Here is a 72,089-nt window from a genome sequence, read left to right as displayed (position 1 = left end):
CATTTGATGGGAATGAATGTGCACCCAACTTCACACACAGTGTAAATGACATATATCCTGTCCATTCACATTTGAAGGGCAATATCAGAGTAGCACAGCTATGGCACACATCCATGTTGGCAAAATGGTTAATTGCAGCATATGGCACACAACTAAGACACCATCAATCATAAGTTAAAAAACTGCTTCACACATGAGGCAGTGGATGTGCCATTACATTGGTAACAGGAATGTATCACAAGACCCTTGACAGCAGTAAGTGTGACATCAGCTATCTCTGCGAGGAGCATGTGTGACAAGAAGTCCATCTAAGCTGAAAATGGATAGCACGAGTGCCCCAGGTATGACAAGCATTGCTCACAAGACATGCCCTGTGCATGCCATCCCAGGTTATAAGTACTGCCACCGGCATGTTTTCAGTCTCTCCCGACCCTTTTCTAGGAGGCCCTGTAACTGGACTATTTTTCCCTGATAATCCTTCATCTACACACACCCAGACTCACATTCTGACTCCAGTGTGCTTCCCTTTTTAGTATGGCATGCCATAGTCATAGTTCATCTGTCTGTATAGACTTCAGGTCCGATAGTACACTGCCTGGTGGTCTGTAGGACCTGTAATCACCTGTCCATTGCTTCCCATGTGAAAGGTACTGTTGGCCCTTTGTACTTGATTCTCACTTACAGGACTTGTGAGAGACAGAAGCTGCACACACCTGTGAGCACTTTCATGCAGACCAGCCATTTGAACCTGCACTGCCATTGCTGCTGCCTGGAACAGCTTAGAAGCTGCCATTTTATGTATATCCATGTTGTGCATTGCTGTATAAATCGCTTGTGTAACACAGAGCCTTAGGTTATTGTGTAACGTTGTAGCCCACAGCACAAATACAGTTTTTATTTTCCACAGTGTTGTTCCAGCTTTTCCCAGTCAGAGTCTGTCACTGTGCATTTGCCTTGTTCATTTTAGTTCCTGACAGAGCCTGCATCCTATTAGCCTGATTGGTTCCTGTCTTTGTGTTACCATAGAGGCTCCCTGTGGCTACATTTGTCTCATAGTTGCTTTCCATGCCCTCCCTTTCCTCCTGGGGTATTGTGTCTGGTAGGTCGATGGTGAATCCTCAAACAGATTGTAGAGTGTAATCAGTTTACTTATCGTATCATGGTCTGGGACATGTATTCAAATAGCCTAATCCCGGCCCTATCCCTTGTCTGGGTTTCATGTATACATGAGTGACAAACAGTGATAGTGTACTATGGCTGTATGCATGGATTGGGTATGGTGTCTCCAGCACAGCAAATAACGTTTGCTAATGTGCATGAAAGGACAAAACATGTTTGTGCCCTGACGGTCCACACACAGATTCACATTGGCTGCAACCCAATGATGGTGCTTGTGTGATGACTAGCTGTGAGATTAATCAGCACAGAGGCACTGATGTTCCCTGTTGCAGTGGGAATTTTAGAGGCCATCCTGTGTACAAATGTTGTGATGAAACCTGCCGGTTTCTAATTACTGATCCATTAAGTTTGTGAGCACACCAAGGTTGCCCAGTTGTCAGCCTCATAAAAATTCTGCAGTGCCATAGCTGGACTATCCTCATGTGTGTTGTTAATTTCTCTTTGGCTTTCGGTCAAATCTGCTTTGAAGGATACTCTGTTAATGCAGGGAATGGCTCCAAAGACTAATGACTAGACCTGCACTGTGACAACATGGAAGCCAATACTGACACAGGGTACACATGGCCACACACTTGAACTGAACACCTTTGTGCAATTAACCACTGGAAATATGTGAACACATGCAGCTCGGTCTGCTGGTCCTTCACTGCCACAAGAGAAACATTGGTCATTTATATGACTCAAACTGTGGAGTGATATTACATTTTGGATTGGTTTTGGGACTCTTTGTCACAAATACTGTACCTACATACCATTTTCAAATGCCTTACTCATTGGTAGTATACAAACAAGTGACCAGGAAGTGGTATCCAACATTCCAGTACATGTGATGGCTTACTTTTGTAACATTGTCATTATCAACTGTGCTCTATCTATCCTATGCATAGTTTGTCATGGGAGATGTTTTGGCCCAAAAGTGAGGGAAGTCCACACAGCAATAAGTGCTACGTGTATGGCAAACAAATATCCTGACTCATTTCCACACTGAATAGCATCTGATGTTATCCACATTTACAATACATGCATACAAGCACATTAATGACAGCTCGTCTTGTGACGTTCACACAGAGGCCAACAACAATTGAAATAGCCAATTCACATACATAAACACACAGGCCATGAGTGAATGTATTAAGTTGCGTAGCCTTGCTATCCTCTATTGACGCACCACCTGCTCAAACTAGGGAATAACCATTTTTATTCAATATGTTTGGGTAGCTGTTGCGTCAGTTAAGAGTGTTCATCTGGTACAACAACGTGAGTATTATGGTCCACAGTAATGTGGTCTGCCACATGTGCCCAAGCACTGGAACACACAATGCAGGTGCTGACAGCCTATCTCTGTACAGTTACAGTTTTCATGGATGGTAAAAATGAAAGAAATGACACAAACAAAGTTAAAGACAGTTATTTTTACGCAAACACATAAAAAAAGACGCATATACGTCAATGTTTGCCGCATATGTGTTGAAACATGACGCTCACAGCCACTATACATCCATTGGGCCCAAGCGGTAATTCCTACACTATACACCATGAAATTGGTTATCAATGAAAAATATATGGAACTATGAATGTGGGTGAATTTTGAAGCATTTGCGTCAAACAAATTGACGCACAGCCCGTAAGCGTCATAACTTTTTCACGCATCATAATAAAAACGCACGGCATTTGAGACAGGAAGTGATGTAATAGGATATCCTGTTTACAGAAATGGTACAGTGGGTGTACATTCACTTTCACTTTGCAGTCTGTGATTTTTCTAGACTGTGTGGCTGTGCTGAGAGTTTTGCCCGTCCAAATTGTGCTTTTGTCTCCTGTGAGCCATCCTATTTGTCATCTGTTGCTTTAGTAATCAATCAATCAATCAAAAAAATTGTAGAGCGCGCTACTCACCCGTGAGGGTCCCAAGGCGCTGGGTAATTGTCTCAGTTGTTCAGTGTAAGTGTGTTTTTGTCATATTTGGTGTCTAATTGTGTCTGTGTACTGTTGAGAGTGTGTAGTGGGTACTGTCAGTTTGGGGATTGTTGTGCTGTTTGTGGGTTACTTAACTTTCATTTCCCTCCCTCCTTTCCCTGTATTTTCCTCTGTACCCTTTCCTATAACTATTATTTCGGTCATGTTGGGCAGTCCACGTCTGGGGAGAATGGGTGAGGAGGAGCTGGGGGCATTCATTTGGCTGGTGTGCCACTTCCTCCCCCTGATGATTGAGGCTGGTGGCAGGGTGATACAGGGGTATCGCATGGAGGCGAGGAGGCTCAGGTGGTCCAAGGTGCTGTACCACTGGAGAAGAATTTTCAACACACCGCTCAACGACCACCAACTCAAGCATCGCTGGGCTGACCTTGTTGCCAGAGAGCAAGACCTGCTGGACCACCTGAGTGAAAAGAGGGGTTGTGCTGCCATGGAGGCAAAACTGTTGATCGAGGATATGATACAGCAGTTAGCAGAGGGACAACGTCATCTCCAAGTCATCGGGGAAGAACAACAAAGAGAAGCTAAGGCCGACAGAGAGCTTACGGACACTATAACTGCCACTAAAGTCCAGCCTAATGTCACCAGCTCTGTTCTTCAAAAATATCAGAAAGGTGAGGATCCTGACGCGTTCTTCACGAACTTTGAGAGGGTGGCTACCTCTGCTACTTGGCCGGAAGATAGATGGGGACAGTACATAGCACTATTATTGACGGGCAATCTTCAGGCGTCATACCAAGCCTTCAACCCGACTAGAACGACACCTTACACAGAAATAAAGAAAAGCATTTTAGAGCCGGTTGGATACGATACTGAATATTACTGACTTAAATTCAGGAAGACCAAATGGTGTGCGTCGGAGAATCCCCGGGCTCTCTATTATTGAGTGAATGATCTGGGATTAAAATGGCAGGGGCCTATTGGGACAGAACGAGAAGACATCATAAAAACCATCCTCCTAGAATAAGACCTAGAGGCGCTATCCACCGTTACTCGTAACTGGATCAAGCAACACCCCAATATAAATACGAATACAGCCATTGACATGGCTTGTGCACATCACTGCTCTACGGAATTTCGGCTAGGCCCTTCAAAGGTCACCAACCCTGGTAACAGACCACCAGGAACCCCCTATCGTCCTACGCCGCGGAGAAACATCGAGGAGGTCCCTAATCCCAGACTTAGTGAAAAACATCCCACACAACAGCCCCAGTGTTACAGTTGTGGGGAATGGGGGCACATTGCCCGAATGTGTCCCCACAAAGAGGAAAAACCTGAGCCCATGGAAATTGGTATCACCAGAGGAAAGGTCTTGTATACAGGGAAGGAAAATGCCACCTACACTAAAAAAATAATCATTAATGGCCATGAAATCATAGCACTGGTAAATTCTGGGTGTAGCCAGTCTGTTATCCGGGACAGTCTGGTGGAACCAAGCACTTGAGCCTCCCAGAAGGTCATCTCCATCTGTTGCATCCACGGGGACCTAACAGAATATCCACTGGTTTCTGTTTCCCTCGAGTGGGAGGGACGACGGGATACGATGGACAGGGGAGTCATTGACCATTTAGTAGAGGAGTGTATCGTGGGCACGGACTCTATGCCCAAGAGAAGATGCAGTTGGTTATCCCTGAACCCTACCGTGTCCAAGCACTACACTTAGCGCACAGTCTAATGAGAGGGGGACATTTTGGCAGGGAAAAAACTGAAGAATACCTTTTACGCCGTTTTAACTGGCCTGGTGTGTACGCCCGCATTTGGCGGTTTTGTCTACAGTGTCCTAAATGCCAGATGACCGACCTGGGACCCAAAATGAAAGCGCCCTTATACCCACTGCCCATCACTGATATACCCTTCTTGAGAGTGGGAACGGATTTTATCGGACCCCTCATCCCCCCATCCAAGGGCTACACCTACATTCTAGTCCTAGTAGACTATGCGACCCGATATCCAGAAGCCATACACGTCTCCAGCATGACTACAAAGAACGTGGTCGGTTTTCTTTCACAAGTAGGGTTTTGAAAATAAATTCTGAACGACAAAGGAACCCCCTTCATGTCGAATCTAATGAAGCAAGTCTGCCAGATAATAGGTGTCAAACATTTGACGACCTCTGTATACCATCCACAAACAGACGGTCTGGTAGAGAGGTATAACCGTACCCTAAAATCCCTTTTGAAAAAAAAAAAAAATCCAAATTAAGGAGGGACTGGAATAAGAATTTACCCCTAGTTTTGTACGCAATAAGGACTCATATAGAGGCCATAGTCCTTTCGAGTTGGTCTTCGGGCGGCAACCGCAAACCCTCCTCGATATGGCTGCAGAATTCTGGGAAACTGGCAGAAAACCCATATTAGAATATACCCAAGAGCTGAAATCCCAGATACAGACCATGTGGGAAGATGTGCAAACCCATCTTGAGAAGGCCCAAGAGAAGCAGAAACATTACTACGACCAGGGCACCAAATTCAGACAGCTACAGCCGGGGCATCGGGTCCTTATATTACTCCCTAGCTCGGACAATAAATTGTTATTCAAATGGCAAGGGCCTTACAGAGTAGTGAGCGCTACAACACCTGTCACCTAAAGGATCGCATTGTCAGAGACCCCTAGAAAAGTGCAAATCTACCATATCAATCTGGTAAAAAAATGGGAAGACCCTGAACCATCGCTTCCTTCGGTGTCCACTGGGTTCCTCATGACCCCGACAAAGGAATTAGATATCGAACTATGCCCCACAGATCCAGACCAGGGTTGTGATAAACCACAGATAAATCCCTCCTACTAACGCATCAACAAGAACAACTCAACTCCTTCCTTCACCAGCATGAAGGGTTTTTCTCCTCAAAACCCGGGAGAACCAGTTAGATCAAGCATCATAATAAGACCCCAGTTGGAAAAGCATACGCCTTCGACCATACCGGATCCCAGAAGCTCAAAGGCACTTAGTCGAACAGAAAGTAAAGAACATGTTGCAAATGGGTATAAAAGAACTCTTGGTAAGCCCACGGTGCTCCCCAGATGTCCTTGTGCCAAAACCGGAAGACTCAGTTCGTTTTCGTATTGATTTTAGGCAGTTAAACGCTATATCCCATTTTGACACCTATCCAATTCCCAGAGTGGATGAACTGCTGGAAAGACTAGGGAAAGCCGGTTATATGTCCACTCTGGATTTGACGAAAGGTTATTGGCAGATACCTCTAGCACGTGAAGACCAAGAAAAAACAGCCTTCTCCACACCCTCAGGTTTCTACCACTTCACTGTGTTTCCCTTTGGGTTACATGGGGCCCCGCAACATTTCAGAGGCTTATGGACCAGGTATTATGATCTCATAATACTTATGCTAGTGCATATTTAGATGATATAGTGGTCTATAGTGAATCCTGGAAAGAACACCTCACCCACCTAGACACAATTTTCCATCTGTTACATAGTGCAGGCCTCACTGCCAACTCCTCGAAGTGCATACCTAGGCTACCACATAGGAAAGGGACAAGTCAAGCCTCAAAAGAATAAGGTAGAAGCTATCCTACAAATACCTATCCCATCCACAAAAAAAGAGGTACTGTCCTTTCTTGGGCTCTTAGGATACTATAGAAGATTTATACCCCACTATTCTACTTTGGCCGCCCCATTGACCGATCTATTGAAGAAGGGACAACCGACGAAGATAACATCTCTGACACGGACCCAGCTAAAGAGCTATTACACCCTACAAAAGAGTCTCACCACCGAACCTTTGTTGTGTTGCCCAGACTTCGGTAAACCCTTCTACCCACAAATGGATGCTTCAGATTTAGGCATAGTAGCCGTACTCTTACAAAAAGACAAGTCTGACCATAACCACCCCATTGTGTTCATTAGCCGAAAGCTCCTACCCCGTGAGGAACGTTATCCTATAATTGAGAGGGAGTGCTTAACCATAAAATGGGCCATTGAAAATCTTCAAAATTACCTTCTAGGACACTCATTCACTTTATATACCGACCATGCTCCCCTTACTTGGTGATCTCGACATAAAAACACCAATTCCCGCATTTTGCGCTGGTTCATGGAACTACAACCCTTTTACTTTCAGGTGCGCCATATCCCAGGAAATCAACAATGTACTGCCGACTACTTATCACGGTAACCCATGAACTCGGAACTCCAACAGTCTCTCTCTAGGGGAGGGATGTGTAACCGGAGGCACCCCTCAGCCTAACCAAGAACCAGAAGACTCGGGCAACCCGGATGTCTGGGTTTCCACAGAAACAAAAGAGGGATGACCAATGCGTGAGGAGGAAGGACGAGAGACGGAAGGCCAGCCAGAGAGACCTGCGCATCGAGAGAGCCGAACGGAGACAACAACCGAGGACAGAACAGACTGCCCGACCTGGCTACGCAGGCAAGGGGGCCCCTAAAGGACACGTCTACCGCCACGTCCCTGGAGGGGCATGGCTAACCCGGATACGTTCCTGTTTGCACCACAGGTAGCGGGCAATCCTCAAGAGAGAGGAGGTAGCAGGAGGTAAAAGAGGGGGAGACGGGGACGTCTATGAATCCTCCGATTGAGAGTGGGGCCTGAGAGAATAACAAAACCATCCTAAATATTTTGTTTTTCTCATTATTATTTTTTTTACTTTTTCCTTCTTGTCGCTCTCTCTCTCTGGCTCTATAAAGCAGTATACTAACCCACCACGTGGACTGTGAAGTTAACAGTCCTCTGGTCGCTATCTGCTTATTTATTATTTCTATTTTTCTTTATTTGGGTTTTCTCTGCTGTTTGGACATCCATGGCAACAGGGAGAACGGCATTATCGGGTGAGCCCTCGTATCGGGTTGCTGGCCATCCTTGCACCTCTCCCCACCTCACCGCACCCTCCTGACTTACCTTTATTTTCTTTTTCCCCACGTCGCTCAGGCTCCACCTCCGGCATCGTGGATCCTCATCTCGTCAGACAACAGAAGGCCTTATCAGAAAGATCCACCTGAAAGACAAGAGAGGAGCGAGTGTTAAAACAGAGAAAGACTGAGAAACGAACATAACAAACCACATAAATGAGATATATATTCACACAATGCTACACCTACCCCTCCTACACCATGTTTCAATAATGGGACAGTGTCAGTTTCTTGTATACCCGCAGATCACCCAACTTGGCTAATGTAAGATGATGAATGTGGCTAACTGTGAATTCCAATACCCGATATGGGTACACAGGGCAATTGGTGACACATTTCAGGTGCTATGACTACACCTGTGCCCATGCATTCTGTCACGGATGACCAAATTAGACACTCTCAGCATATATTTCTTTGTTGCATTAATTTCGATAAATGGCCTATCCATATTTAGCGTCAGATTGTCATCAAGTAACACACAGGATCCCTCCCATTATGGTGTCATAGGAGGCATATCTGGCTTAGGGTACACTGTCAATGTAGCATATGTAACCTACAGACAACACAGGCCTACATGTAATGGACCATAGAAAGCATAATAATTCATAAGCTAAACTCAACCCACATGAGCATCACGCAGTAACTGATTGTCCCGTGATGTACAAGCCACAATACCTGAGTGACTGGTATTGCAGTGCACCAGGAACGTGGCTCTGCCTGTCTCTCATAACAACAAATGAATAAATAGAGTACACTCTATAAATGAATCTGCAACCAATTGAGGAATCATGTTTGTCATCACATGATTGTTAGGGCCACTGCATGTGTTCATATGTGTGTGTATCACTCACTGGAGTGACAGGGTCAATACATTTTTGCAGTGGTATGTCTGTTGGAGTGTCATCATGCCTGAGGGGCTGAACTACCAGATATAATGTTACACACAGTAATTTTTTCTTCAAAGTGTTGTACTGTGCACAGACATTGAGCATATTTCACCCTTCCATGCTTTACAGGTGGACCTGGCTCGATTTTGCGGACCCAGAAATATCCAGTAAGTGCTGATATTTCAGTTCTGTGTTATGTTTGCAGCTGGTGTGTGATTGACTCCTGTGTTTTGGACACATAGCAAGGTATGATGTGCTGGCACACAATCTGATATGTGACTTGACTGGAGTTTGACTTTTTTTTCAATATTTGAGTTGGACAACCAGTGGCGTAGAGTCATCATTCAGGATTGTAGTGCAGCGCTGTAGGCATGGCCATGTGAATAGGGTGACATTTGCTGTTACATTTCTTCTAATGAAAAATTTGGAGGTAGCCATTTTCATGATTTAGTCAGCAAGTCATACCCTGAATCACATGAGCCGCCCTGTTAACTAATGAACATGTAGGACTGTATGTTTGACTTCCGAGCAGCATCTAGCTCCACATGTTCTGCTACGTTTCTGTGGCACTTGAGTACAATGTCATAAGTGTGCATGCAGCTCAAGCCCAGGTGGGTGCTTGGATCTATGTGCTTGTTGTAGGACAGGTATTGGTGATATCAAATGATGTTGACAATTGCCCACAATTAGGAACATAAATGTGGATGTAATTGTACAATGTTTGTGTCTATCCTAGTTGGACACCCTCCTAACCTGTGGTGGACTGACTAAACCCATGGACAGCTGCCCTTGATGTTTGAAAGTATGTGTTGCATGTCCATCCCCCCTGAGGCACAGGCTTAGGGTTATGAAATATGTGTACCTAGGTGTGAGGATCCAAGTTAATTCAGAAATTCATTTGTTCTAACCTAGGATACCCACTTATGATTAGCAACTGCATACCATCCTCGGAATTCCATTTACAAATCACAGATCTTGTGGCCCTTGATTGTCATCCAGAAGATAGTCATTAGTTGGCCTGTCACATGTGGAGGACTTGCAGCATTTGTTATGTGACTAATGGCAGAACAATGATGCTTAGATCATTTAAGTAGGTACACATCTTTTTGAGCATTGCTGTGCTGTTAGATAGGGCATGTGTAGGCTGCGTTGGCATGTACTTCCTCTGGGACAATCTGTGATCTGTACTGTGATTTGGCCTGTTTAAGCTAATTTTGAATAATTTTTTGAATGTCATCAGTAGCTGTTTCACACAATGATGTAACTAATGTTTGGCTTCATCCTTTTGAACAGCAGCCAATATGGATGCCAATCAGATCCGCTAATTCCAGAGGAGGGCAATGAGTTACCGCCACATTCTGGATGTTGAGTCTGGGTTCCGCCACATGGAACGGAGTTATCGCCATGAGAAAGCCACAGGGGTCTGGAGGGCATTTGCCCAAGGTGGCCCATCCCTATCCACAACAGCCGCCACCACCAGCACCACCACTCCGACCCAAGTGGAACAAAGGATGACAGCCACCACTGCAGGTACCTCAACATCATCCGCTCCTGGACCACTGACAGCAGCTCCTGCACCTCCCCCTCAAAGCATGGCACCAGCAACAGCACAACCCTCCACAACTGGCACACAGACCACCCCTGCTGCAGTCATTGACAATGTTGAATTTAGGAACATGCAACATGACATGCAACGGATGTAGCGCAGAATGGACAGGCTGCAGCAGGAGGTGTGCCAGATTAACAGGAGAGCGCATGGGATATCAAATATCCTGCGGAGGGCAAACCTATAACTGTTGGACCCTCAGCCATGACTCCCTCCCCTCCCTCCTCTTTTCTGGTTCTTATATAATTAGTGGGTTTAGGGGGCTTAGTGTTAGGTAAGAATACGCTGTTAGTTTAGTTAGTTTAGTTAGGATAAGTGGGTTGAGGGGTGGAGGGTATGATATTTTTACATGTGATTTTTTGTGGGTGGGGGATGATGTTGGGGCTTTTGTGTAATAGAAAATGAAAAAAATACAAAAAAATATAGAAAAAATATACAAAAAATTATATATTTGTTTAGGATAAGATAGTATGTGTTTAGGTTAGAATATGTTGTCCTCCATGTGTCCCATCATTTAAGGGGTTTGGGGGGGTTGATGTTTAGAGTGTTTAGTTAAATGTGATAAGTAAGTTTAGCTTAGGGTAGTTAGGGCCAGTTGTGGGTAATGTGTAGTTAGGATAGGTTAGGTTAGTTAAGGTGTTCACCCTAGTTTTATTATCCTTTTTTACGGTTCAATAAATATTTAGGTACTCCTTTACAGTATGCGTCATATGCTTGGGGATCAGGGCCTTGGCATGGGTGAACAGTGTCAATTTAGTATTTGCATTTGTGTTCCATCCTGCATCCAAATCCCAATTGAGTTGTTACATTGGCAGCTACACCAAAGCTACTTCTCTATGCATCTGCCATCCATTGCACCCACCACTCAAAGTTACTATGGTTGCCAATGTGTTGTTAAGTTTGGATGTATGTTTTCATTCTGTCATACTTTGAGACCAGATTTAGTCTCTGGGACACTGTGGTATGCCTGCCTGCAGCCTGATGTTCATGTGAACCCTGATAAGGTGAGTGATGGTATAATCTTATGTAGTATAGTATACATAACTCACACCTATCATTTCTTACATTGTACTGCCAGGTTACTTATTTGTCTGTACACTCGTACACATCCATTCCTGCTTTATGGTGTGTATGTGTGATGACATTTTAGAGACAAATGTCACATACCTAAAGATTGGCGTCAGCGCAGTTTTGCGTCAAAACGTATAAATATGGCCCTCAGAGTACAGTGTCACAGAACGCTGCAAGAACTTCTTCTGATGTCAGAAGCTCAGAATGTCTCCCAAAGCTGGAAACAACTGGAGTGGTACCAGGTCCTCAGTGAAATGGCTGAAATACTTAGCCATACCGCACATTAACCTTTTATCAGAAATAAACTGTCTTTGTGCATTCCTTCATATACATGGCATTAGACTGTAATGGTCTGAACAGCCCCTACAGTGCACCACATAAAAAATAGCATTCTGCAGAAACATGGTCATGTAACCATATAGTCAGCTCCTAGAGGGCATAATCACATGAACATTGCAGTGTACCATATAATCAGCCCCTTGAGGGCATAGTGTATTACACATTTTCAGGCCTAGCAGGTCTTTTAAATATTTAACTTTGGAGTCAGCAGCACAAAGGTTCAGTTCCACAGGTCGTTATTAGATGTCCTTTTAGAATCAATAGCAGATGTGTCCTGTAGAGTCAACAGTAGAAGGTGCAGTACCACTAGCTGTGGCTAGATGTCCCTGTGGAGTTAACTGCAGAAGGTGCGGTACCACTGGTCGAGGCTAGATGTCCCTGTGGAGTCAAACACACCCAGAGTGCAGTGTTACAGAATGCTGTCAGAACTTCTTCTGACATCAGAAGCTCAGAATGACGGAAACGGCTGGAAAAGTACTAGGTCGTCAGTGAAATGGATGAAATATTTAGCCATGCCACCCATTAACCTTTTATCAGAAATAAACTGTATTTGGGCATTAGCATAATGTACAACACCACTGATCTTAACTAGATGTCCCTCTGGAGCCTACTGAGTTAGTAGTGCTTTGGAGCAATTATCATCCTTCAGCCCTTTGAGAGCCTACTGCATTACACATTTGCAGGCCCAGTAGGGCTGTCAGGATATCATTACAAACAAGGCTTTTATAAGACAAACTCTGCTTAGCTGTAAAAAAAAAAAAAAAACTGTTCCAGACAGAATTGTTTAAATATCCATTGAATGGTGAAAGAGGTTATCAGTTTTGGGTCCCATCTAACCTAGTGTGGCCCACAAGATGGCACGGACAGAAAGAGCACGTTGTTCTAAATGTTTGGGGGTGGTCCCATTGCCCTAAGACCACCTTAGGCTGAAATATGACCAAAAATGTGTTGTAAAAGGAATGCCTGCCAAGCATTATGGGGTGAGTTTCCCCAAGTGCAGTGAATATTGTTGTATCGGCTCTCCCACTGCGCAGGGAGAGCCGCTGGTGACGATTCAATATCTGGTTCGATTTCACTCTATAGAAAGCCACAAAATTGTACAAAACACACATACAAGACACAACTACATGTATTTATTGAGTATGCAAAGTAAAGACCAAGTGAAGGACAAACTCATGCGCGTGAACACAATTGTTTACAAACAAGGCCCTTATAACACAAACTCCTCTCAGCTGTAAAAAAAAAAAAAACAGTTCCAGCTATAACAAAAAGTAAATATGCATTAGATGTTAGAAGAGGCTATGATTTTTGGGCCCCCTCTAACCCAGTGTGACCCACAACATGGCCTGGTCAGAAAAAGCATGTTGTTCTGAGTGTTTTGTAGGTGACCCTAGGACCACCTTAGGCTGAGATATGGCCAAAAATGTGTTGTAAAAAGAAATCCCTGCAAAGCATTATGGGGTGAGTTTCCCCAGGGGTAGGGAATATTGTAGTATCTGCTCTCCTGCTGCGCAGAGAGAGCCGCTGGTGACGATTCAATATCTGGGTCGATTTCATGCTATGGAAAGCCACAAAAATGTGCAAAACACACACATAAGACACAACTACATGTATCTACAAATTATGTAAAGTAAGGACCAAGTGAAGGGCAAACACGGAAAGCGCATGAACACAAATGCTTCTTGACAAACGCATGAGGCAGGAAACAAAAAAATAGTCTGTCCAAACAACAGAAAAACAATGCAGGTGTAATTAAACTGTACTAGGCTGGAACTACTCAGCCAACTAAAGGAAGTGACCTATCAGCTGCCAAACCAGATAGGAGGCAGCAAAACAAGAGAGACACTGCCTTCAACCTATGGTAAGCGGCAGGCGGGAGCAAAGTCCTATACTCATTCCAATAGGTCTTGCAGACAGCGCATGCGCGCTGTCTAGACTCGACCTAAAAGGGCAGGATGACATTTTGGTTTTTCCACTTTAAGACCAAATAAGTGCTTTATTATGTAAACTTGGGCCAGAAGCTATTACACAGTTATTAACCCCTTCGCTGCCAGGCCTTTTCCCCCTCCTGTTCCAGGCCTTTTTTTGCCTATTTGGGGCAGTTCGTGCTTAGGCCCTAATAACTTTTTGTCCACATAAGCTAACCAAGCCAAATTTGCGTCCTTTTTTTCCAACATTCTAGGGATTCTAGAGGTACCCAGACTTTGTGGGTTCCCCTGAAGGAGGCCAAGAAATCAGCCAAAATATAGTAAAAATGTCGTTTTTTTAAAAACAAATTGAAAAAGTGGCTGCAGAAGAAGGTTTGTGGTTTTTCCCCTGAAAATGGCATCAACAAAGGGTTGCGGTGCTAAACTCAGCAGCTTCCCAGCTTTCAGGAACAGGCAGACTTGAATCAGAAAACCCAATTTTTCAACACAATTTTGGTATTTTACTGGGACATACCCCATTTTTGCAATTTTTTGTGCTTTCAGCCTTCTTCCAGTCAGTGACAGAAATGGGCATGAAACCAATACTGGATCCCAGAAACCTAAACATTTCTGAAAAGTAGACAAAATTCTGAATTCAGCAAGGGGTCAGTTGTGTAGATCCTACAAGGGTTTCCTACAGAAAATAACAACTGAAAAAGAAACATATTGAAATTGAGGTGAAAAAAACATCAATATTTCTCTACGTTTTACTCTGTAACTTTTCCCTGCAATGTCAGATTATCGAAAGCAATATACCGTTACGTCTGCTGGACTCCTCTGGTTGCAGGGATATATAGGGCTTGTAGGTTCATCAAGAATCCGAGGAACCCAGAGCCAATAAATGAGCTGCACCCTGCAGTGCGTTTTCATTCTATACCGGGTATTCAGCAATTCATTCGCTGAAATATAAAGAGTAAAAAATTGATCTCAAGAAAACCTTTGTATTTCCAAAAAGGGCACAAGATAAGGTGTTGAGGAGCAGTGGTTATTTGCACATCTCTGAATTCCGGGGTGACCATACTAGCATGTGAATTACAGGGCATTTCTCAAATAGATGTCTTTTTTACACACTCTCCTATATTTGGAAGGAAAAAATATAGAGAAAGACAAGGGGCAATAACACTTATTTTGCTAATCTATGTTCCCCCAAGTCTCCCGATAAAAATGATACCTCACTTGTGTGGGTAGGCCTAGCGCCCGCGACAGGAAACGCCCCAAAACGCAACGTGGACACATCCCATTTTTTTGAAAGAAAACAGAGGTGTTTTTTGCAAAGTGCCTACCTGTAGATTTTGGCATCTAGCTCAGCCGGCACCTAGGGAAACCTACCAAACCTGTGCATTTCTGAAACCTAGAGACCTTGGGGAATCCAAGATGGGGTGACTTGTGGGGCTCGGACCAGGTTCTGTTACCCAGAATCCTTTGCAAACCTCAAAATTTGGCTACAAAAACACATGTTCCTCACATTTCTGTGGCAGAAAGTTCTGGAATCTGAGAGGAGCCACAAATTTCCTTCCACCCAGCGTTCCCCCAAGTCTCTCAATAAAAATGATACCTCACTTGTGTGGGTAGGCCTAGCGCCCGCGACAGGAAACGCCCCAAAGCGCAACGTGGACACATCCAATTTTTTGAAAGAAAACAGAGGTGATTTTTGCGTAGTGCCTACCTGTAGATTTTGGCCTCTAGCTCAGCCGGCACCTAGGGAAACCTACCAAACCTGTGAATTTCTGAAAACTAGAGACCTAGGGGAATCCAAGATGGGGTGACTTGCGGGGCTCGGACCAGGTTCTGTTACCCAGAATCCTTTGCAAACCTCAAAATTTGGCTAAAAAAACACATGTTCCTCACATTACTGTGGCAGAAAGTTCTGGAATCTGAGAGGAGCCACAAATTTCCTTCCACCCAGCGTTCCCCCAAGACTCCCGATAAAAATGATACCTCACTTGTGTGGGTAGGCCTAGCGCCTGCGACAGGAAACGCCCCAAAGCGCAAAGTGGACACATCCAATTTTTTGAAAGAAAACAGAGGTGATTTTTGCAAAGTGCCTACCTGTAGATTTTGGCCTCTAGCTCAGCCGGCACCTAGGGAAACCTACCAAACCTGTGAATTTCTGAAAACTAGAGACCTAGGGGAATCTAAGATGGGGTGACTTGCGGGGCTCGGACCAGGTTCTGTTACCCAGAATCCTTTGCAAACCTCAAAATTTGGCTAAAAAAACACATGTTCCTCACATTTCTGTGGCAGAAAGTTCTGGAATCTGAGAGGAGCCACACATTTCCTTCCACCCAGCGTTCCCCAAAGTCTCCTGATAAAAATGATACCTCACTTGTGTGGGTAGGCCTAGCGCCCGCGACAGGAAACGCCTCAAAGCGCAACGTGGACACATCCAATATTTTGAAAGAAAACAGAGGTGTTTTTTGCGAAGTGCCTACCTGTAGATTTTGGCCTCTAGCTCAGCCGGCACCTAGGGAAACCTACCAAACCTGTGCATTTCTGAAAACTAGAGACCTAGGGGAATCCAAGATGGGGTGACTTGTGTGGCTCGGACCAGGTTCTGTTACCCAGAATCCTTTGCAAACCTCAAAATTTGGCTAAAAAAACACATGTTCCTCACATTTCTGTGGCAGAAAGTTCTGGAATCTGAGAGGAGCCACACATTTCCTTCCACCCAGCGTTCCCCAAAGTCTCCTGATAAAAATGATACCTCACTTGTGTGGGTAGGCCTAGCGCCCGCGACAGGAAACGCCTCAAAGCGCAACGTGGACACATCCAATATTTTGAAAGAAAACAGAGGTGTTTTTTGCGAAGTGCCTACCTGTAGATTTTGGCCTCTAGCTCAGCCGGCACCTAGGGAAACCTACCAAACCTGTGCATTTCTGAAAACTAGAGACCTAGGGGAATCCAAGATGGGGTGACTTGTGTGGCTCGGACCAGGTTCTGTTACCCAGAATCCTTTGCAAACCTCAAAATTTGGCTAAAAAAACACATGTTCCTCACATTTCTGTGGCAGAAAGTTCTGGAATCTGAGAGGAGCCACAGATAAAAATGATACCTCACTTGTGTGGGTAGGCCTAGCGCCCACGAAAGGAAATGGCCCAAAACACAACGTGGACACAACATATTTTTTCACAGAAAACAGAGGTGTTTTTTGCAAGGTGCCTACCTGTGGAGTTTGGCCTGTAGCTCAGCCGGCACGGGGGGGGGCAGAAATGCCCTAAAATAAATTTGCCCCCCCCCGAACCCACACCCCCACCCGGGAGCGACCCTTGCCTACGGGGTCGCTCGCCCTACGTGACATTGGTGCCAAAAAACAAATCCCCGTTGCCTAGTGGTATCTGCCCCCAAGGGGGGCAGAAATGGTCTAAATACAATTTGCCCCCCAGGGGAGCGACCCTTGCCTGATGGGTCGCTCCCCATCTCTAAAAAAACAAAAAAACAAAAAAAATTGCCTTGGCGCCTAGAGGTTTCTCGGCCTAACAATAGGCCGATCTGCCCCCAGGGGGGGCAGAAATGGCCTAAAATAAATTTGTCCCCTCAACCCCCCCCTCCCGGGAGCGACCCTTGCCTACGGGGTGACATTGGCGCCAAAAAACAAATCCCAGGTGCCTAGTGGTTTCTGCCCCCTTGGGGGCAGATTGACCTAAAATCGCCCAATCTGCCCCCAAGGGGGGCAGAAATGGTCTAAATACAATCTGCCCCCCAGGGCAGAGACCCTTGCCTGATGGGTCGCTACCCATCTCTAAAAAAACAAACAAACAAAAAAAAAAACACAAAAAAAAATTTGCCCTGGCGCCTAGAGTTTTCTGCCCCCCCGGGGGCAGAAATGGCCTAAAATAAATTTGCCCCCCCGAACCCCCACCCCCCCCGGGAGCGACCCTTGCCTACGGGGTCGCTCCCCCTGCGTGACATTGGCACCAACAAACAAATCCCCGGTGCCTGGTGGTTTCTGCCCCCTTGGGGGCAGATTGATCTAAAATCGGCCAATCTGCCCCCAAGTGGGGCAGAAATGGTCTAAGTACAATTTGCCCCCCAGGGGAGCGACCCTTGCCTGACGGGTCGCTCCCCATCTCTAAAAAAAAAAAATTTTTAAAAAAATAAAAACATTTGCCCTGGCGCCTAGAGTTTTCTGCCCCCCCAGGGGCAGAAATGGCCTAAAATAAATTTGCCCCCCCCCAACCCCCACCCCCCCAGGAGCGACCCTTGCCTACGGGGTCGCTCCCCCTGCGTGACATTGGCTCCAAAAAACAAATCCAGGTGCCTAGTGGTTTCTGCCCCCTTGGGGGCAGATTGACCTAAAATCACCCAATCTGCCCCCAAAGGTGGCAGAAATGGTCTAAATACAATTTGCCCCCCAGGGCAGCGACCCTTGCCTGATGGGTCGCTGCCCATCTCTAAAAAAAAAAAAAAAAAAAAAAAAAAACACCCACAAAAATTTGCCCTGGCGCCTAGAGGTTTTTGCCCCCGGGGGGGCAGAAATGGCATAAAATAAATTTCCCCCCCAGGGAGCGACCCTTGCCTAAGGGGTCGCTCCCCTTGCGTGAAATTCACGCAAAGAAAAAACTCCCTGGTGTCTAGTGGTTTCTGCCCCCTTGGGGGCAGATTGGCCTCATCAAAATAGGCCAATCTGCCCCCAAGGGGGGCAGAAATGGCCTAAATATAATTTTCCCCCAAGGGGAGCGACCCTTGTCTAAGGGGTCGCTCCCCACCTAAAAAAATTAAATGAAACATAAAAAAATTAATTAAAAAAAATGGTCCCTGGTGCCTAGAGGTTTCTGACCCCCCTGGGGGCAGAAAAGGCCTTCCCGAAAAAATGCCCCCCCCTGGGAGCGACCCTTGCCCAAGGGGTCGCTCCCTTATGTGAATTTCACACAAAAAAAAAATCCCTGGTGTCTAGTGGGGTTTCAAAAGTCGGATTGCAAGCAATCCGGCTTTTGAAACCCTCGGAGAGACTTCAAAGGGAAGGAAATACACTTCCACTGACTTCTCTTTTTAGCAATCCAAAAGATCAGACAACTAGGTCCCTAATGTAATGTTTAATGGGTATGCAAAAAATGATGCAACTTCACACTGAATCCAGCATCCATTTCCTAATACCAGACCCACTAACTCAAGTGAATTACTGAATATTCACAGCACAGAATCAGCTTAGAATGTCAGAGAGATTTAAGTAGCCAGAGAGTCAGTAGTACAGCTCTGCTCTGTATGTGCTGAAATAATATGAATTAAGTTCATGACTCCAAAATATGATTGTGTATATTAATCTTTGTAAGATGGTCCACATCAGATCCATAAGCCATCTCACTGTGAGTAGGTGAGTATGTCTGTGTGGTGTTACATTAATAAGGGCAGGCCTGTGCTTTGCTGAAAGATACCGACAAAAGTTTTCAACTAAAGAAGAATTTTCTAAATAAGTAAAGAGTCCAATATATGCAGATGGCAGCCAAACTGTCAAAACTAATGTTGTATTTGATGCACCAATATTAAACCCCTATGGATGTTTTTATGATTTATACAAATCTCTTAAAGCATTTTCAATAATAGGAGTGCATCTACAACATAGACATTCCACAATGGACCAATGTGAGCAAAATTATATAAGAATACAGTCCTAACTACTGGCTGGCCTCTGCCACATCAGCTTACTACTCTTTGACTGTACTGGCACACACAAGCTTCAGATGCTGTTGCACATCACTCCCACATTACAAATGCTGTCTTTAGAAACCACTTTGACAGGGTGAAAAAGATACAAGTACTTTTTTCATGTGCTGCATCAGGGATAGCTCTCATATACTTTACCAAATTGTCTTGATTTTAAGAAGGGTGGCTTAGTGTAAATGTCAGCTAGCCAAAACACGTGGTTTCAGTGATTAGCATGAAACACCATGATTCAGTTGCCTACTGTTCAGACTGGCAACTTTCAATGTATGTACCAAAGTTACCTGGATGGCATGATATGATTACAAGACAACATAAATGAACAACCTATTATTATCTGGTGCCCTTGACTATACTCCTTTGAGGTCCAGCAGGCATAGCCAGACCAGCAAAACTGGAGTCACTGAAGGAAGGATGTCATCTCAATTCCCTTTTCACAAACCTATCTTCTTGGTGCAGGTAACATCATCCTTAATTTATTTCCCAGTTCAGACACACCAACAATACCAGTAGGTCACCAAGAATAGAAGGAAGTAAACCATGGATTGTCATACTGGATTCACCCACATCCCTGCTTTGCTCACTTCATACGATCCCAAGCTACTGTCTTTAACCACATTACGGTGATTGATAACCTTGATTGATGGGTGAATACAAAACCCCCCAGCTACCAAACTCCGGGAAATCCTTTCAACTCATGGAAAGCCGCTGCTCCCTGCCTCGTTTGACCTACCAAAATTCACCTCAACATCCTTTAACAAAGTTTGATTTAAAAAAAATCCATTCCAATAGCCACCAGTAATCGTCATCTCATGTGTTTTTATTTGATTGAACAATCCTGGGCACAATGCCTGCTTGAGTGGCCTTTCACTATCAAACTTACATACTATTCGGTCCAACAGACAAAGTCATTTTTAACAATACAAGCCTTCTCCAAAACACTCCCTTGGAAACTTGCAGTGCAAAACATTCTTGAAGTCAACACCAACATCTTTAACTCCATCTAGATTGATGCAAACAACTCAAGCCCACCTAGAATTACTAAATGCTGGACAACAGCTCTCTGATATCACTTCAAGTAAACATACCCAATACTATTGTGAAGCATTGTGGAAAATATCTGAAACAGTACACCCACATTGGAGTCCAACGACTTCTCTTATTTGCACAAAGATTCACAGAGAAATCAAATTCACTAACGCGCATCAGACTGGTCAATGTTTACCTATATGCATATTGTTAGAAATGGGGTCTTTGGTTGGCAGTCAGGTTTTCCCCTGTCCAAGCAAGGACCCTCACTCTAGTCAGGGTAAAAGAGAATCACCCTCAGCTAACTTCTGCTTACCCCCTCGGTAGCTTGGCATGAGCTGTAGGCTTAATTTCAGAGTGCTAGGTGTAAAGTATTTGTACCAACACACACAGTAACTTAATGAAAACACTACAAAATCATACAACACAGATTTAGAAAAATAGAGAATATTTATCTAAACAAAACAAGACTAAAATGACAAATATCCACAATACACAAGTCAAGTTATCAATTAAAAAGCAAAAAGAGTCTTCATGTAGTTTTAAACATACACTAACACTGTTAGCGTGAAAATGTACCTTGGGTGCGTAAAAAATAACCCTGCACGAGCCAGTGTGCGTCAAAAAGGGCTTGCGATGCGTCGATTTCACTCACGAGCGAGACCGTGCGTTGTTTCTCCTTTCGTCGGGTTGGGGTGCGTTGTTTCTTCTCTCTGCACTCTCGGGTTCGGGCAGGCCTTGCGTTGTTTTTACATGCCCAGCGGTGCATGTGACGGAAATCCACCCGCACTATGATCCGAAAACCACGCAGCGCAGGTTGCGATCTCCCCAGCCTCTGTTAGTGATGCTTCACATCGTTTCTCCAGCTCCGTGGATCGATTCTTCAGTCGTGTTGCAGGCGAACGTCGTTTTTCATCCGCGAACCCGGCGGCGTGTCGATTCCCCAGCTGCAGATCTGCATTGCATCGATCTTTTACCCGCACAGCGTTCTGCTCGTGGATTTCTTCCTCTTAGGCTGCCAGCTTCTCCTGTCAGGGTCCCAGGAACTGGATGGGCACCACAGGGCAGAGTAGGAGTCTCTCCAGAGACTCCAGGTACTGGCAGAGAGAAGTCTTTGCTGAACCTGAGACTTCAAACAACAGGAGGCAAGCTCTAAATCAAGCCCTTGGAGATCTTCACAAGATGGAAGGCACACAAAGTCCAGTCTTTGCCCTCTTACTCTGGCAGAAGTAGCAACTGCAGGATAGCTCCACAAAGCACAGTCACAAGCAGGGGAGCTCTTCTTCCTCAGCTCTTCAGCTCTTCTCCAGGCAGATGTTCCTCTTGGTTTCCTGAAGTGTTCTAAAGTCAGTGGTTTTGTGTGCCCTTCTTATACCCAATTTCTCCTTTGAAGTTGGCTTATTTCAAAGCAAAGTCTCTCTTGAATATAAAATCCTGCCTTGCCCAAGCCCCACTCACCAGGGGGTTGGAGACTGCATTGGTAAGGGCAGGCACAGCCCTTTCAGGTGTGAGTGACTACTCCTTCCCTCCCTCCTAGCACAGATGGCTCATCAGGATATGCAGGCTATACCCCATCTCCCTTTGTGTCACTGTCTGGTGTGAGGTGCAACCAGCCCAACTCTCAAACTGATTCAGACAGGGAATCCACAAACAGGTAGAGTCACAGAAATGGTACAGGCAAGACAATGCGCACTTTCTAAAAATGGCAATTTCAAACACACAATCTTAAAATCAGCTTCACTAAAAGATCTATTTTTAAATTGTGAGTTCAGAGACCCCGCACTCCACATGTCCATCCGCTCCCAAAGGGAATCTACACTTTAATGAGGTTTAAAGGTAGCCCCCAAGTTAACCTCTGAGAGGGACATGCCGTGCAACAGTGAAAAACACATTTAGCAATATTTTGCTGTCAGGACATATAAAACACGTCACTGTATGTCCTACCTTAACCATACACTGCACCCTGCCCTTGGGTTACCTAGGGCCTACCTTAGGGGTGCCTTACATGTAAGAAAAGGGAAGGTTTAGGCCTGGCAAGTGGGTACATTTGCCAAGTCAACTTTACAGTTAAAACTGCACACACAGCCACTGCAGTGGCAGGTCTGAGACATGATTACAGGGTACTTATGTGGGGGGCACAACCAGTGCTGCAGGCCCACTAGTAGCATTTGATTTACAGGTCCTGGACACCTATAGTGCACTGTACTAGGGACTTACTAATAAATAAAATATGTCAATCATGGATAAACCAATTACATATACATTTTGTAAAGGAGCACTTGAACTTTAGCACTGGTTAGCAGTGGTAAAGTGTCCAAAGTAACAAAAACAGCAAAATCAAAGTCCAGCACACATCGAAAACCTGGGAAACAGAGGCAAAAAGTTAAGGGAGACCACGCCAAGGATGAAAAGTCTAACACATATCATAGGCCTTAATCTACAGAGATAAACAAGCGTTTCAATGTGCATCTTGAATGCTATTATTGTTATACAGTTATTTTTATCATGGGGATATATTTGAGAGTTTCCTGAATGTTTTTAATGCTTCCAGACTATTGGATACACATGGAAGTACAGTTGGTGCCACCTCTGTTTGTGTGGAATACAATATGTGGTAACTAGAATTTTCATTGCATTATCGACTCGGAGTGAGTTTAAGAGATGTTTATCATAACTACGCTTGTTGCACACCTTTACCAAAAGTAATAAAACCCCTAGTGTGCATTTTTGTGCCAGTCAGTGTTTTGAGTGCAGTCAAAAATGATATCCAGAAAATTAAAACTAGCAGCTACCAAAGTAAAATGCTAATTTATCAGCTAAAGTGTTGCTTTTTTTGTAGCTTTTTACAGGGCAAGCCCGGACCAGCATCATTAGATATACATTTTTGAGGGATGAGGAGTGAAGGGGGTGCGTTGGGGGAGGGGGTGGAAGAAGATTATCTGTTTGCCCCAGAAGCAAATAACGTTTAGCCGAGGGTAAGATTCAAATGTGGTTTCCTATGGTCTAAAGTCGGTAGCTCTAGGCACTGGCCACATCTCCTCCCATTAATTTCGAAGTGAATAAACATTTGCTCATTATCAGAGTGGACCACTTGGTATCTTTGAGGGGATTACCAACCATTCATCTGTATTGGGACCGATCATGTCAGAAGCTCAGCTTTGGTACACTCCTAGGAGCGTTTCCACCATAAGCAAAGTGGTATTTTTCCACATGCCACAGAGAGAATCCTTGGTTACACTGGTTTACTCTTGTGGGGCCTCTGAAGTAAGTCTTAGCCCCAGGGGACTCCTAATTGGTCCTTAGAGAGGCTGGCTCTTGCAATGCGCACATGCGCAACAACCAGGCACTCTGTCTTAAAAAGCCTAAAGTCTCAGCACGGGTTCATCAGGGTTGTTTGTACCCGTACAGTGCTGCATTCATCGGTGTCAGGGCAGGTGGTGCTCCGCCGCCTCTTAGAGGGACTCTGCGTATTATTATGTTCAACTCTCGAAGACGGTACTGGAACAAACAAATGCATTCATCCACGATGCCTGATGGGGTAGTTGAATCTAAAAGGTTAGTGATGATAAACCGATCACTAATGTAGCTGTCTTTCAGGGAAGTATTTACTCATTCATCATGTTATTCACTAATTTAACTTTCATGGCCAAAGACGAATATTAGTGTAATGAAACAGGTCAAAACAAGTGGCTCACCAGCCATTTATAGTTTTTCTGGGAATAAGATTCTAGGCATATGTGCTGTTTGAGGAAGTGAGTTGAGTGTACACATTGCAAAATCTTTTTCAAAGCACCAATAATCCACTGCTAAGGGCAAAGTCGGTGAAAGTGATTTTTATTCCGCAAGGGCAAAGGACATCATGCTCAAATGGTGTTCCTTCGTGGTAATAAGTTTAAACCAGAAGTGTGCGGTAACCTTATGACCACACCTTTTATGCATGTCCATTTTGAGAGAAGCGTTGTAACAGCGGTAGAACGGCATCAATCAAGAATCATACTGTACATGGTTTCCAACAAGCCATTGGTCGAAACCAAATGTAAATGAAAGCGAAGGAAACACGTGACAACATATTACTGCAAATTATTTCCCATTTAGTTGTGTAGGACGCTAATTTTTGAGTTAATCTTGAACAATAACTTCATCACCACCCCGGGATAGAAAATAAACAGATTTTTCACGTTACTCTAAATAAACTTGATCACTTAGTGTGCATCTGCCAAGCAGATTGATCAAATGAAAAACAAGTCTTTCTGAGAGTTGCATTCTGCTTCACGATGTCTGTACTCTGTTACCAAAGCTTGTTTGACTCACAAAGAAGAGCGATTGTTCTCCATTGCACAGATTGTTGAGGAAAGTGCTGACTGAAATCTGAGTGCGGAAGGTGATGGAATAGATTTGACTTGATCTGAGGACTGAGGGGAGCTGCACACCAGGGCTCCCGAAAAGCCTTTACATGAGTTGGTCTGTTAGTTGAGTTTTTGTTTTAGAAACTAACCCTAGACCCCTCTCATGTTTGATGATGAGAGTGGTTCCAAATTTATAAATGCCTACCTACATTTTTATAGAATACTGTAAAATAATATACCCTGATATCTGGAGCAGAAACCATCAAAAGTATCTAAAAAATAGAGGATAAACTTTGTGAATACTCCAATTCAAAGGACGTATCTTCAACAGTCTCCCAGTCTTATCGTGATTGGAGGGACTTTTAATGACTCGGCACATAGGCATATACTTTCCCAGAAACTAACTCCAAAATCTGTCCCAACATTGGACCCGATTGCTGGTGCGTCGTCTAGCATTCCTGCACCTGTCTGCAATATCCCTGGCAGGTTGAGGGGAGGAGTCATTGATGAGTCTGAACAATGATATCAAATATGTACATATATAATAAAATAACTTTTACACTGCCAGACTACACAGCTAAAATCTTACTCATTGCCAGCTGGCACAAAAATGTTAAACAAAGTCAAATACAATTACTCTGTAGCAAAAGTCAACATGTTTTGTTGCTATGTACCTAGCTTAGACAGTTTCTTTAGGATTGAGAGCATAAAAAGAGTATTATTTACTCACTGCCCTTAAAATAAATAGGTTGGCGTTTCTGGAGTCTCATGTTGTGGTGCCTCCAGCAGCAGATCAGGTATGTTTCTAGGATTGGAGGACATGTGTCTAGGGCAGGCCACCAGCGGAGATGAGCAGGATGAGTAGATGAATGTACAAGAAATGAGTTGACCACCATCCAGGCAAGGCCTGAGTGACCCTTCGGAGAACTGAGGTGGGTGTCTGTTAATACTTAAAATATTGATTTGCTGTGTATTTTCAACCTACATTGTGTGTTTTAGTGTTATTCTTTATTTAAATGAAGAGATAGTATCCTTTTAGATAATTTGTTTTGTATGAATATTTTTGTATTATAAGTGTACAGTAAATTCAAGAACGTCTAAAAAAACATCAAATTTATATTATCATAGCAAAATAATAACATTGTAAATGTTCAAAATATTAACCCAAATGTTGATGCGAACTGTTAATAATGCAATTTTCTGACATAACTGTCCCTTCAACACTTCGTCAGGGGTAGTAAACTCTAGGTACATACAATTTTAATTAAAAGCATGCACTTCACCACTCAGTGGTTAATTCATTGTACTTCCACTTTAAAACGAAATCTTTGTTATCACACAGCTTTGAGTGATTGGATCAATTAAAGCCAGTACTGGATCCCAAGCCTCCTTTACATTTTCAGAATACGCTCCACTGGGTGGCTGTTTGGCTATACTCAACTTAGGTGGTCATGTATAAGCCGTCCAGTTCGGAGTGTTTTAATCCTAGCAAGAACAAATTCGTCTTGTTCGACAATGGAGAACCCAACACAGTCTAGAACTTACTTCAAGAACATCACTTTCATGTGGCACCCCGCCACGTGTGTAAACAAGTCCCTTCTATTGTTCTTTAAGATATATTTTATAGACGTTGTGATATATAGTACTGGAGTATATACTGTTTCTTTCACATTACTTTGCTTACTTTCAACATGTTCACTATTTGCTTACTTTCAGGATGTTCACTGTTATGACATGTTTGTATTTTCCACATTCGTGGATGGAGTGTCAACCGTGGATTCTCCTATCGTTCGGTCATTGAGTGGTGGAGATCCTTAGCTGACAGACTGTTTGCATTGTGAGCTTGTGGTTTCAATAAAATGTTAATTACTCACCTTGCCTGTGCGAGTCCCATTTACCACATCTGATAATGAGGATGGGATCTTTGTGATCTCCTCAGCCCACTGATGCTTAGATCCTGCTCCTGATTTGCTATCTAATATCCTGCGACGGCCATTCTCCAGCATCAGGTGAAACCTGTGGGTGAGTGTCAGAGGCAGTGGTGGGACATGGGAGGCCATCAGAATGATTTTCACTCTGTGGCAAATATTTTTTGGGATGATTGTGGGCCTTACCACTGGCTGGTCTTGAGCGCCTTTGCCCTGTGCTTCTTGAGCGGCATCTCAAGCACCTTGCCCCACGCTCTTCGAGCCACTGGACCACCCCTAGAAGGTTTGTCGTGGCCTTTGCTCTTGCCCTCCTTTACCTTACCCTCTGTCCCTCCTGTGTCTGTCCACTTGAGGAGCCTGGCGCGCGGCTTTTAGAATGTTAACGAGGGGGCAGTGTTACAATGTGGGAGGATGGTGGTACCAGCTGTATGGAATAAAACAAAAATACTTCTTCAACTTGTATCTATGATTTCTACACCCTGTCCTCTCAGAAAATACAGCACATGTTTGAAACGTGTGGAAATATTTTGTATAAGCACTGTTGGGTAAAATATCACTTATACATCGTATGTACCTAGATTCTCGGTATGGAATACCCCTAAACGTACTTTCCAAGGTCATAGCCTTTCCCAGCCTTCTTGACATTTCCACTGCTCTGCTGCTCTGCATCTGTGTTCTTGAGGATGTTGGCTACTGTTCCTTTAAAGTTGTCTACCATGGACAATAGTGCTGGGATAGATGACTCTGGTTGGTTCACAGTCACTGGAAAGCCATCTGCAAAGAGGCAGATTTTATATTTCTCACCTCCAAAATTGATCCCATTAATGCCAGGGTCGGTATTTATGTTGATGGTTCTGGCTCTATCGTTAGGTTAAACAGTGGTGGCACTAAAGGGCACTCCTATCGCTATCTTCAGACTGAAACAGAAATGTATCCTGTTTACCTTTAGTCTTGCTGTTGGTGTCATGATTTTTTCCTGTATCCACCCTGGCATCCTTAAACCTTTGCTTATTTCACAGAGGATGGTGGACAAAAAGTCTCAGCTTACCCTTTTGACCACACTTTCATGCTCAAGTGATATCTGGGTGTTGAGGAACGTTTTCTAGTTGACCCTTTCCATCAAATGAGACAGTCCGCAGAGATTCCCGCTCTGTTTTTGATAATGTGCACTTGATGTAGAGTAAAATGCTGTATTCTGGGTACTTCCCTTCTACTGAATCCATCAGTGAGATGTCTGCTCCCTGCATCAATGGGGTCACTCCTTCTATTCTACTGAGTGTATTAAAGAAATTATCTAACTCAGTGACCAGCTTAGAGGCAAATCATTTATTAAAGTCCTACTGGGCTGCCGTCTGGACCAGTTGCTTTATTGGGATTCACATACTTTAGAGCTCACTTTAATTTGGACTCCATGAATGGTTTCTCTAGCACTCAGTCCATTCTTGAGGTATACAGGGGATTTTGCACGCCTGTGCAAATGCACTGATTTCCTCTATATTTTCAAGTTCCTTGGTGAATTGGTAAAGTGCCCTTTTGTCTTTCTCGCTAGTAGCCAACCACCCCCCACCCTGACTCGAACTTGAGGTGCTCTCATTGGGCGTTTGCCCTTTACACTCTCAGTCTCCTTGCTAGGATTTTCACAATTTATCACCTGTATTGTATACTGTTTGCTCTAATTTAATTGCCATCCCTTCAGCACCGTTCATCCACATGACAGACTGATTTCCCCTCTAGATTGTTGTTGCTTGTTTATGTAATCTTTCAAGTGCCTACATCTTCTCCATAAGCTTTTCTGTGACTATCTCTAAGTTTCCTGAATTCTGCACTGACAGACTCAGTGCCTCACTGCTGCCTTGCTCTCTGTTGCCTTCAGAACATCCCATCTCATTGCTGGTTAAGTGGTCTGAACAAGCCAATGCCTAATTTCCAATTCTTCCTCATGTTGTGTCTCTTTTACCAACCCAGGTGATTTCTATACGGGCATGGTCCGAAATAGGATCTTTGAAATGTTTGCCTCTTTAAAAGATCTAATCAGCCCTAGTGTGAAGAAATAGGTAGGCAATGTATGACCATGATGTGAAATTGTAGAAAGCAGTGGACGCTCCACAATTAGTGACATATAAATATTTTATCTTAAGCAAGGGCAAACACAGATGCACCAGGACATACTTTATGAGCAATACGTTTTCTTTATTGCTGTCCATCTTAAGTTGAGTTTACACACATATAAAACATATTAATAAAAGGAAGACCATCTGATATATACATTTGAATGAATTACATTCATCCACCTTTCGCATCCACAATCACACAGCTCGCAGAAACCCAACTCACCAACACATATGGGTCATAAATATCTGAAAAAATGATTTCAAGAACAATTGTCCATGAATTGTCTTAATAAGCTGAATCCAATATTTTGTCACATAACATCTGATGGTCTAAGTAAAGACCCAATGACCTTTAGTGAACAATTGATTTCTTCTTGGTGGAATCACAACAATCAAATCAACAGGGGTTTCGGCGCAACATCACCTTCTTCAGGACATCCACTAATGGCCGTTCTATTTTGGGCGGAAATTAATAATGAAAAGTTCACAGATATCAGATTTTACATATTAAAACAATGCATCCATGACAAGGCCTCCAAGACAGATCTAGTGACTGTGTAGGGGGAAAGGCTGTCTCGAACAACAAAGACACAGACAGGATGAACAATGATAAGGTCTGACATCGCTGCTATCCTCGATAACAGAGCTAGTGTCAACCCCTTGCCCAAGCGACTTTCTCCACTCTGGCTCACACTTCACACATACATTTTTGGAGTGCCAACAACTTCTTATTTACTTTGTGAAAGAATTAAGTAGCTTTACATGGGAAATTTTTAGAAAGTAAAGAACTTGTAGCCTATCTGCAATTGTTCCATTGTGAGAGTCTTTCTGTTCCCCACTTCCACTCTCCTTTTTCCCCTCTCCCATCATTGCACTCTGATTTGTCTTGATTATGTGGATGGTTGGTATGTCTCGGTTCCTTGGAAGAGCTGGTAAATATTGGTCCCATGGCTGTCTGTATCGGAGAGATATTATTTAAATAAATAAATACGTGCCTTCCTTGAAGAGTAAAGCAACATGGCTCATGTGGCTGTCATTGGAAAGAGAGCTAAACACGTTCTTGTGAGGGGAGGGCAAGAAGTCCTGGTTTTGGGAGCCTCTAACTAGGGCCAGGTGAATATTCCTGAAATGTCTCTTCTTAGGTGGCTAGATCAACTTATTTTGTGGCTACCATTGGCCTCTGGGTAACAGTGAAGGAACATTACTCAGCTGGTTCTCGTTTGGGAAGAGGGCCAGTAAAAATCTGTAAGTTTGTTTGTGTTTATGTAAGAATTCTTTGTGAAATCTGACAGACACCACATCATTCCGGACTGAAAGTACCTGCACCCAGCTACTTCCCAGAAAGTACATTTATTGGGCGGGTGAGCACCCCAAAAAAACCTCCCCCCTGCAGCTATGTCCCTGATCAAGAACACTGTAAGAAAGAAAGTTTTAACGAAGAAAATCTTCTCAGAAAGCCCAATCATTTCTTTTATGGATTTGGAGTGGGTGATACATTTTGTACAAACGAAGGAGATGAAGAACATTTGTAAAGCACAGCACGTGCATTATCTTCGCATTCTGAAATGCAGTAATTGGTATGGCACCAGAATATCGTGGACTAAATAGTGTCTCACTGAATTATTGTGTGCTAAATAGTGTTTACAAATATATTGTCCAATTGGCGTTAATAATATAAAATCTTCATCAAAGTGCAGATATTTTTTGCAAACGATATGTAGAGCACTCTATTAATGTCAGGCAATATATTAGTTAATAAATATCTGACATACAGCGGCAAGCAATGAGATATAGGCCATTGTCTGCAGCAACAAATGTTCTGGGATATTAGCAAGTGATATTAGCTCAATAATTCATCCTATTAGCCAACTCCGTTGTGAGATTTACCATTGAAACTTGGCGTGTATAAAGCTGCATGTCGATAAATAATTTGTGATTCTTTTTTTGAAAGATTTTTCTATTATCAAATAAAGGGAGGCAGCAGTACACCATATTACACATCTGATAACGGGTAATAAGAGGAATGCTCGGACGTCACAACTTCAAATATAAGACTAAGACATGGCCACTTAACAGTCTGAAATATGGAGTGTACATCTACCTATCCACGGGAGAAGCAGCAATACAATGAACATAAACATCTTCTGCCTTTAGAATAATTTAAAACGTAATTAGTTGTGTTAGCTAGCTAATTTTGTCTGGCTGTGTGACACATAATACTTTGGCCTCTTGTCCACATGTCCGTGGTCCAGTGCACTTTATTTGACTATCACTTGTCAAGTACCTTTCTGAATCCAAAGATCACCTGCAAAATTATTCTGGTACAAACTTATGAAAAGGTATCAGTGGCTATTCAGCAAGGATCGAGAGCAGCCATCAGGTTCTTAGGGTGTCTCAGTAGTTTCACTGTCAGGGTAAATGTTAGTTTACCATCATGGAAACGTGTGATGCTTGTGAACATGTTGTGAAGCTTCCCCATACTGAAATGTTTCTTTCCCCTCGACATGTGGCAATGGAACTGATAGTACGTCCTGATGCTGTTGGTTGAACTACTTAGAGGGGACCTGTTAGTAGGGCCTTTCACTGCAATGGTTGTGATTGCCAAAGAGTACTCTGGGGTAATGTGGGTACCGGAGGAAGGCGGATGCTTCTTTGCAACTGCTAGTTGTGCGACATCATCATGGTTCATGTTGTTGCCAAAGTGCGTATTTGGTGGCGCCTTCTTGGGCTAAGATGATGGTATCAGACATGTTTTTGGTGTTTCCAGGTACTGTCTCTTCTGATGCAGAGCAAAGCCAGCAACAGTACATTTTCTCTGAACTATCCTGAATGAAAATCTTTACACCAAAAAATCCTATTTTGATGTAAGTCTTTCTTCATTTCGATACAGAATCCTTATCCATCAACTGGAGCTGGCATTGGTTTGATTGAATAACAGACTGGTGGCTCGATATGCCAGTATTTGAGAATGGTTCTGAAAGAGAGTTACGTCTGCATCACAGCACCAATACGGGCAACTGATCCCTCGTGATATAGAACACACTGAATCACTTCAAGCACATTGCTTCTGTAGACTCTGTTTGAATGTTGTTTGGAAAAACCATGATTTCCCTCCCAGCTGTAGAGAATGAACGTTGTCAAAATCATGGTCATCCTCATCATCAGATGCTTGGTCACTACAGGACTGGAAGTTTCAGAAGCTCGTTAGACTGGGAGATCCAGAAGCCCCATCTGGTGTTGCAACCTGCTAATTAGCCTCTCCAATTTCTTGCACCAGTCTCAGTTTCTGACATGCCAGTAACTGTTCAGCTCCCCCAACAGCCCTAGACTCAGTAGTATGATGCAAGCTGAATTCCTGAGTCAGAGAAAAAACAAAGGGGCATACTTACAAGCCCCTAGCACCACCTTGCACTTTCCTACCATCATTTTTTAATGCTAAGATGGTGTTAAGGAGGCTTTTCTCCCATGTCTTATTTACAAAGTGGCGCAATGCCTGCATTGGGCCACTTTGTAAACCCTTGCGCCACACTATGCCTGCGCTACGCATAATGTATGCAAGGGGGGTGTTCCGAAGCAGGGAGTCCAGAAAAAATGGTGCACTGAAAGTTACATTTCACTGCGCCATTTTTCTGTCATTTTTAATGCCTGAGTCAGAGCAAGCCTTAAAATGCACCCATTTCAATTAATGGGCCTCCCTATGCCCTGCTGCAATGGTGTCAAGTGCAACAATGTGCCACAATAGCATCAAAAAGTTTGACGCTATTTTCCAAACGACCGCCATGGTGTGCAGTATTGTAAATACAGGACAAGCATGGTTTCATTTCATTAAGTGTGTCAGGGGCGACACAAGAAAAGTGGCGCTCGGGTACCCATGTGCCACTTTCTTGTAAATATGCCCAAAAGCATCCTGTTAAAAAGCTATTACTTTTTTCTTAAATGGTTGATAACTGGAGAGTTGGCTCCACAAAGAAAAAGATTGTTCCGATTTGTGCTGCTAAATATGAAAATGTTCACCCCCCCCAGTTCTGATATGATGATATGAGCTATGGTAGCAAAATGAAAGGGTGGACAAAAGCAGAGTTAATGTAGAATGGTAAAAAGAAAGCTTCTTGCTTAAGAAAAGGTGATCTGTGTTGTGCAAAGCTTATTGTGAGCAAAGCAGAGGGACTTGAACAGGGCTATGCTATTAGGGGACCAATGCAACTTTCTACGATATTAAGAACAGATCGGGCTGCTTCGTTTTAGATGAACTCCAGTCTATTCACCAGACAGACCAGAATGCCCATGTAAAGGGCATTCCCATAATCTAGGCATGAATTTATCTGGATTACATCTGGGTAAATCTTCCAAATCATTCTCAAGATGATAAAGCAAGAGGCTTTTAGGTGCTTACCTTGGAGGTTCATGAGTGTCTGATTTCAGTTGATTCCATGATTTCTGGCAGTCTTGGTAGGGATAGGAGCACCATCTAGCTCCACCGACCACCATGAGGATGATAGTTTGCCGTGCATGATGGCCTTCATCATGTTGCTTTGTACTAACAAGCAATTGTATGAATATTGAATGCAATGGATCTCATGCAGGAACAAAATCTACCTAGAGTCTGTGCGAGTTACTTGGGATGAAGACAATATTCTGCACGTCATCAGCATGTGAAACAATGTAAAAACCAATAGCTCTAACAGCTCCTGCTAAAGGTGATATATAGATGTCGAAAAGCATTGGGCAGTCAAGGTGGGTGGCAGTAGACTGATAGGGAGAAAACTAACTGCTTCAGTTCTGCTGGTGAGAAAGGGACAAAACCAATTTAGAGCCTTCAGGCAGATACCAATCTTATGCAAAGCATTGAGAAGAATAACATGAGAGAATATGTTAAAAGCTGCTGTGAGATCACAGAGGATCAGGGTGGTGGCATTACTGGCTGCTGATTTGAAATTGATAAACAATTGAGAATTAAGTGGAAATTATAATTAAACATCAGTCCAAAGATTTTTTATTTATTAGAAAAATCAGCAAAGAGAGCAGAGAAGAGTTCTTGCAAATTTATTTATAAAGGCAAGAATGTCCCTTGAAAATTTGGAGATGTCGCTAATGCAATCATTATAACAAGCACGGCGAGTAAATTTGATGTGCCTGTGAATATTACGAACAGCAGCTTTATAGATTGCCTTATCAAAGTCAGAGGGGGAACACCCCCAAGTTCTTTGGGGCATTTGCAGTGGTGTTTGAAAGCCCTGAACTCCTAAGTGTACCAAACTGCTGCTGGATCTTTGTGGGTAGTGAGCTAGGTCTTAATAACAGCAATGGTAACAAGTGCACTGATGATCTACTGAAACTATTGGCTGTCAACGATATGTCAGGAGATAGAGGTGTGAATGCTAAAGTGATCAAGAAATTGTGCTTAGAGTTAGAGTTCTAATGCCAAGGTACTATGGGCCAGAGGAGGCAGCGAGAGCAGTGGGACATGAGCGATTTGGTCAACTGCATGGATGATGAAATGGTCAGACCAGGTAACGGGAAAAGTGGTACCCTCTACAGTTGTTGAAAGAAGGTCTAGTAGAGGTTTAGCTAAATTGGTGGACGAGTCCAAGAATTTGCATCTCATCCATGGAAATATGCACATCGCTGTCCTTCCAATTATATAACCAGAAGTTGAGGTCTTTAACAGGCAAAAAATCCAGAGCCTTCAGGCTAAATGGGCAATGATGTTGTTTGGCTCAGAGCTGAAACCTTTATTAGGTCCTGCAGAGTTGTATTTGAGAGCTCCCAAGAAGACAGGATAGGAATCTGCCATATTTCAAAGATAAGCTATTCTAGCCCATCAGAAGAGTTAGCTGAGAAGCAGGTCTGACCTTTCCTTAGACAGCGTCCCAGGTGAAACTAAATTTGGTGCCCATCTTAACCATCCTTCTCTGTTCCTTTCCCATCCACACCCATCCCATTGGTGATCCTAGTGGTGGGCCCTTTTTTCTCACAGGCCACCTACTGGCTAACTACCCCAGAGATGTGACTGGCCTGTGATGACACATTTGCACCTTGTTCCCTCACCTCAGTCACCTATTCATTTGCTACCCTGGAGGTGAGGGTCCTTGGGAGGGGGCTGAGGGAGAAGAAAGGGGGAGTGGAAGAGATAATTGTGAGAGGCTTAGAAAATTTCAGAAACCATGATTTTACACACAACTGAAGGCAATGAATTGAACTGGAGGTCTGGAATAAAAAATTTATTCATCTCAGTAGGTCACCTGTCTGTGTACCCCTCCAACTGCAGGTGTCCTGGTCCTGGGTCCAGCTCATCCATGCGATAGCTGGCCCTGCAGATAGCATATTTATGAGAAATTCGGTTATTGGTTGAATGGGGTGTGGCTTCTGCTCAGGCAACAGTGTCACGTGTCCTTTCCTCGGGATCTGCACGTCGCTGAACAAAAGGACCACCTTCCGGTGTCACCAACTCAGAAAGCTATTATAGCACAGAGTTATGATGAAGCCAGTCGGGGGGAAGGGAATTAGGTTAGGGAACAGCAGGGAAAGAGATCTGAAAAGTAAATTGTTAGAACAAATATGCATTTACTCATTCATAGAAATGTAACTTATCAATAGACTCTTGACTAAATGCGTCTCTGAGGTATCAGATGGAGACCTCTTTTGAAATGAGGGCAAAGCCCCTTTTTGATACATGGAACAAGAGTAAACTACGACCTCAGAATCAAGAGATGGCAAGAACTTTGAACTATGATTATACACAGAATATCAATCCTGTAACATCTATGCATTCACAACATAAACCTTTGATCATGACTTTGAAAATCTCAAAGAATTAAATATGCTTTTCACATCTTAAGCTTTTCAAAGAACAATAAAAACTATGATTTGCTTATCTCCAGAAATACTTTTACAGTCACAACAATAAATGACAAAAAGTTTTACTTATTGACCTTGAAGCGCTTTACTCAATAATACCAGTAAGCGCTTTTACTCAAGTAGCCTGAATCACTTAGATTGTTGTGCCAAGAACCTTTTACTCCTGTGAATTAAAGTGCTTTGATTGTTGTGCCAGGAGTGCTTTAAACCTGAGGACTGAAGCGCTTGAATTGCTATGTCAAGAGCGCTTTACATCTGTGAACTGAAACACTTTGAATTGTGGTGCCAAGAGCGCTTTTTATCTGTGAACTGAAGTGCCTGAATTGTCGTGCCAAGAGCGCTTTACATCTGTGAACTGAAGCGCCTGAATTGTCATGCCAAGAGCGCTTTACATCTGTGAACTGAAGCGCTTTGAATTGTTGTGCAAAAGAGCGCTTTACATCTGCGAACGGAAACGCTTTGAATTGCTGTGTACAAAAGCGCTTTACATCTGTGAACTGAAACGCTTTGAATTGCTTGTGCAAAAGAGCGCTTTACATCTGTGAACGGAAATGCTTTGAATTGCTGTGCACAAAAGCACTTTACATCTGTGAACTGAAATGCTTTGAATTGCTTGTGCAAAAGAGCGCTTTACATCTGTGAACGGAAACGCTTTGAATTGCTGTGCACAAAAGCGCTGTACATCTGTGAACTGAAACACTTTGAATTGCTGTGCCAAGGCCTCTGTACTTCTAGAAACTGGAAAAGGATTTGCTCGTTATGCTAAGGGGTGCTTTACCTTTTGGAAGTAATGACTTCCTCCAAACTTGGATTCAGCAAGGCCTTACCGCAACGAGTACGACCTACTCGTTTTTTAATGCACCATGGAAACAGGGATTCTTTGGTTAGATGGCCCTTTGCCATTCAGGAACTCTGTTCTTCTCCGGAGAAACCCCCACGAGGTATGGCTGCATCGAAGTCTTCAAAATAGTGAGCAACGTGCTTGGGTGTGGCTGGGCTATATAGGCCTTCCACACCCCAAGATGGCTGCTGCCTCTAAAAATATGGGAATTGTAGTCCCTTCATAGAATAACACTGATAAGTGCATCTTGTGCACCAATGTCCTGAACCTGCAGCTCTATGAGTTTTGCCACAGGGCAGACGACGCTGATGGTCACCTTTGGAACAAGAGGGGATGACAAGTGATGCGCATCAAGCGCAGCAGAGTCGCGCAGCGGAGTTTCGGGCGAGACCTGGACCGCACCTGGCCTTATTCCTGACAAACAGCCACAATACGCATCAGGGTGAAGCACAAAAGATTCTTAACCTTATGGTAGCTTGGCACAAAAGCAGTCAGACTTAAGTTAGAGGCAATGTGCGAAATATTTATGCACCACAAAAACAGAAACAAAATGAAATCACAACACGAGAAAAAGCCCACACCAATTTAGAAAAAAAAGAGTACATTTTAATAAATTATTTGACACCAAAATGACAAAAAATCCAATCAGTAAACTGGAGTCAATAATTTTTAAAGTTTAGGGTAAAAACTAGCACCTAAAAGATCAAAGTAGCAACCGCAGACATGTAGTTACACAAACCGGGTCAAAGGTAAACAATATAGCCACCCGTGATTGAGTGTGAGTTAGATGAAAGAAGTGGATTGGACTTAGTCAGTGCTCACATTCGAAGTTTGAAAGAAATTTTGAATAAAATGTTTTGGGGAAGGCTGCAGGCGGTGCCTGAGGGGAAGGCGTCATTTTCGGGTAGCGTCTAGACGAAGTCTTGGTAAAGATTCCTACATTCCGAAGACCAAATACCCCTTGACGAAGAACCGCTGGACAGATTAGCTGCTGCAGAGAAGATCGTGGTGGCATATACCACAAAATCAGGGAATGCAGGTTGGTCTTAGAGACGAGCAGGATGGCCCTGATCTTCTCTTGGTTCTTAGGGCAGATTTTAGTCAAAATTTTCCAAGCCCCAAGTTTTGGCTTTTGCCTATCTGGTCACCTTTGCCACCACCACCAAGGTTCGAGGACTGGAGGGGTGCCACTTGGAGGGTTAGGACTAACACAGGCTGGGTCCAGGTATGGGTTCAAGATGGTGGGAGACTTTTCTGTCCCTGAGACTCTGATCAGGAAGCTAGCCAACTAGACCTTGGGATCACTCTGGTTGTCCTAGTGAAACAGGGCTCAACCAACAGGGCACACCACTGAGTGTTTTAGGCAGGCTGTAGAGTAGTAATTCCAGGTCAGCAAAGCATTATTGTGGAGTACACAGCAGGCCGCAGCAGCAGGTAGTCCTCTGAGAATCCTCCTGCAGGTCTAGAAAGTGATCTGAAGAGTGGGTTTGAGGGTCCTATTTTTATATCTGGTGCCTTCAACGAAGTAGAAGTTTCTAGAGCATTCCACTTGAAGTCCTTGGGGTTTCCTGCTTCCCCTGCCCTTGCTCCAAGCTTGCTGCATGAACAATGCATGGATGACAAGTCCTTTGTGTGATGGCAGAGCACAGCCTATTTAGTTGCAAGTGGGGCTGTGCCCAGCTCTGTCCCCCCACCCGCCATCCTGGCACAGCTAATCTCTCTATTGTGTAGATGTCTGGGAGAAATAAACAAAGTCCAACTGCCTACTGCACTCAGTCATGTGACCCAGGGCAGGCTGCAGGCACCAAATAGCTAGGGTAGGAAAAATAACAACTTTCTTACATATTCAAAATTGTAATGCAAGTTAAAATCCGACTTTACGATTAAGGGAGATTTGTAATAACAATTTCTCAGACACCACACATGACACCCTAACCTGTTCCCAATCAAAAGTGACCACATATTAAATCTAATAAAGCAACCCAACATTATCCAAAGGAAGAGGTAAGCCTCAGTAGTGAAAAACGAATTAGGAGTTTTTTACTACCAGGACATATAAAATGTAAAAGTACATATTCAACTTTTCAATTACAGTGCACTCTGCCCCATGAGGAAACCGAGGCCTTACCTTAGGGGTGACTCATAGGTAATAAAAGTGGAGATTAAGGCTGGGCAAGGGGGTTATATTGCTAAGTCCAATTGGCAGTTTAAAATTGCATTCAGGCTTCAATGGCAGACATGCGACATGTTTTGAGGGGCTACTGAATTAGGTGGTGCAATTTGTGCTGCAGGTCCACTGGTTGCATTTACGTTATAGGTCCTGGGTATATAGTATACCACTGTACTGATTTACAAGTAAATTAAATATACCAATTGGGTGGAAGCCAATTTTACCAGGTTCCACGGAATGAGCACAAGCATGTTAGCAGCTAACCAATTTCCAGCTGAAGCAAAGGGCTGCTGCTGTTTTCACTTGTCTTTTTTTTATACTTTGGAAGCTATGCTCTCTGCAAACCTACCGAAGTTAAACAAGCGTTGGCAACATCAGTGGGTTTCACACATGGGCCATCTTACAGACAATATATTCCCTAGGTTCCAAAGGTCTTTCAAGACCAGATAGAAAGTCAAATGGCTTTTACAGGCTGAGGAAACTGAGAGTCATGATGTGAATTGCATTACTGATGCCTTGCAGGTGAAGAACGGTAACAGTCGACATATCCTATAGTTTACAGTCATCCAACAGGCTCACGCATCTGCCAGTTACACATGTCTTACAGGGTGAGGTGTGTTATAAATTTGGTCTCTGGTTGGCAGTCAGTTTGCACTCTGTCCAAGCAGGGGCCCTCACTCTAGTCAGGGTAAGGGAGTTACACTCCTAAGACAACCCCTGCTCACCCCCTTGGTAGCTTGGCACAAGCAGTCAGGTTTATCTCAAAGGCAATGGGTAAAGTATTTGTACCAACACACTCAGTAACACAGTGGAAACACTACAAAAGGGACTCAACACCAGTTTAGAAAAATAGCCAATATTTATCTAAATCAAACAAGACCAAAACAACAAAAATTCAACATACACATGCAAAGTTACGAGTTTTTAAAGTAAAAAGAGACTTAATCCATAGAAATCAATGGATGCATTGTTTTTACACACAGTACCAGGTTTGCCTCAAAAATAAAGCTGCACAGGCTAGTGTGTATCGGAATAGTAAGCGATGCCTCGATTCCTGATTCGCAAGTGAGGCTGTGCGTCGTTTCTTCTCCTGTCGGGTAGGCGATTTGTCATTTCTCTCTCCCACAGAAGAGCGATGTGTCGATTTCTGGATGGGCAACCTTGGGTCCACACAGGTTTATTGTGGTTTTGACACCCAGCGACGATGCATGCGAAATCCTGGCACACAGTGGTAAAGAGCTGCGCTGCATGGGAGAAGCATTGATTTTAGCAGCTGCTAGTGGGTGTTGCGTCGATTTTCCAGCCAAGACGCAGGTGGTGCATTGATTTTTCAGCCATGAAACAGGTGCTGTGTCGATTTCTCTCCCGCATGGCTCCTGTGTGTGGATTTCAGCCTTGGTTCCTCCAGCTTCTCCTTTCAAGGTCCCAGGGACGGGTTCGGGCACCACTTGGCAGGGTAGGAGTCTCAGCAAGAGAGTCCAGGTGCTGGCAGAGGAAGTCTTTGATGGCCCTGAGACTTCAGAACAGGGGACAAGCCCAGTCCAAGCCATTGGAGACACTTTGCAAGCAGGAAAACACAGCAAAGTCCAGTCTTTGTCCTCTCTCAGGTAGAAGCAGCAACTGCGGGCCAACCCAGCAAAGCACACTCTCAGACAAAGAGGCTGTACTCCTCCTCCAACTCTTCAGCTCTTTTCCTTGGCAGGGATTCCTCTTGATCCAGAAATAATGTAAAAGTCTAGGGCTTTGGCTCCACTACTTATACCCACTTCTGCCTTTGAAGTAGGAAAACTTCAAAGGAAAGTCTCTATTGTTGACAAGATCCTGCCTTGCCCAGGCCTGGCCCCAGACACACACCAGTGAGATGGAGACTGCATTGTGTGAGGACAGGCACAACCCTCCCCACTCTAGCCCAGGAGACTTATCAGGACATGCAGGACACTCCTCAGCTCCCTTTGTGTCACTGTTTAGAGGGAATTCACAAACAGACCAACTGTTAGTCTGACCCAGACGTGGATTCCACAGGCAGGCATAGGCACAGAATCATTAAGCAAGCAAATGCCCACTTTCTAAAAGTGGCACTTTCAAACTGACAATATAAAAAACAACTTTACCAAAAGATGTATTTTTTAATTGTGATTTCAAAGCCCCTAAACTCCACATTTCTATCTGCTCCGAGTGGAACACTACACTTAAAAGATATTTAAAGGCAGGCCCCATGTTAACCTATGGCCTTGCTACAGTGAAAATCAAATTAGGCAGTATTTCACTGTCAGGACATGTAAAACACATCAGTATATGTCCTACCTTTAACATACACTGCACCATGCCCATGGGGTTACCTAGGGCCTACCTTGAGGGGTACCTTAAATGTACAAAAAGGGAAGATTTGGGCCTGGCAAGTTGGTACACTTACCAGGTCAAATTGGTACTTTAAATTTGCACACACAGACACTGCAGTGGCAGGTCTGAGCCATGTTTATTTGGCTACTCATGTTCGTGGCACAATCAGTGCTGCAGGCATTTGATTTACAGGCCCTGGGCACCTCTAGTGCACTTTACTAGGGACTTACTAGTAAATCAAATATGTCAATTTAGCACTGATCAGCAGTGGTAAAGTGCCCAGAGTATCAAAACCCAGCAAAAACAAAGTCCAGCACGCAGTCAAAAACACTGGAAGTAGAGGCAAAGAGATAGGGGAAACGACACCAAGGATGCCCGGTCTAACAAGGTCTCAGATAGAATAATTACAAACAGGTTAGAAAGGTTTCTCACCCCAGGCTTTTCAAAGTAAGGATATACATTATTAGATCATTTAAATGAAAGGTACAGTCATCTGACAGCATAGCTACCGTTGTGATTACAGAGCTTCTACGGGGTCATGTCCATGACAGCAGAGGAGATTTGACTTCTGTGATTGTCATAGGATTCAAGGTGCTCTGCAGGAAACCTTAGAGAATTCCTTTTAAGTTAAATTACCGTATCCCTTCACTATCAGACTCTCTGGGTCTGATTCTTGGAAAAGAAAACTAAAGAATCTGTACTCACAAGATTCCAAGCTTATCTACATGCTGATTTCCAGCCGTTACGAATTCACAAAACATTTCCAAGGTACATCTGGAAACCTGCGTCAGTCACAGCTTTCCATGAATAATACTGAATGTTTTTGTGACTTCTTCTCCCTGTGCGAAGAAACAAATAAGAACTTTCAGAGACACAGGGCTCTTGTGGGGAATTTATGTGCAACATACCCATGACTTCTCATCCACATAGATTTACCCCTAGGGGTGCTTCCATGTACATAAACCCTCCTTCAGTGCATAAACGACTTCTGTCAATTATAAAATCAGTTTGTACTTGTAAACAAGGATACACCTGTAGGAAAGTACCATCTTGCCTGGCATGTTACCCCCATTTTTACATGTATGTAAGTTTGTTTTTGCCTGTCTCACTGGGATCCTGCTAACCAGAACCCCAGTGCTCATAGTTTATGGCCTGGATGTGTGTACCTGTGTAGTGACTAACTGTGTCACTGAGGCTCTGCTAACCAAAACCTCAGTGCTTATGCTCTCTTTGCCTTTAAATTTGTCACTATAGGTTAGTAACCACTTTTACCAATTTCAGTTGGCACACTGGAACACCCTTATAATTCCCTGGTATCTGGTACCTAGGTACCCAGGGTATTTGGGTTCCAGGAGATCCATATAGGCTGCAGCATTTCTTTTTCCACCCATATGGAGCTCAGACAAACTTTTAAACAGGACTGCCACTGCAGCCTGAGTGAAATAACGCACACTTTATTTCACAGCCATTTTCACTTCACTTAAGTAACTTATAAGTCACCTATATGTCTAACCTTCATTTGCTGAAGGTTAGGTGCAAAGTTACTAAGTGTGAGGGCACCCTTGCCCTAGCAAAGGTGCCCCCACACAATTCAGGGCCATTTCCTCGGACTTTTGTGAGTGCGGAGACGCCATTACACGCGTGCACTACAAATAGGTCAATACCTATATGTAGCTTCACAATGGTAACTCTGAATATAGGCATGTAACATCTCTCAGATCATGGAATTGTCCCCCCATGCCAAATCTGGTATTGGGGTTCCAATCCCATGCATCCCTGGGGCTCCACTATGGACCCCGGGTACTGCCAAACCAGCTCTCTGGGGTTTTCTCTGCAGCTACCGCTGCTGCCACCCCACAGACAGGGTTCTGCCCTCCTGGGGTCTGGGCAGCCCAGTCCCAGGAAGGCAGAACAAAGAATTTCCTCTGAGAGAGGGTGTTACGCCCTCTCCCTTTGGAAATAGGTGTTAAAGGCTGGGGAGGGGTAGCCTCTCCCAGCCTCTGGAAATGCTTTGAAGGGCACAGATGGTGCCCTCCTTGCATAAGCCAGTCTACACCAGTTCAGGGAACCCCCAGTCCATCCTCTGGTGCGAAACTGGACAAAGGAAAGGGGAGTGACCACTCCCCTGTCCATCATCACCCCAGGGGTGGTGCCCAGAGCTCCTCCAGTGTGTCCCAGACCTCTGCCATCATGAATCCAGAGGTGCGAGGGCACTCTGGAAGCTTCTGAGTGGCCAGTACCAGCAGGTGATGTCAGAGACCCCTCCTGATAGGTGCTTACCTGACTAGGTGGCCAATCCTCCTCTGAGGGCTATTTAGGGTCTCTACTGTGAGCTTTTCCTCAGATAACGACTTGCAAGAATTCAAGTTCCTCTGCACCTCTCTCTTCGACTTCTGCCAAGGATCGACCTCTGACTGCTCCAGGACACCCGCAAAACTGCAACAAAGTAGCAAGAAGACTACCAGCGACATTGTAGCACCTAATCCTGCCATCTTTGTCGACTGTTTCCTGGTGGTGCATGCTTTGGGGGCAGCCTGCCTTCATCCTTCACTGGAAGCCATGAAGAAATCTCCAGTGGGTCAACAGAATCTTCCCCCTGCTTCAGCAGGCACCAAACTTCAGCATCACTGGTACTCCGGGACCCCTCTCATCCTGACGAGCCTGGCCCCTGGAACACAGGTGGTGGACTCAAGTGACCCAGACTGCCCAGTGGTCCAAATGTCCAAATTTGGAGGAGGTAAGTCATTGCCTCCCCTCTCCAGACAGTAATCCTGTGCACCGTGTGAACTGCAGCTGCTAGGGCTTCAGTGCACATTCCCATGAAATTCTTCATGCACAGCAAAGCCTAGGTCCCCATAACTCTGTACTGCGATACTCAGCTCTCTGAGTTGATCTCCGGCTTCAGTGGACCCTCTTTTGCAGTGTTGAGACAACTGCCATGTTCAGACTGCTTGAACCTGTGTTCAAGGACTTCTGCAGGTGCTACCTTCTTGTTTGTGGGCTTTCTACGTTGCTGAGGGCCCCCTTTGTCTCCTCTCTCAAGTGGTGACATCCTTATCCTTCCTGGGCCCGGACAGCACCCTTTTTCTTCAACTGCGACTCTTGCAGCTAGCAAGGCTTGTTTGTGGTGTTTTGACAAAGAAACAACTCTGCATCCTCTAGCACTCTGTGGGACATCTTCTGCATGAAGGAGAAGTTCCTAGCATTTTCTGTTTTTGCAGAATCTTCAGCTTCTTCCATCCAGAGGCAGCCATTTTGCACCTTCATCTGGGGTTTAGTGGGCTCCTTCCCCCCATGGACACTTTTGTGACTCTTGGCCTTGGTCCCCTTCCTTTTCACGTCCAGAAATCCATCTTCAGTGCTTTGCAGTCTGTTGTGGTCTTCGCAAAATCGTTTATCACAACTCTAGTGTGTTTCTGGGGAAATAGTAGTACTTTACTCTGACTTTCCAGGGTCGTGGGGTGGTATATCTTGGACACCCTCTTAGACCCTCTTAGACCCTCTACACACTACACTAGCCTAGGGGTCCATTCGTGGTTCGCATTCCACTTTCATAGTATATGGTTTGTGTTGCCCCTAGGCCTATTGCAACCTATTGTATTCTACAGTGTTTGCACTATTTTTCTAACTGTTTTACTTACCTGATTTTGGTTTGTGTGTATATTTTGTGTATTTTATGTACCTCCTAAGGGAGTATAACCCTGCAAGTAGCGCTGCTCTGGGGATTTCGACTCCCCTTCCTGCCAGCCTGTCCATGGTGGTAGACACCACCATGGAAAGGCTGGCGGTAAGGGGACTCGGGGTGCGCCTGGGGACCCCTGCACTGCCCGTGCAGTTGGCATGGGCAGTGCAGGGCCCCCCAGGCATAGCCCCATAGCGCATTTCACTGCCCGAATTCCAGTAGCACCCGCTGCACATCAGCATTGCCACCGGCTCGATTACAAGCCGGCAGCAATGTTGATGAGGCTTTCCTGCTGGGCCAGCGGACGGTAATACTGTCACCGTCCGCTGGCTCAGTGGAAAAGTCGAAATAGGGAGCCAGACATACCGCCAGCAATGGCGGTATTCTGGCGCCCGCAGCCTCAGCGGTCTTCTGGGAAGACCGCCAAGGTTGTAATGAGGGCCTAAATATCCATACTTTTTTTGGTTTTCCACCTTCCAGTAACTGCATATACAATAACACAGCTTAAATGAAAAACAGATACAAGTTAAGTTAGTCAGTGGGAAATGAAATATTGTACATTATAAAAATATCTGTCATGTGATGCACTGCAGAGATCTGTGGGTGTAACCAGAGAGCCACATAATTTAATCTTGGTTGGTGCAGGGGAGAATAGGGAGTTGCACATTGTTAGTGCTATGAAGTCCCAGCCTTTGACAGAAAGCACTGTGAATATGTGGGCAATTATGCTAAAGACGCATCACACTCAGATTAATACAGTCTTCTACAAAATGTGCAAAAAGATTTAAGGTTTAATATAAAAAGGTGCTTGGGAAATATAGATATTAGAAATACCCAGATGTACATAGTACCTGTTTTTTTAAATATATCTGTCCCTTGAAAACACACATTTTACAGTGCAGCTGGTAACTTTCTTTCACTACCACCTAAAAAGAGTAAACCTGTGTCATCAGGAAGTTTCAAGTGAGCCCATCAATTAAAGCCACTCTGGCTTCCAACCCCCCTTTACATGTGCAGATTATTCAATTGTGCACATTTACATTTCTTTCAGGCAACTAGACACCTTGGCAAGAAAGCTTGCCTCTTGTTTCACTGTCTGTTTGTGTCACCTTCACAGCACTGGAGACTCCCCGTCTAACACTTCAGCTGAAGCAGTTAAACTATTGGAATAGACTGTCCCGGGACGTTTGTTTTTTCAAAAAAAATGGGGGCACTGTTTTTCACAAAATAAAAATGTATGGGTCCATTGTTCTCCTCCAATCCTGCTCACTTCAAATGAGTGAATGAATATGAATGCATAATGAATGAATGAACACACCTTACATAGCGCACTACCACTCCCATGGGAGCATCTTGGTGCTGTGCAGATAGATCTGACCCGGTTTGGAGGTCAAAGGGGCACTGAATGATTATTGTGCAAAGAGTTAAAGAATAGCCGAAGGCATCTGCTGTAGAGAAAATCTATGTCTATAGTTGCTTTTTAAACAGTGGTTCTCATTCAATAAATCTTAGATGCTGGGGGAGCTGGTTCCAGGCCTTAGGGCCCAGGACCGAAGACGATTTTCCACCTCGTGTTTTTAGTCTGAAAGATGGTGACTTAAGGAAATTTGTGCAAGAGGACCTCAAGGATCTTGAAGGTATGTAGTGGGTAAATCTTGCCCTTAAATAACTAGGTCCCATAGATCTGTACACTCTAAATGTGAGCAAAAGAATCTTAAACAAGATTCTCTGATGAAATGGATGCCAGTGAAGTGTATTTAGGGCTGCTGCGGCCGATGAACATCTGGGGAGTTGTAAAACAAGTCTAGCCACTGCAGTCTGAATGATCTGAAGTTTCTGAATAGTTTGTTTAGATGACCCTGCATAAAGACTATTGTAATAGTCCAGTCTAGATGTGAATAAAGCAAAAAGCAAAAACAACAGTCTTTCTACATGACAGTGGAAGTAAATCAAAACATTTCCTTAGGGATTTTAAGAGCTTAAAGAACATATCGGCCACTGCTAGTAATTGAGGTCCAAAAGATAGGTAAGCATCAAATCTCACCCCTAGATTTTTTACCACCTCTACAGTAGTGGGTGGGACACTGAAGAAGCCCACCATAGAGCTGGTACAAAAGAATTTGATTCACCAAACAGCATGATCTCAGTTTTTTTCAGCGTTGCATTTTAGATGATTAAGTTGCATCCACCAAGTGACTATGCAAAGGCAATATTTAAGGTTGGTTTCAGAGCCACAAGATACTCTGACGAATGATAAGATCAGCTGCCTGTCACCTGCAGAAGAAGTAGTCTCAATGCCAAAGGTTGAAATCAGTGTTCTCAAAAGAGCCATATAGATGTTAAATAAAGCGGGGCTCAACAACAAGCCTGGTGCAACTCCTGTCCTTTCTGAGGATAAAAAAGGGCCCAATAAGACAAGTTGCCTATGATTTTCCAGGAAAGATTTTATCCAGGCTCAAGCCTGATAGGAAATCCCACAATCTTTGATACATTGGAGTAGGATAGCATGGGAGGTGGTATCAAAAGCAGTGGATAGGTCTAATAGGATCAACAATACATTATTTCCTTCATCCAGAGTAAATTTCAGGGTTTCAGAAACTTCGAGCAGAGCAGACTCCGTAGAAAACCAGACTTCCAGTGGGTGAAACTGTTTGTAGCTTCCAAAAAAGGTTACCAGTTGGTTATTAACTAAGTTTTCCAGTACCTTGCTCAAAAAAGAGAGATGAGAGATGGGACAATGATGAACAATGTTGAAGGATCACATAAAGGTTTTTTTGCAATGGTTTTACAATGGCCAATTTTCAATCAAGTGGAAATTCTGAATTGTCTACTGAGGTATTAAAAATGCTGTTAATTACCAGGTTGACAATGTCAACAACTGTGGCAGAATAGACGGGTACAAGGGTCTTTAGGTGATTCCTATTTACAGGCAAATAGGGCCTGTTGAGATTGCTCCAGGGTAATTTCATTGAATGTCATCATAGTTTTGGACCGTGCTTTAGAAGATATAGACCCTCATTATAATCCTGGTGGGAAATACCGCCTACAGCCGTGCTGACGGCCGCCAAAATACTGTGAGCGCGGTGGTAATCCGCCACGGGTATTATGACCCACACAATTCCACCACTATACAGACATCCACACAAGTCCACCACACCAAAGGTCAGTGATAAACTGGCGATAGCAAAACCCACACCGTTACACCAACAGGAATACACCCACAGTATCACGACCCACGAATCACCGCAGTAGTCTTTCAAACGCAGCAAAACAATTGGCGGTACACACCGCTGCGCTCAAAATACACACACACTAATGAAACAACACCACATTGGACAATTCAAAATACACAAACCTGACACACATGAAAACACCACACCCACACACCCAAACCACTATAAAACACACACCCACAATACCCACAACCCCTCATGGTGAAAAAAAGAGACCAAGCACAGAGAGACAAGCAAGGAGCACCCACACAATCAGAGGCACAGACCACCATCACCCATACACCATTCACGCACATCACAGCATACACCACAACACATCACCCCACACATCACCCCATACATCCTCACACATATCACTCACACCACATCCATGGCACCCCAAAGACACCACAGGTTTTCAGAGGAGGTGCTAAGGGTAATGGTGGAGGAAATCATCCGGGTAGAGCCACAGCTTTCCGGATCACAGGTGCAGCAGACGTCTATTGCATGGAAGATGGAGCTATGGTGGAGGATCGTGGACAGGGTCAACACCGTGGGACAGCACCCAAGAACAAGGGATGACATCAGGAAGAGGTGGAACAACCTACAGGGGAAGGTGCGTTCCATGGTATCAAGAGACCAGATTGCTGTACAGAGGACTGGCGGTGGATCCCCACCTCCTCCCCCACAACTAACAACATGGGAGGAGCAAGTCTTGGCGATCATGCATCCTGAGGGCCTCGCAGGAGTAGTAGGAGGACTGGACTCTGGTAAGTCAAATATTTACTAATATATCCCCCACCCTACCTGCATGCCATCACAAACTCCTACCCCTACCCTCACCCCATCTCTCCACCAACTCACATATACCCCACTATCACAACCCACCCATCCCAATACCAAGCCCTGCATTCAACACCAGTGCATGGACACCCATCACAGACCTGCATGGACACCCATCACCACAGCATGCCCAGTAGAGAGATTCACCCAGCCCACAAAACCAGCACTCACACAAGTGCAAGCCGACAGGGAAATCACAATCAGAGATGGAAACACACCCATTCCCAATATGGCCCACGCATATACATTAACAATGCATTTGCATCCTAACAGGACACCTACTCAACGTCTCCGGAGAGGAGATGCCATCTACATCCAGTCCCCCCACCCTGAAGAGGCCCACAGTGACAACATCAGCTTTGCATGCCTGGATCACGATGACCAACGGGGCCCATCAGGGGCCTCTGGACAGTCGGTTCCCCTGCCACGGTCCCAACCCACCACAGAGCCTCCTCCCTCAGGAAACACCAGCACAGCACCCACCCAGCGGGTCCGTACCACTCTCCTCAGGACACATCAATCAGCAGTGTGACCACCACTACAGGGACCCCAAGCAACCTCACAAGCACAGGACGATCAGGGACCTGGGGTCAGTGGCAGTGGGCACACGGTTCAGGGGACAGAGGCACAGGACAACAGGGAAGCTGGGAGGACTGCTGTGCGACAGGGGGAGGACAGGCCCAGGGAACCCATTCTCCACAAGGCACTCTCAAACATCCTGGGAGCATTCCACCATTCCCAGGAGACCATGAGCCAGATACTGGCCAAGTTGCAGGAGTCCCAGCGGCTGCAGGAGGGACAGTACTTGAGGATCAGGGATGACCTAACGAAATCTACACCATCCTGGTCACCATTGCAGGGGTGCTGGCTCACATGGGCATCACCATGAGGGAGGCAGTGGCACAACAAAGGGCGCCTGACACTAGCCAAACCGAGGAACAGCCTTCCAACTCTGCCGGTGCTAGTGGACAGGAGGCCCCGCCACAGGACCAACCGGCCACCAGAACCCCATGCCTTGCCGAAGGAGAACCACCCCGCAAACGGTCCCTGCGATCCAGGCAGAAGACAGAGAACATTGCCAAGACCCCCTCCAGGAAATAGGACTTTCCTGATTGTCAACCTTCTGTCCCAATCTGTTGCCCTGTCCACCTTTAACTGCCATTGCTCCCCTTCCCATGCCCTCTTGGACAATTCACCTGTGATACCAAGAGACTGGACTCTACCATGGACTTTCCTCCACCATCACCCCAGCCCCTTGCACATACCTCTATACTTAGCAGCACCTAAATAAACACCCTTGAAACAAATAACAATCTGGAGTCAGTCTAATGATTCACAAATGTATTAGTACAACATTATCAAAGCATTGCAACGTATATGTAAAGTGGAATATACTACAAGATGACCTGGGATGGGCAGCATTACATATAACAGGAGCCAGAATGGGGCACAGTGATCTGAAAATAGAGATTCCAAAGGGAACAGTCAGTGACCATAGACATAGGGAAACAGGCTGCCATGTACAATGTCCAACAGAAAACTGAAATGTAAAGTGAACTTACAGTGTCTTACCTGTGTGTCACTGGATGTACTGCTGTATTGTGTTTGTTGTGGCAGTATAGGTCCCTTGTTGGGCAGGCTCTGGAGCACTCCTACCCCAATAGTGTAAGTGGCCATCTACTACTGGGCAGGGTCCTGTGGGTTTCTGGTGTGCAGATGCTGGCGTTAGGCATTGTAACCCATGGGCTGGTGACTAGCTGTGTAACTGGTAGTGCATGGCCTAGTGCATAGGGCAGCTCCCTGTTTGTAGTGTACGCCAAGGGTGGTGGTGTTGCTGGCATTGACCAAGTGTATCCTCTGTCTCTCCCGCCCCGTTTTGTTTTGTGACCCTGTCCTTGTGTGCATTAGCATCATCTGGCAGAGGAGCAGAGGCACCGGCGACGGAGGGAGCTGCATCCCACATGGGCCTGGAGGCCGATTCCACCGAGGGTGAAGGCACCAGTGGGATGGAGGGCGAGAGGAGCACCGCGACAGTGATAGGGGAGACCACAGACAGCGACTCCTCCTCCAGTGGAAGCTCCCTGGTGGTGGCGGACACCTCTGTGCCCACCCCAACAACAGGTACAGCCGCCACCCACCCTACTTGCACCGCCCTCCCAGCAGCCCCTCAGCATGTTTTCCATGCCCGCTCACCCAGGATGGTGGGCATCTCCTTTGCCCCAGGCACCTCAGGCCCCGCCCCAGTCAGCCCTGCTGCCCTCAGTGAGGAGGCTATTGACCTCCTGAGATCCCTCTCTGTTGGGCAGTCAATCATTCTGAATGCCATCCAGGGTGTCAAGAGGCATTTGCAACAAACAAATGCATACCTGGAGGGCATTCACTCTGGCGTGGCAGCCCAACAGAGAGCATTTCAGGCTCTGGCCTCAGCAATGATGGCAGCCATTGTCCCTGTGTCTAGCCTCCCCCTCCAACTTCCTCTACCCAGTCCCAATCCCCTCAACCTCAGCCTATCCCAAGCACACCTTCAGACCAGCATTGACCAAAATCAACACACAAAAGTGGCTCAGGCAAACATAAGCACCACACTTCATCTCACAGGGACTCACACAAGCACCATGCCTATGCACACACACCAACATCCACTTCCTCCACTGTGTCCCCCTCCTCCTCATCGTCCACCTCCCTCCCAGTATTGTCTCCACTCACACCTGCATGCACTACATCCTCATCCACTACCTCCCTCACCAGCACGCCCATCACAACACACTCCTCACTGGAAGTCACAACCCCCTCAACCATGCACACGTCCCCTGTGTCCTCTCCCAGTGTGTCTGTGACCCCTCCTGCCAAAGCACACAACCACAAGCACCCACCCACCCAAAAGGCATCCACCTCACAACAGCATCCAGCCCATGCACCATCACCCAAACTCAGCAGACACCTCCGACAACCACTCCCTCTTCCTCCACTCCCAAACCCTCTCCATATTCCCGTCCCAATGTGTCTAAAAAACGTTTCCTTGCTAACGTTGACCTCTTCCCTACCCCTACCCCCGTTCTTCCCCTCTGGCCAGGGTATCCAGATCCCAGGGCAGCACCTTAGCCACCAAGTGGCATCTGCTGTTGTCACTGCAACTCCCACAGGCTCAAAGGGGGCACCCGTCAGGCCAGGCAGTGTGCCTCCAAACCCTGCAAAGGACCAACCCATTCCGCCACCTGCCAAGGTGAAGAAGGGGCCAGCATGCAGCACGGCCAAGGAGCATGACCCACCCAGCAAGGCCTCCTCCAAAACTCAAGCTGCCAGTGCCAAGGTCCCAGCAGCATCTGCTAAGTTGAGGAAGGGGGAGAAAAGCCAAGGCAAGGCACTTCAGGCCTCGGCGGCACCAGGTGAGGGCCTGGTGCCCACCATCAGAACCGACAGCCCCGCCACCTGTACCGTGGCAAGCACCGCCACAAGCACCGCCAAATGCACCGCCACCTGCACCGCCAACTGCCCCACTGCTGCCACAACAACTGTCAGCAGCAGCATCCCCAGTGGGCAGCCGTCCAAGGCTGCAGGAGATGGCCTGGAGCCTCCCACCACCATTGGAAGCACCAGCACCAGCACGCAGCCTTAGTCGCCGCAGGATGGAGTTGGACCCTGCCTCCATGGAGTATCATGCTACCTGTTCACTGCAAATCTCGTGCCTCAGATACCCAGGTGAGGGAATGTGAACTGCACACCCCAAGTGCAGCATCACTGGGCACAAAGCCCCCTCCAGAACCAGTGGAGAAATGCATCCACTCACCCTATCCTTGGCAGGATGAAGCAGACTGTGCACAAAGCCCCCTCCAGAACCAGTGAAGAAATGCATCCATTCCCCCTATCCTTGACAGGATGAAGCAGACTGGGCACAAAGCCCCCTCCAGAACCAGTGGAGATGCTACCCACTTGAGAGACTGTGGCTTTGCACTCCACTGGACCAAGCAGTGGGCAAACCACCCACTTGAGAGACTTGGGAGACTGTGGCTTTACACTCCCCAGGACCAAGCAGTAGGCAACCCACCTGTAGGAAGGTAGCCTCTTTCTAGTCTTGTTACCCCCACTTTTGGCCTGTTTGTGAGTACATGTCAGGGTGTTTTTACTGTCTCACTAGGATCCTGCTAGCCAGGACCCCCAGTGCTCATAGTGGACACCCTATTTGTCAGTGTGTTTTATATGTCTCACTGGGACCCTGCTAGCCAGGGCCACAGTGCTCATAGTTTGTGGCCTGAATGTGTTACCTGTGTGGTGCCTAACTGTGGGACTGAGGCTCTGCTAACCAGAACCTCAGTGCTTATGCTCTCTCTGCTTTTAAAATTGTCACTGCAGGATAGTGACCATTTTCACCAATTCTGATTTGCACATTGGAACTCCCTTATAATTCCCTTGTATATGGTACCTAGGTACCCAGGGTATTGGGGTTCCAGGAGATCCCTATGGGCTGCAGCATTTCTTTTGCCACCCATAGGGAGCTCAGACAATTCTTACACAGGACTGCCACTGCAGCCTGAGTGAAATAACGTCCACGGTATTTCACAGACATTTTACACTGCACTTAAGTAACTTATAAGTCACCTATATGTCGAACCCTCACCTAGTGAAGGTTAGGTGCAAAGTTACTAAGTGTGAGGACACCCTGGCACTAGCCAAGGTGTACCCACATTGTTCTGGGCAATTTCCCCGGACTTTGTGAGTGCGGGGACACCATTACACGCGTGCACTACATATAGGTCAATACCTATATGTAGGTTCACAATGGTAACTCCGAATATGGCCATGTAACATGTCTAAGATCATGGAATTGTCCCCACATGCCAAATCTGGTATTGGGGTGCCAATCCATGCATCCCTGGGGCTCCTGCATGGACCCCGGGTACTGCCAAAGTAGGTCTCTGGGGTTTTCACTGCAGCTACCGCTACTGCGAACCCACATACAGGCTTCTGCCCTCCTGAGGTCTGGGCAGCCCAGTCCCAGGAAGGCAGAACAAAGGATTTCCTCTGAGAGAGGGTGTTACATCCTCTCCCTTTGGAAATAGGTGTTAAGGGCCTGAGAGGAGTAGCCTCTCCTGGCCTCTGGGAATGCTTTGAAGGCCACAGATGGTGCCCTCCTTGCATAAACAAGCCTACACTGGCTCAGGGATCCCCCAGCCCCTGCTCTGGTGCAAAACTGGACAAAGGAAAGGGGATTGACCACTCCCCTGTCCATCACCACTCCAAGGGTGGTGCCCAGAGCTCCTCCAGTGTGTCCCAGACCTCTGCCATCGTGAATGCAGAGGTGTGAGGGCACAATGGAGACCTCTGAGTGGCCAGTGCCAGCAGGTGACGTCAGAGACCTCTCCTGATATGTGCTTACCTGGTTAGTTGGCCAATCCTCCTCTGAGGGCTATTTAGGGTCTCTCCTGTGGGTTTCTCTTCGGATAACGAATGCAAGAGCTCACCAGAGTTCCTCTGCATCTCCCTTTTCGACTTCTGGCCAGGATCGACCGCTGACTGCTCCAGGACGCCTGCAAAACCGCAACAAAGTAGCAAGATGACTATCAGCATCATTGTAGCGCCTACTCCTGCCGGCTTTCTCGACTGTTTCCTGGTGGTGCATGCTCTGAGGGCTGTCTGCCTTCACCCTGCACTGGAAGCCAAGAAGAAATCTCCTGTGGGTCAACAGAATCTTCCCCCGCTATTGCAGGCACCAAACTTCTGCAGCACCAGTCCTCTGAGTACCCTCTCATCTTGACGAGCGTGGTCCCTGGAACACAGGAGCTGGATCCAAGTGACCCCGACAGTCCAGTGGTCCATATGTCCAAATTTTGTGGAGGTAAGTCCTTGCATCCCCACACCAGACAGTAATCCTGTGTACTGTATGAACTGCAGCTGCTAGGGCTTCTATGCACTTTTGCAAGGAATCCTTCATGCACAGCACAGCCCAGGTCCCCAGCACTCCGGCCTGCATTGCTCAACTCGCTGAGTTGACCACTGGCTTCGTGGGACCCTCCTTTGTAGTGTTGCGACAACCACTGTGCTCAGTTATCGTGAACCCGTGTTCAAGTGCTTCTGCGGCTTCTGCCTGCTTCTGCGTGGGCCCTCTGTGTTGCTGACCACCCCCTCTGTCTCCTCATCCAAGTGGCGACCTTCTGGTCCTTACTGGGCCCGGGCAGCACCCTTTTTCTTCAACTGGGACATTGGCAGCTAGCAAGACTTCTTTGCAATCTTTCTGCGTCTTTCAGCATGCCGTGGGACATCTTCAATGCAAAGGAGAAGTTCCTGGCACCTTCCGTTGTTGCAGAATCTTCAGCTTCTTCCACCCAGAGGCAGCCATTTTGCACCTTCATCCGGGGTTTAGTGGGCTTCTGCCCCCCACCAGACACTCTTGTGACTCTTGGACTTCAGTGCTTTGCAGTCTGTTGTGGTCTTTGCAGAATCTCCTATCACAACTTTAGTGTGTTTCTGGGGAAGTAGGGTCAATTTACTCCTACTTTTCAGGGTCTTGGGGTGGGGTATCTTGGACACCCTTAATGTTTTCTTACACTCCCAGTGACCCTCTACACACTACACTAAGCCAGTGGCCCCTAATTGGTTCGCATTCTACTTTCTTAGTATATGGTTTGCGTTGCCCCTAGGCCTATTGCATCCTATTGTATTCTACAGTGTTTGCACTACCTTTCTAACTGTTTACTTAACTGATTTTGGTTTGTGTGTATATTTTGTGTATTTTACTTACCTCCTAAGGGAGTATATCCTCTGAGTTATTTCTGACACATTGTCACTAAAATAAAGTACCTTTATTTTTAGTAACTCTGAGTATTGTGATTCTTATGATATAGTGCTATATGATATAAGTGGCATAGTAGGAGCTTTGCATGTCTCCTAGTTCAGCCTAAGCTGCTCTGCTATAGCTACCTCTATCAGCCTAAGTTGCTAGAACACTACTAATCTACTAGTAAGGGATACCTGGACCTGGCACAAGGTGTAAGTACCATCAGGTACCCACTATAAGCCAGGCCAGCCTCCTACACCACCCATTTGAGAGACTTGAGAGACTGTGGCTTTGCACTCCCCAGGACCAAGCAGTGGGCAAACCACCCACTTGAGAGACTTGAGAGACTGGCTTTGCACTCCCCAGGACATCGCTGTGGGTATTGAGCCCCCTTGAGGAGCACTGGCATAGTACCATATTCTGGCTGAGGTGCCCCCCCCTTCCCCGTCCCCCTGAGGTGCCTGTGTGTTTTTGACCTGATGCCCCTGCAGTGTTCACTCCGTATTGAGGCAGGAGTCAAGGGTGGGCTTTGCCCATGATTTTTGGCCCAGTAGGCCACGGACATTTACAAAGGACAGTGTGCGGCATTTTGTACATATTGTAAATAATTGTATATCCTGTTTTTTGATTCATTAAGTATATCTGCCTATTTGTAATATATCACTGATTTGACTCCATTCCTTTTGTCCTTGCATTCTTCCAGGGGGTTACAGGGTGTAAATGTAATGTTGATGCATGTTTTTGTGTGTATGGTGTTGTGGGTGAGGGTGGGGGTGTTGCATTTTGCGTGTGTGTGTGTCACTCTCTTTTTCCTCCCCCCTCCCCTATGTGCTAGGTGCAGTACTCACCATGTTTGAGGATGTAGACCAGCATGGGTAGGACCTGCAGCTCGGGCTCCATGGCATCCTGGTTCTTCGTTGAGTGTCGAGAGGTGAGTGGTTTCCCTTCTGTGTTCTATTTACCCCGTGCTTTTGATGGGGTTGGTAACGCCCTGGAAAAGCTGGCGGATTGGCGGGTTGTGATGGGGTGGGCGGTACATTGTCTTCCGCCTGTCTGTTGGCAGTGACCGCTGCAGTGTTTGTTGCTACCGCCGTGACGGTCGGTGTGTTAAAGTGGCTGTCTGTGTTGGTGGTTTCCGCTGTGTTCGTGATCCCATTTTTGTTACCGCCGGCCTCTTGGGGGTATTACTGCCGCTTTAACACCGACCGCCATGGTTGTTATGAGGGCCATAATTCTGGCTGTGTTATCAGTCAAGGATAGATTGAGCATAAAACCCTGTTGGATGGTACATATTTGCTCATTGAAGAAATTAGCAATTTGGAAATTTGGTCACACAGCTTCTGAGAGGAGAGAAAGAATTTGCTATCTTGAGATGGTTTTTGAGTTGCCTTTGGCTTCTTTGATCTGAGAGGCAAAATAACGTTTCTTAGCAACTTATAACTGGCTGTGGTATGATTTCAAAGCTGCTCTAAAGAGACGTAAGTCCTCAGGCTTCTCCATTTCTGTTCCGCTTACTTACAAAGTAAGCATGATTTGCTAGTGCCTGAGTGTACCAGAGGGTGGAAGGCTGGGGTCTACACCTCTCCTGTAGTACTATTTCAGGGACTAATTCATTTACTACATGTGTGATCAGTTGTTAAAAGAAAACAGATCTGCTTCCAAATTCCCCAGTAAGACAGGTGTTGTATTTGATAAGCATACGGCAAGTTAGGAATTGGATCGCAGCTTACCCCATTTGTGTGTTGTCAAAGTGACGGAGTTAAAGAAGTGTGAGGAAAGATTTCCCTGTCGGGCTGTGCCATTGTTTCATGTCTTTTACTTAGCTCTGCTTAACATCTGCTCCGCCCCGGGCTAGGGAATATCGCTTCGTCCACTTAAAGTCTGCTTCAGTGAACATGCAATATGTACCTTAATTGTTGCTGTTCCTTCTATATAGCAGGGGAGCTCACAAGATCAGGGCATCTGATGACTCTTCTTAGAAGGCTGTATGGTTGTAACATCCTTGGTGCAATCACTTTTAAGGAACAGCTGTGCACACCCCAGAGGAAGGGGCACTAGGTTGAGTGAATTCAGAAATATCAAATGCTTATATTGATTTATACATCAAAGGGATGGGTTGGGACCATCCAACCCACATTCCTATCTAGACAGATGGAGGAAATAAGGGATTGAGGGATGGTGGCTGGGGGTGGGGTCTACTGCAGCTTGCAGTTGAAAAAACTGTGGCCAGCAGTTGGCATTATAGCTGTATAGCACCCAGATGCCACCTTTATGTCTTCGTGATGCAGCTATCATGTAGTGTTTGAAATATTGTGTAGGATTTGTCATGGCATTAGGTATCTTTCACTTGGCGCTTTTTAACACCCACTCAGCTGTGGGCTAGTCAATAGTGATTCATCCGCTTAAAGACTGCTTCAATGCTTGTGGAATATGTGCCTTAATTGTGCCTGAGTTGCTTGTAATTAGCAGCGGAGCTCATAAGATCAGGGTATCTAAAGTCAGTGTTCAAAAAGGCTTGCGATTGCAAAACCCTTGGTGCCGTCACTTTTAAGGAACAGTGCTACACACCAAAGAGGATGGGGCACAGTTGAAAACCAAGGATTGGCTTGGATGTGCTTGGTGGTAGTGGATGATTTTAAAAAGTGCTATTTAGCATCCAGCACTGGCCGCTTCATAATTCTTGTTCGGTCAACATTGAAGAGAGGGGGCAGGTAGGAGAGGGAGAAGAACGGGATGACATGAAACAGGGAGGGAGGAGTGGGAATATGTTTAAACAAAAGAGCTATGTCATGGTCAACATTGATGGTGTCATAGCTCAGAAATAGTACCCGAATTCCAGCATGAGCAGTAGATGACCAGCAGAGGGTCACTAATCAAAAGCTAATCAATCTACACTTGGTGCATGCGCCAAACCAAGCAAATGAAGTGACGCATGACAAACACTGCCTAATGAGAAGGCAGCAAAGAAGAATGGCAAGCATGCAAATGAATGGTAAATTGTGGGCAGGTTCTAATCCCATGATTGACTACAAGAGTCTCACCAGCGAGATTGCATGCTCTCACAGGCTCGACCTAAAAACAGGAAAGTATTGGTGTTCGGTGAAGCCACACGTTTGAAAGAAATGACCCTGTTTCAGATTTAATGTGGCTTGTTTCTTGATTTTAGAATTTAGATCAACAAGATAGGTTAAGGGGAACCGTAGGTGTTAAGGGCAAAAAGCTCCAAGAAAAAGAAAGATGTCAATGAAAAGTCGCTGTTCATGATTGACTAGGATCTAGGTGAGATTTCACGCCAATTGAGATGGAGTTGGTGGATGCACCAGTAAGTTCAACCTGATCAAAGATTTTACCTGCAGACTCAGAGGCACATTTATGAATCCCTTGATCCTCTTTTGTGTCACATTTTTTGATGCAGTGGTGGCACAGTCCTTGCAGCCACATCCATGAGGCCACACAGAGCCACTTTACATGGTTTTCAATGGCCTCATAGACATGGAGTAAGGCAAGGCAGCTCAAATCGCTGCCTTGCCTTACTCTGAGCAAGGGAGACATTCCATGGGTGTTTTAGTGGATGTTCCCATGCAACACCCACAGACTTATGTCCAGTCCCAGATTTACCAACCTTGGTCAACCTGAGGAATCCTGAAAACCCCACTCCTTCCAAGGTGAGGTACAGAGAGGAGAAATATGTTTATTTCTCCTGGTTTTTGTCCTCTTTCTATGTTATGGGACGCATTCTGCAGCCCAACTGGAAAGAGTAAAAAGCCTCCCAGGATAGTTGTGTGCAGGAAGGTGCCCCTTCTTTCACAAAAATAATTCTGCATGCAATGCAGACACCCTTGCACCATGGTGTGTTGGTGCTAGGCATCCCACTGTGTACCAGTGCAGGAATTAAAGACAGGAATGCATTGTATTCCTTAAATACAGGGTATTCCTGCCCTTTCCAAGTGACGAAGCACAGCAAAGTGACTTGTTGCTCTGCATCAGTTTTTCATAAATCTGGCCCTTAGGGGGTGATTCTGATTCTGGCGGGCGGCGGAGGCCGCCCGCCAGAATTCGGCCCTCCAAAATACCGCGCCGCGGTCAAAAGACCGCAGCGGGTATTTCAAGTTTTCCCCTGGGCTGGCGGGCGGCCGCCAAAAGGCCGCCCGCCAGCCCAGGGGAAAACGACCTTCCCACGAGGATGCCGGCTCGTAATCGAGCCGGCGGAGTGGGAAGGTGCGACGGGTGCATTTGCACCCGTCGCGTATTTCACTGTCTGCCAAGCAGACAGTGAAATACTTGTAGGGGCCCTCTTACGGGGGCCCCTGCAGTGCCCATGCCAGTGGCATGGGCACTGCAGGGGCCCCCAGGGGCCCCGCGACCCCCCCTACCGCCATCCGGTTCCCGGCGGGCGGACCGTCGGGAACTGGATGGCGGTAGGGGGGGGTTGGAATCCCCTCGGCGGCGCAGCTAGCTGCGCCGCCTTGGAGGATTCAACAGGGCAGCGGTACACTGACGGGAGACCGCCAGTGTTGCCGGTCTGACCGCGGCTTTACCGCCGCGGTCAGAATGCCCTGCGGGGCACCGCCGGCCTGTCGGCGGTGCTCCCGCCGACCCTGGCCCCGGCGGTCTAAGACCGCAGGGGTCAGAATCACCCCCTTAGTGTTATTTATGGAATGAATGGGAGAAGTCATGTCATAGTCAAAATTCCAAGCAGTGATAAGCAAATCTTCCTCTCCAGACCCAGATAGCTAATTCATGCTAAGTGGTCAGCAGTAAACACCCATTGGCCCTTCCTGGGCTCAGATGGAGGCCATTGTTGTTCACTGATGTATATTACAGATCTAGAAGCGTGATGAGCAGCAAAACTCGTTCTAAACCATCTCTGCCTCTGCTTTTTATGGAGTTATGCTTCTTAAATTATAAAAATTTGATTTCCCAATTAAATCAGATTTTAGAATCTAAGCAGGAAATAACTTAGAAACATTTTTGTAACCTTTTCCTAGGCAAAGAAAAAGAGATGAGATTTTAATTCACTTACAATTACTTAGGGAACTGTCTACATGGCTTTCACAATGAAATAGTTTTTGAACATTAGTTCACTGTGAGGGCACACTAACCTCAATATGTAGTTTGCCCTATTTTTATGTATAAACAAAGGACACCCCGCAAGGTGGGCTTATAAGGAACTCTTTAGGGATGACTTAGACATACATAAAAGAAGGGTTTTCTTACATATGAAAGGGATTTTTCCTGCCATGTATCACTGCAGTACATTTAGAATACAGCCCAGCCAAATCACAGTGGTGCTGCTGGAAGACATATTTTGGCGTATGTGTGGGTGGTTTAGGAACACACTGCAGCACACATATACAATTTAACTTTCTGTGCCTCAAAGTACACTTTAGGCCCCATCTAGAAGAGACTTGTATGAAATTTAAACAGCCCAAACTAAGAGTTCCAATATAAAACACGTGTTTTAGAGGAGAAGCAGAGACAGTTGTGAAGATCACATAGAAAAATGCAAAAAATATGGGCTGATCATGCAGTAAAGGTGGATGCGCTACACAACACTAATGTAACCCTGTGTAAAATGCTCTTTTATTAAAAAAAAAACATATTGGCCTCAGGCAAAGTGTATATGAAAGAAATGCTACAGTGCTGTTGCCCTCTCAAATTCTACCAGCCTCATTCTCAAGTCAGTATCTCAGAAGCTGTTTTTACCTGTGTTTTAGCTTTCCCTCTCATAGGAGGTTCCCTACAGTTTCTTTTATAAAATACATTATTTTAATTAAATATTTGGACATGTGACTCTACACACCTGACTCTGCAGACCCTTAACAACGTTTTCATTCTTCTGTGCCTGGTGTTATCTAATGATAGACAACCTAATGCCCCTTTTAAATACTGTCTCACACTGGATGTACACAAATGTGAACATATAAAAAATAATTTCAAGTAATCAATATTTTGTGTACACTCTGGATTACTTAGCATTCACAAGGCTAATTTAGAGGAGGGTGGTTATGGGACAGTCTCAAGAAATTTGCAGCTGTTCAATCTGCCCAACTGTTGGCCCTCTGCAACTGCTTCTGGAAAAATGCCAAAAGCAACCTTGAGGCCAGTCAAGAAGTAATGAAATGTTGGTAGGGCCAGAAAGCCACTCTGGTGAAATTTCAACCTGGTGAAAAAGTATGGGTCATGGAGCCACTAGAGCCCAGAGCTCTCCAAGATCGCTGGACTGTCCCATATGAAATAAAGGGGGAGGCCACTTACTTAGCGGACCTCCAGACCCCTAGGAATCCCATAAAGGTGCTTCATGTAAACAGACTAAAGCCTCACCTTGAGAGGTCTGAAGTCAGCATACTCCTTGTGACAGATGAGGGTGGGGAGGAGAAGGAGAGTGAACCTCTCCCTGACCTCTTGTCTTTGCAAGAAAGGGATAGGTCAGTGCAGGGTATCAACCTCTTTGACTCCCTGACCCTTGAGCAGAGGGGTGACTGCTACCAGTTGCTGGGACAGTTTGCCTCACTGCTCTCTCACCCCTGGACTCAAACATCTATGTGTCAATGACATTGACATGGGACACAGTCACCCTGTAAAGAACAAACTTTACAGGATGTCAGATAGGGTGGAAGCCAATATCAAGGGGGATGTTACAGAGATGCAAGCTTTAGGGGCGATTGAAACCTCTAACACTCCCTGGTCCAGCCCAGTGGTATTGGTGCCAAAGGCTGACCCACTGGGCACCAAACCAGAACTTCGGTTCTGTGTGGACTACCAAGGCCTCAAATCTGTCACCAAGACTGATCACACCCCACCCCCAGTTTGATGACCTCATTGACAAGCTAGGCGCTGCCAAATTCCTCAGGATCTTTGACTTAGCACTGGGGTACTGGCAGATCACCTTGACTGAGGGGGCAAAGGAGAGGTCAGCATTCTCAGCCCCTGAGGTACATTTCCAGTTCCGAGTGATGTCCTTTGGCTTAAAGAATGCCCCTTCTACCTTCCAGCGGTTGCTTAACAGGGTCCTGGCTTGTAAAGAGGCATTTTGTGCCACCTACTTAGACAACATTGCCATCTACAGTACCCGCTGGGAGGAGCACCTGCTTCACTTCCAAGAGGTGCTCCAGGCCCTGCAACAGGCAGGGTTGACAATCAAGGCCAGTAGTGCCAGTTTGAGCAAGGCTCCGTGGGATATTTGGGACACCTGGTAGGTGGTGGCAAGGTGCAGCCCCTCCAGACCAAGTTTGAAACCATCATGGATTGGCAACTACCTAAAACCCAAACGGAAGTGGGGCCTTCCAAGGCCTCACTGCTTACTACAGATTTGTTAGGGGATATGGCACCATAGTGTACCCCTCAATTGAGCTGACATCTAAAGAACAGCCCAGTTTGGTGATCTGGACAGAGGCTTGTCATAAGGCCTTTGATTCCCTCAACAAAGCCATGTGCACAGCACCTGTGCTCAGGGCCCATGATTACTCCAAGGAATTCATAGTGCAAATGGACGCTTCAGAGCATGGCATAGGGGCAGTCTTAGCACAGCTGAATAAGGAGGGCCTAAACCAACCAATAGCCTTCAGTAGCAGGAGGTTACTTCCACAGGAACAGAGTTGGAGTGCCATTGAAAGAGAAGCATTTGCTGTGGTCTGGTCATTGAAGAAGTTGAGACCATACCTGCTTAGGACTCACTTCCAGGTTCCGACAGACCACAGGCCCCTAGGATGGCTCATGCAAATGAAGGGTGAAAATCCTAAACTCTTTAGGCGGTCCATCTCCCTACAGGGTATAGACTTTGCATTGGAGCATCACCCGGGGACTGACCACGCTAATGCTGATGGATTCTTCCGACTTACTTATGGGAGCTAGGGGTTGGGTAGCTCTCCCCACTTTTAGATTGGGGACACATGCTAGACCTGACAGCCTAATGGTTGTCATTCCCCAATGTTTTCCCTGCCTCCCTCTATTTTTCTGGCCCTGTTTTTGCTGGTTTTAGGACTCTGTGCACTTTACTACTGCTGTCCAGTGCTAAAGTACATGTGCTCTCTCCCCTAAACATGGTAACATTGGTTCCTACCCAATTGGCACATTTAAATTACCTGTACGTCCCTAGTAAAGTGCACTACAGGTGCCCTGGGCCTGTAAATTAAATGCTTCTATGGGGCCTGCAACACTGATTGTGTCACCCACATAAGTATCCCCTTAACCATGTCTTAGGCCTGCCATTGCAAGGCCTGTGTATGCAGTTTCACTGCCACTTTGACTTGGCATTTAAAACTACTTGCCAAGCCTTAAACCTTCCTTTTTCTACATATAGGTCATCCATACGGTAGGCTCTAGGTAACCCATAAGGCAGTGTGCTATGTAGGCAAAAGGACTTATGTGTTTTACATGTCCCGATAGCGGAAAATTTGTTTTCCACTACTGTGAGGCCTGCTCATCTCATAGGCTAGCATTAGATTTGCCCTTATATATTTTTGAGTGGTAGATTCTGGTCTGAAAGGAGTAGCCCTGTCATGTTTAGAATGGCCAGAATTGTAATAGAAAATCCTGCTTACTGGGGAAGTTGGATTTAATATTACTATTTTAGAAATGCCACTTTTAGAAAGGGGGCATTTCTCTGTACTTATTGCCATCTGTGCCTTACATTCTATGTCCAAACCATGTCTGGTCTTTGCTGGTTGACAGCTCCCCTTGTGCATTCCACCCAGACAGCCATAAACGCAGGACACTCAGTCACATCTGAATTCATCTACATAGTGAATGGATCTGCCTGGGCAGGAAGAGTGGAGGGGCTCTCTAATACATTTCAAAGGCCAGTGACCTGGTCTCACACAAGGGACTGATAACCCCCAACAGGGATCCTGGCAGACAGGACTGGGCTGAAAGGGGAAATTGTGCACTTCAATACAACTCTTTGAAGTTTTCCCCATTTCAAAGGCATTTTGGGGTATATAAACTGGGTCTCTGACCCCATCAGATCAGACACTTCTGGGCCTACACCTGGGCTCTGTCAGAGAGACTGCATGGCTGCCCAAAGAATTCATCTAGACTGCTTTGCTGAAGGACCTCTTTCCTGCTTGTTGCCTTGCTGCCTGGTATTCCTGATTCTGCTGGAAGAACTCTGTCTTCCTCCTAAAGTGCTCTCCAAGGGCTTGGATTGAGCTTGGCTCCTGTTTCTGAAGTCTCAGAGCCAACAAAGAATTCACCCCTTCAGGAAATCCTGGTGTGTCAGAAATTGATGCAACACCTGCAGAAATTGAATTAGAATGATATAAACCCAGAATGGAGGACTGGGAATCTTTCCCAGAGCTACACCAAAACATGACAAAATGTATTTCAGACAGCACATTTGTTCACCAAACAGACAAACAGGCTCAGGGGAGGTTTAACCAGTACATCTGACTGTAGTAACAGATGTACCCATTCAATTGATACCACCTCAGGGATTTACAGGAGATAGTAATAAATACGAGATATTTATGAACCAGTGTCATCTCCAATTCCTTTGGAGGCCAATGGCCTTTCCAAATGATGCTGCAAAAGTAGCATTTATCTTTTCTTATCTCGCAGGCAATGCTGCTAATTGGTCCATTCCCTTAGTTTAAAATGATGATCCTCTATCATATACCTTCACAGCATTTAGGATTCAGATGAGAAAACTCTTTTCCAAGCACACATTCATGCAAGCTAGTGACTCAGAATTGCTAAATCTAAAATAGGGCAATAAAGACTTGTCAACTTATGTGACTATTTTTAACAGGTTAGTATAAGAGATTCACTGACCCGAAGACAAACGTACCTCTTTTTTTATCAGGGCCTACGATATGATCTGAAGGAGGTGTTGTCCCAGATAGTGGACCCTACTGAGAATTGCTCAGAGTTTATAGATCTAGTGGTAAACTAGTTCATCGTCTAAGTGAATGAAAATGAAAGAAAATGAAGGGTGATTCTCCCCGTATCCTAGCGTTGCGCAGTGGAGATGAAAAAGAAGATTCAAAATCAAATAATTGGGAAAACTATGCAAATTGGAGGCATACATTCCCCGCTCACCGCTGAAGAGAAAGAAGGATGCTGTTCTAATAATCTTTGTCTTTACTGCAGAAAGGCATGTCACTTGGCACCCGAGTGTCCAAGTAGACCCAAGGTAAAAGTATTAACATCCATGAAGGTGGCTGCTTCTGTGGTGATTCCTAGTGACTCACAAGAAAACTAATCTGCCCACAGGATGAGGAGATTGATCTGTTGGGTGAGCACACATAGATTTCAAATGCACTTAACAGAACACCCCCTAAACCTCCACAACAATTTTACTCAACATCTCAAACAATATCTAGACAAACTACTGATCATCGGGTTCATCTAGCATTACTCTTCCCCTGTATCTTCCCCTCTATTTTTTGTTCCTGGGAAGAAGAATGAGAAGCTTAGGCCATGCATCGATTACAGAGAGCTCAACAAAGTAACCCTGAAAAACACATATCCTTTTCCCCTGATACCGGTACTTTTGATTCAAGTACGAAAGGCCGCCATTTTCACCAAACTGGAACTTTGTGGTGCCTATCATCTTATAAGAGTCCATGAAGGTGACAATTGGAAAACGGCCTTTCACACAAAGTACAGCTTATTCGAATGCTGCATAATGCCGTTTGGGTTTGCGCAATGCCCCAGCAGTGTTCCAACTTTTTTTGTAAATTAAATTCTTGGCAAATTCCTAGACCATTTTGTAAACATCTACATTGACAACATTTTAATTTACTCACTCAATGAGGAGGGCCATGAACATCATGTGTTGGCGGTACCGCAAAAATTGCAAGAACCTCAACTGTACGGCAGACTCAGAAAATGTCTCCTTCATGTCTCCCAGGTAGAATTTCTGGGCTTTATTCAATCACCCCAAGATATCCACATGGATAAAAAGAAAACTTAATTTTAAATTGGCCCACTCTCGTGTGTAAAGGATGCACAAACAGTGTTAGGATTTGCCAACTTTTATTTGTGTTTCATTACACATTTTTCAGACACAGTCGCTTCAATCACATGATTGTTGTAAAAACGGGTACCCTTTCATTGGTCACAAGAGGCACAATCCACATTCTACAAACTAAAGACATGTTTTACCACTGCTCCAGTCTTGAAGCATCGAGCCCAAACCTTACCCTTTTTTGCAGAAGCAGATGCTTTCCAGTTTTCAGTCACTGGTGTTCTAACCCAGCGTGACCTCGAAACTGGAAACATGCATTCAATCGCCTTTTTCTCCAAAAAGCTCCTTCCAGCAGAACAAAATTACTCTATAGCTGAAAGGGATCTATTGGCCATCAAGTTAGTTTTTCGAAAATTGCATCATCACTTATGGGGAGGCTCAATTTCCCATCACCATTTACTCTGATCACAAAAACCTCCAATGCTTTAGGTCAGCAAGGGCTCTAACACCAGGCCAAATGAAATTGGTATTGTTCTTCAATGAGTTTGATTTTGTAATAACTTACAGGTCGGGAGCTGAACAACTTAAGGCAGATGCCCTTTCATGCATTTGTGTTTCCCCTTAAAAAGAACAAGTCTTTCACAGTACAATACCCATGATTTCCCCCTGAGAAAATAACTGGTTCCTGTTTGTTCCAATCTGCCCCTCTTGAGCTAATTAAAAGAAGCCTTACAAAAAGAGGATTCAAAACAATGGCTGAAGCATCTACAACATTCTTTGTCTGATGGTTTGTTTTACTATGACCAAGAATTATTTGTCCCCACTGACCTGAAAGAACAAACTTTATAATGGTGTCATTCGTCTGCATTAGTAGGGCATCTAGGAGCACATAAGACCCAGGAACTATGCACACATTGGTTTTGGTGAGAGCCATAGATAAAGATGTACAGGCTTTTGTGGAATCCTCTCCTATATGTACCTGTAATAAGTCAACTCACACAGCCCCAGCAGGGTTGTTATATCCACACCTGGTTCCTCCTGCACCATGGCATACTATTAGTATGGACTTTGTGACAGACCTACCAAAGGAACATGGATATACCACTTTCTTGTAATAGCTGACATGTTTTCTAAAATGTCCCATTACCATCAGCAAAGGATCTAGTGAAGTCTTTAATTCAAAACACCATTCGTCTCCATGGGTTACCCTCCATCATAGTTTCAGACCGTGATTCACAATTTGTGTCCACATTTAGGCAGGCAATGTGTTTGACTGTACACATTGACCACCATTTGTCCTCCGGCCATTAGCCCCATACAGATGGTCAGACGGAGAGAACTAATCAGACTATAGAAGAGAAACTCCGCTGTCTGTTGGCCACCATAACTAGCTGTTGGGTTCTGACCTTACCCTTGGCAGAGTTTCCCTATAGTAACAGTGTACACTCAGCACATACCATAGCCCCATTCTATTATACTAGATTTTACCATCTAAGACTTCTGCCCTTCCAATTAATTAACACAGTAGTTGCAGTTTATACAAATTTCTCCGAACTACATGACATCTGGAAAAAGGCTGAACTCCACTGACATAGCACAAAAGAAAGCATGACAAAACAAGCAGACAAGCATCGCAAACCAGCATCAGATTATGTTGGGAACAATCTTTTATGGTTAAGTACTCAACATTTACCAATGACAGGACCTAAGAAATGATATCCCAAATTTGTGGTTGTGGGTCTTTTTCCCATTCAGAAGATGATTAATCCAGTAGCCATAAAATTAACTCTCCCTGATGAATATCACATCCACCCAGTGTTTCATGTCTCGCTCCTTAAGCCATTTATTCCTATTACCTAACCAGTGCCTCATCCACCTCCGGTCATAATTGACAACCATGAAGAATTTGAAATACTTCACATTCTTAACTCCTGGAGATGGCAGGGAAGCTTATATTACTTAATTGATTGGAAGGAATACCCACCTGAGGAGTATTCTTGGGAGTCTGCAGGTCATGTGTATACTCCACAATTTATATGACAATTTCATGCCCACTTCCCCTCTAAACTCTGTCCGGCTGAAAAATTCTTTGGGAGGAGGTACTGTTACGATGCATGCCTCATGCGCTGTCTGCATGCCCAACTGCTAGTACTCATCCTTAAATAATTGTAATGATTCTTGTCAAACAAAAAGGATGCACCCCTAGGCCTCCCTCCCTCCCATATTGTTTGTGCATGATTGTAAGAACTGTTTACTGTATTATTTATTTTAGTTTTCTTTGTTTATTCTACTCTTGCATATGTTCAAACGATTTTCGGCATATTTTCAGCAATCGTTGGCACGCTGTTAAGTGCTCCCCATTGACTCATGCCTTCTGCACGTTATCGATCCATGACTTCAGCATGCAACTTTTGACATTTACCTCAGCCCCACCCACTGGTGTTGAGTAATGCTCGAGTGCTGCTTCCATAAAGTGCACCCGCGGTCGCTCGCAGTGCTTGGCTTCAAGACTCCTCACCTTCTCGCTTATCTCCTGATTGGCTCCCAACATCGGCTTCTTCCTTCCCGTTTCCTCCTCTCGCCTCTTCAAGTTGCGGGTAATCTCAACTCCTGCATTCTCACTGCACAACAGTTGCAGGTCTCTGTTTTCAGCAGCAACATTCCACGATCCCTGAAAAAGAAAGAAAAAATAAAATCATAATATAAAACTAATGCACTTTGCGCTCCTAGGAGAAGGATGTCAGTGCACTGAATGTTTTTATTTTAAGACTGAATGTAGACTACAGGACTTGTTATAGGCATTTCCCAGATTACGGATTATAATTATTCTCCGCAGTTTACGATGCAACAATTCATTCAAGTGAACAGCAGTAGTGACTATCTGTATCAGACAATTTCATCTGCCTATGATAATAACAGGCCTGCAGTGACTTTTGTGAATATGTTTGTGAGTACGTTTGTGATTGCACTCTGATGGTAACATTGACATGCACACAATCGTTTAACATTTGAGCTGCAGTTTCTTTTGAGGATAACTAGAGCTGTGCTTTTTCAACATTTCCCTTTTTAAACAATAATTTCCTAAAGAATGAAAGTTGGTGATTGCTGGCCACATCCATTGGTGCAAGTAACCTGCTTAATTTATTTTTAACTACGTAAAGCCTAGTGTTCTAATTGTGTTTTGTTTTTACAAGGTAGCTTCAATCCTTCAAGTTATGAAGTCCCAGAGTCACTGAAGGCCTCAATCGAGTGTTTTGTTCTCTCATCTCCTTTTTCATCTCCATATCCCTCTAACTCCCCCCTTGGGATTAATTACTCACATCCTGAGACCTCCAGGTGTGGAGGACTAGTTCTTAGGGTGTGGGCTCTTACCTTCACTCCTGCAGAATCCTGGATTTCAGGTGAGTGGCCCTGGCCTGGTCACAGGTTTTATTCCTTATTTTCTGTATTGTGGGTTTTGAAGTTTTGATGTGTCTTATGCTGGTGTGTTAAAATTTAATTCAACGCTTTAACTCACCTTTGGTAATCTTGCACTTGTACATGAGTTTGGCTTTCAATTTGTAATAAATATTTTGAACTTTCACTTTTGCCTCTGAGATTTAATGTGTGACCAAATGGGTTACACTGAATTTTAAATTGAGTGGTTTAGTGTATTTCTCTTCACACCTTGGAACTTAGAAAAAGATTATTCAGCTCCGGGAAATCAGTTATAGTGCAGAGACACTGGATCAAATGGTAGCAGTGAGGATGGTTCTCTTTCCGAAGTGAGGATAACTGGAATCATATTCTGGATTAGTTAGCCCCTAGAGTCTAATCACTAGTACCCATGCCCAGACCCTGGAGGAACAATGACATTGTGGAGACTGGGAAGAGAGTCGTGTGGGCCACAGAGGTGTGAGTATTAATAGGGCTGTGAATTGTGGCAGTTCATGTTTAGCTTGCTGTGGTTGTGAGATGTTTTGTATGTTGTGTGAGTGTGGTGATTTGTAAAGATATTCAAGAGGTTCCCTGGTCTGACGTGGCCTAAGAAGATCCCAGGATAGTAATAAAAGGTACAGAAGACACCATATTAAATTGTCTGCCAAGTGGTTGTGTGTGTTGTGAAATGTCATTCCTGACACAGTTAGTACATGGACTTGCGTTGTAAGAGCTTGACCACTCACCTGAAAGGCAGATTGCAAGCACTGTTCCCCCCATCCTTCCAGGACACCTGTCGGCACTGCCAACGTAATACGGGAGTCCCTGCTAACGTCCCCAAAAGGGTTGGGGGATTGGATGAGAGAGAGAGAAGAAATATATTGGCCCTTATTATGACTTTGCGGTCTTTTCAGAAGACTCCTGAAGCCACGGCGCCAGAAGACCACCAGTGCTGGCAGTCTTCCAACCACCGTATTATGGGTACTGGAGGATTTCCGCCACAATTTGGGTGGAAATCCTCCAGTAGTCGTGCTGGCGGTCAGAGACGCTGGGGTGATTCCACCACCAGCCTGCCCCACCAAAAGGACTCCACCAGCCGCATTACAACCTGTAATACGGCCTGGCGGTGTCCTGATGGTGGGGCGCTGCAGGCGGTGGAAGGGCCTGTTCCTGTTCCATGCCGGACAACCTCATCGCCGGACAAGGTAAGCTGATTATCTGACAGGGGAGGGGGGGACAGTGAGGGGTGTTGTGTGTGTGTGTGTGTGAGTGGGTGTTGTCTGCATGTTTGAATGTAAGTGTGTATGCGTGTGTGTATGGGTTTTTAAATGCATGTTTGAATGCGTGTGTGTATGCGTGTGTATGGGTGTTTGAATGTGTGTGTGATTGTTGAAGTGAGTGTGTGTTGAAATGTCTGTGTGAGTGCATGTGAGTGAATGCATGTATGGATGCGTGTGTGTGAATGCGTATGGATGCGTGTGTGAATGCGTGTATGAGTGCAGGTGAATGAGTGTATGCGGGGTGTTTGTGGGTGTGTGTGTGCATGTCTGTGTATGCGGGGAGGGGTGTGGGGGTGGTGGACTGGAAGTGGGGAGGGGGTGCTGTACTGGAAGGGGGTGTGGGGAGTTTGGGGTGCTGTACTGGAAGGGCGGTGAGGAGTAGGAGGTGCTGTACTGGAAGGGTGAGTGGGGGTCGAGGTGCTATACTAGAAGGAGGTGGGGGAGGTGGTGCTGTACTGGAAGTGGGGTGTTGTACTGGAAGACGGGAAGGGGAGGTATTGGGATTGCAGGGGGGGTAGGGGGAGTCATCTGCTAGTGACAGGAAAGAAATTTCCTGTCATTGGTAGCCTTTCCACCAGGGTTTTTGTGGTGCTGTGGTGGTATAAGCCAGGATGTGGTGGGTTGGCCTTTGCCAACCCACCACACTCATAATGTTGCAGTGAGACTGGCACCGTGGCCCTGGCGGTCTTCAGACCACCAGGGTCAAAATGAGGGCCATTGTCTTTGCTGCCTGGTCCAGCTGGGCTCCAGGTTCAATTGGGCAGGTAATCGCTGTCAGCGTTAGT

The sequence above is a fragment of the Pleurodeles waltl genome, chromosome 6 (assembly GCF_031143425.1).
Source record: "Pleurodeles waltl isolate 20211129_DDA chromosome 6, aPleWal1.hap1.20221129, whole genome shotgun sequence".
Lineage (NCBI taxonomy): Eukaryota > Metazoa > Chordata > Amphibia > Caudata > Salamandridae > Pleurodeles > Pleurodeles waltl.
This window is presented reverse-complemented; position numbering follows the sequence as displayed.